We start from the raw sequence: 69759 nt of genomic DNA on the forward strand, positions 1-69759 counted from the left end.
TAAAGGGGAAGTTCACGTTTTTCACATTTGAGCCAATCTAAACATATTTAGGCTCAAATGAGAAAAAAAACATTTGAACTTCTCCTTTAATGTAGTGTCTGCTCCACATCATAAATGTTTCATAAATGCACTGTGGCACCTAAGGTTCAGCTAGAAGCTGTGACATACACAGTGTCCTTTCACCACGCCGGTTCTTGGTGACGCAGTGTCTCTTAGTATAGCATGGCTCCAGGCCTCCACACATTGGGCTGCAATCCCACACTGGAGGCGCTGAAGCGTGGTCTGGGCACCCGCAGGTTCTGGCTGCTTCCGGCCATAGTCGAGCGCACGCCTGTGGGGGATAGGGGGCTCAGCTCTGGGGCACTCTTAAACTGCTTGGCTGCCTGGAATGGTGCATAGGCGTGCCCAGGGCCGGATGGCGGGACGGTGCCGGTGACGGTCACGGGTGCGGTGGAGAGCTTGGGCAGCGCAGGCAGCGCTGCAGACGGAGCAGGAGGTGGAGGTGAGAAGGGGGCGGCGGGCCGTGTGGACGCAGGAGGAGGGGAGTGGAGGTCCGAACGCCACAGAGGCTCGGCGAGCGTGGTGGCTGAGCGCGGTGCGATCACCGTGGGGCGCAGGGCCGTGGGGGCGGACATCGGCGTGGGGGTGGAGAAACGTTTGATCTCGTATACGCGGGGGGATTTGACATTGATCTGTTTCGGTGGGTTCAGGGTGCCACCGTCCATGCCGTTCAGCTGCTGTCCAAGCCGGTGTTGTTGCTGCTGGTAGGCGGGAACAGCCTGTGGGACTCCACCCCCATAACTGAACAGAGAGGAGTTGAGCTGGTAAGGCTGTCTGCCCATGAAGTCCGGCGCTTTATTGCCTTGCTTAGGTCGGCCAGCCTTGGTTCCACTCCTTGCGGCCTCGTTCGCTTTACTGCCCCGCTGGGCAACTGGAGGGCAGGAGGGGGAGAGTAGTGGGTTGTAGTTGATGGGGGGAGGGGCACGTACATTGGGGGAGTACTTCCAGTGGGACGGGAGGGAGGGCGTTGGCGAGGGCTCGCGGGGCTGCGCGGGAGATCTGGGATGCTTGTCCACCACGTAGCGATCCATGCGACTCTGTCGGCGAGCGAACAGTTCTGCTCCCTTCCCTCCCATTTGGGGGATCTCGGGAGTGGGCGGAGCCGGTTTTGGAGCCACTGCCGGAGGCATTCTGCTCCTCTGACCTTGCATGAAGTTGCAAGCCTCAGCACCCAGGTTGAGCAAATCCTCTTCTGGACCCGATTCGCAGCCCAGTTCTAACCCAGAGCGGGACCTCTCATCTTGGTTCTGCACCAGAGACAGGAGCTCGGGGTTGTAGGATGCAGGCTTCTTTTCTTCAGGCTTACTGAACATGGGCTTTTTAGTCCCGCGGCGCCGGGCGTCCTGCAGAATGCCCGTGCGGGAGGCCGGCACGGAGATCCGCTGCTCCCGGGAAGAGATTCCTGCGTTTGAATTGGAGAGCGGATATTGCTGGGCTATGGGGGTCACCGCCGTCCCCGGCGTAGTGGTCGCCACAGAGATGTATGGATAAAAGGAAACTTTGTGAGCTGCCGATGGCTGCGCATTTGGGCTCTGAGGGACCTGTGCAGGAACTTGATCAGGAGTAAGGACAAGGGAAGGGACATGGGGAGGGACAGAGGCAGGGACAGGGGGAGGGACAGGGGGAGGGACAGGGGGAGGGACAGGGGGAGGGGCATATGAAGGACCATAAGGGGATATATAGGACTGGGGTGACACAGGAGTTGGTAGTGGAGGCTGATATGGGCTGCTGGCCATGATGGGTGGAGTGCAGAAGGGCATCGTCTGCACTGGTGGGGAGGACAGAGGCTGAGCAGACATGGCTAGGGCGGGGTTAAAAGATGGAGCAGACGGAGGAGACAGAGGCCCAGATGTTCCTGAGCTCTGTGGGAAGAAACTTGGAGAAAATGGAGCAGAGGCCACTGAGGAGGTTGGGGAGAAGACAGAGGTATGGCCACTGAAGGTCGCAGGTCTTGGGGGGATGTACAGGGAAGCAGTGGAGATTGCCCTCTTCCCGTCTGAGGCAGGGGCAGATAAAGAAGCTGGCACTGTCGCCACAGACACTGCCTGGGTCTGCAGTGGGGCCTTCTTGGTCACACTGGGCCTGAAAACGACCGGCGCCGTTGCGGCCCTGTGGCTGATGCAGCCTGGGGCAAAAGGCTTGGCAGTTCTGTTGTGGATGGAGCTGCCAGAAGGGTCCGATTGCTCGGGCAGGGCCTCCGCCACAGACGGCCCAGGGGCCTGGCCAGGAGGGGCCAGCACCACGCTGGTGCGGCTCACCGCCACAGGTTCACCGTTCACTGTGGCCCCACCGTAAGAAGAGAACGAGGCGGCCGGGGTGGCGGATGTGTACATCATCATGTTGTCAAGATGATGCTGCTGGGACATAGGAGTTGGGGTCACTGGGGTCACGGGTGTCACAGGGGTCGACGTATGCTTCTCGGCTTTCTTTCTCTGCTGCTCAAAGAGCTGCGCACCTTTCCCAGAGGTGGCGTCCAGGCCCGGGCTGCCCTCCGCGTCCCTGTCTGACACCACGCAGGCCGACGTCCGCCTCTCCAGGACGTCCAGGTAGCCGCTGTCCCAGGTGGGGTCAGGCGCGGCCCAGAGGTTGTCGTCCGGCTCCGATTCGCTGCCAGCGAAGAGGCTCTCGTCCTCCGTCTCGGTCTCCCCTTCGGTGTTACTGCAGCTCTCGCCGTCCACGCTGCCGAAGCAGGTGAGGGTGTACTTCTTGGCACGCTGGCGACGCTTCTTGAACATAAGCACGCCTTTGGAGTGGGGGTTGGGCGCATCGGTGAGGAGGGAGGCGATGGTGCGGCACTTGGTGCGAGCCTCCTTCACCTGCTTCTCCTGCACACTGTCGCCTCGGTGCAGCTCTGAGGACAAAAGGGCACCGTTAGCACGTATACCGCAGCTCCAGTGTATAGAAGCAGGACTGTATAATGAGGTTGGATGTCAGATGAGAACGGATTAGTCACTCCAGCTGTAAAACCTTCGAGATTCTGTCAAATAAACAGTACTGAAGGAATCTTACGAAGGAAGATTCCAGGTATTTGTGAGATATCATGCAGAAGCAATGTGGGATCCCACGTGTGAGTTTTGTCAACAAAGCTAATTAATGCTAATTGCCAGCCGAAGTTTTAATGACCTGTCTGTTAAGAATGCAGACTGCATTTTAAATGAGGCAACTCCAGTATAAATAGACCAAAAACCAAAAAAAGTCTAAATCTGACAGAAAACCGCATCTTTCTTATTTGTCCTGGTGTATGTTTATATTTTAGATCCTGTTTGATGTTTGAGCATTTTCAAAGTAATAAACGTTTGGAAATAGGACCCTCTAACGCAGTGGGCTAGAAAGCACGCTTGGCACAGATATCACATCCATAGTGAACCCATGAGCTCATCCTTCACTACTAATAGCCCAGCACATTCTGTCAGCAGGAGAGCATGACCTCACGACAAGAGACGAGAGAGCTGTCCCCAAACTCCACCAGAAAACGTAAGAGCAAGTCTTTCACATATGGAAATAAAACTGTTGCGGTTTAACACCTGCAATTTTACATTAATGACATTCACGTGTAGAATCCAAAGATGATAAAGACGTGAGAGCATTGTGAACTTAACACACTTACTATTCGAAAAATAAAATCTAAAACAGCCTGATTTATTGAAAGTGACACATTTAAATAGACGGAAGTGGATTTTCCTCTGCAAACACAATTCAAAAACAACTAATAAGAAAGCTGTACTCTGATCAGACCTTAACCTAGTACCTCCAACCAGCTCTGAGTACTTAACAACAAGCCAATGCCCTTATTTGTACTTTTGATAAAAACACAATCTGGATCTCTTTTCTCCTGTTTCTGTTTTAAGGGACATTGTCTCTCCCAAACACCAGCATCGACAGACTAGTCCCCTTCCCCTTTAATGTACATCACAAAACACGGAGTTAAGAAGAAGCCCTCAGCTGTTACCTGTGTAGGCTGCGGGTGCTACGTGCTGAGCCTCAGGAAGCAATGTGAGACTCTTCATGTCGGACAATAAAAAGAGCGTTTGTTCCCACCTTCAAGCCACCAGACTTGCACGAACGGACATGCACACTCACATACGAGTGGAGAGTAGGCCAGCAATCCTCATCCCATCCTGAATCCTTTGGTCCACAACCCACCGTGAGACCTTTTAAATACCTTTTGTCTAACCACAGGACCCAGCCTCAGGCTGAAAGGATCCCCATTATGTCATTCAAACTATTTCCAGTCGGTGAGCGGCACTGTCGAACACGGCCCACCTGTTTGGGCACACCACTCCCTGTCTGTTGAGGCCGCTCTGTAAGACCCCCTGGGCTTAAAGCATTGTTGGAATCTATAGGGACCCCCAAGGGCCACCATGAAGGAGCTGCTCATTACGACCGTCAGAACTCATTACTGTTACTGTTAAGTTACGGTGTGTGTGTTGTTGACAGCTCACGCTACACGGCCACATCCAGCTGTGATCCAGCATATTTAACACCATCATTGACTGCGGGTCTATAAATCTAGTGCAGGCTCAGTTAGTAACAGAGGGATGTTGCCTTTGAAATGAACATATACAAAGCTAGATTTCTTAATCCGTAGTTAGCAATTCTAGAGTTCGTCTGCTATATTTTTAGTATGAAATCAACAGGTCAAATCAGTAAGTTACTCCAATTACCTTAAGAAACCCTGATGTCAGACAGATCCCATCCTGCAGTACCTGCCTGTACCTCTTACTAAATTGTTTCAAAGGCAGGATGCATTTTTTACCTCCTCGTTACTGAGCTAGTGAATGTACGTTATGTCTTACGATGTCCTCCTGAGCGTGAGGTCAAAGGGCCACAATTAGAACTCTCTCTGTCACTAAAGTATCAAGTTTCAATAGAACACAACTGTAGAGGAATATGGGGACTTCCACATGTGGGCAGCACTGCTCTGGGCATAGAGGAACGGAGAGGGAGTTAGACGCAGACATCAGTACGAGTGCTAGAAGGGCCCCATCACGCACACTGAAGCCGTTACACTACCGCCTGCTGAGAGGAGACCAATCCAAACTCTTCAAAGGCAGATCGGATGTATAATATATATGCTAAACTTTCAGTCCTAATTATTTTGTTTCATCAGTCGATGTAGATGCAGTTTGTAGATGATGAAATGGGAAATAAGACTTTGGTGATTTGAATATATTTAATGAAGTTTGATAACGATGATTTATTTTGGGCGGTGGTGTTGACATGGAACATTGTGGTTCCGCTATGCCAAACGCTCACACTTCATCAGAGCTGTTAGACTGTGAGGAAATGCTAAATATATGAGATAGAAAAGAAGTCGTTCTGTCAGAGACTCTCAGAATGTTGCAACTCCTCTGCATGTATTGGACTCTACCGCATGTCACCCAGTAAAGTGAGCCTAACCCTACGTCTGCCTGGTCTGCATTTATATACACAATCGAGTCTTCTAACTAACCCTGTTAAGATGGGCCACTGAAGTGCCAGAGTAGATATACAGAAAGTTTCAGTTCCATGAAAATGAGGCTCTGATCTGAATGTAGCTCATATAGCTTTTGCCCAACAGAGAAAGAAGTACTGAAAATTCTACCGGTCATGAACCAGCAGACGACTGAATAGATGGGTCATTAATCAATAAGAGATGAGAAACAAACCGAATGTAAGTGGAGTGTTATACATTCAGCAGTGACAGTGAGCAGCAGATGGACGTGCCCCTCCAGGAATGCAGCAGACGCACTCAGGTTATGGGAGTGAGTCAGAGGGCAAAAATAGCCCCCTCCTCTCTGCCCTCCCCCTCCCCCAGCTGCGCCGCTCCCCTACTGCCTGTTCAGCAGGGCCCAAGGAACCGAGCCACGGCACAAAACTGTCCACAGCCATCATGTCCACTCCACTTCCCCCTCTATAATTTGTCATGTCAATATGTTAGCCAATATGTGCTGCTTTTGATGTACAGGTCACTTGACTTGACCTCAGCTAGATGTTCAGAAAGCGTCTGTAATTTGTGTTTATGACATTATATAGATACATGAATGTGTAATATTCTAAGTTAGGAGGTAATTAGGAGGGGTAATTAGGAGGGGTGACTAAATGACCAGTTGGTACAGATTTGGTACCGGTTGGTACAGATTTTCAGTTCCATGTAAATGAGGTTCTGATTTTATGACTTTCCCTGACAAAGTGTTTCACCTCCGCTCATAATTTTTTAATAGGTGGCAGCATTACATTAATGAATATAAATGATTTTTATGGTATGACGTTAATCACTTCGTGCTCTGATGTATGTCTGAACACAGCCAGGTCTTGATTAAGGACCTCAGTGGGCTGACCTTTAGGGAACTTGTCTCCTGGGGCCAACATTCAAGCGGCCCAAGTCCAATAATAGTGTATGAGCCAGTGAGAGGAATAGACCCCGGAGCAAAAAAAGCAACCATCATTCCTGTACTCAAAATGGACCGGCAGAGCTAAGATAGACATGGAATTCAGATAAGGAGGGCATTACCTGATAAAACCATTAATCTCAATAGAACTTGTAGCACAGCAAGCTTGTGTGTGTGTGTGTGTGCGTGTGTGTGTGTGTGTGTGTGTGTGTGTGTGTGTGTGTGTGTGTGTGTGTGTGTGTGTAATGTGGTCAAGTACTCACTAGCTTGCTTGGCCTTATCCATGTACGTAACAGTGAGCTCTTCATCCACAGGGTTATCCACAGGTCCCACCATGGGCACCAGCTGTCTGTGAGAGGCTATCATGAGGGCCTCTTTAGCCCGCTCTGGGGACACCAGTGGCGGAGGCACAGTGGGAGGCTCTTGGAAACCGCTGTCCACCTCTGCAGCTCCTGTGGGGCTTTGGTCCGAGTTCTCAGAGGAGTTCTCAGCCTGAGGGGACCACTTCTCCTGGCTGGGCTGGTACACCACCTCTCTGCGGGCCACTCCAGGCAAGCCCTGTTTCTGCGGCCCCACCCCCTCCGGCATGCCGTTAGGAACGGCCCAGCTCTGGCTCTGGGCGTACACATAAGCGTCAGGTGCGCTCTCGTAGCCGCTCATCTCGGAGTTGTCCTCGTGGCGGGGCGAGCCGTGGCCGGGGCCCTTGGCGGGTGAGCCGCTGGGGCTTCTCCGCTTCTGTCTGCGCTGTCTCTCCTGGGCCGCCACGTCCGCGTCACTGTCTGTCTCGCCGTAGTACGCCTCACTGTCCGGAGGTGACCTCAGGAGCTCAGGGCCACTGCCAGGAGACATTATCCCACCTCTGAGGACGCAGGAAGCTCTGGAGAGGGATGGAGGGGACAGGGCTCTGAGTGCTGCCCTGTACTCTTTATCAATGCGAGGGGACGGGGCACGATCGGGTAGCACCACCGACTGAAACCCTACCACGACCCTGACAGAGTAGGAGAGAAACATATCAAATAATAAAACACACAGCAAACAGAAAAGTTTCAACCTTCAGTGTTAAACTCAGTTAAGCAAACAGAGAACAACCATTGTTATAAATTAAGAGCTTCATTGTTGTGGACTAACCCTGGTCTTTTAATCCGCAGCTGAAGGCTCCCCCGACCGCTGTCAATGAGGTTCATCGCCTCAGCGTGAGACAGTCCTATACAGGAAAAGTCATTGACTGACACCAGTTCATCTTCCTCCCGAAGACCTGCCCGACACGCCTTACTCCTCTTCCTCACCTGCAGAGGGAGACAGAGTCAACACAAATAATCCTCATCCGGCAAAGGTCACTGGGTCTAATTACAGCGTCTTAAGGGTTCGGTGTAAGAATTTGGTGTAAGAGTTGGTGTAAGAGTAAAACTCTTATAGTTTCTTCACAGAGGTCAAAGGTCAGACGTACTGATGACTTGGTTTCTATACAGCTATTCTTGTACCACTCATTTTTAAAGCTTTGACAAATAATACCGCATGTACTTAATTCAAAAGGTTAAATTGTACCTGTTACTTGTACACCATTAGTAAACTGCCTCTTTAAGCAGTGTACTCATGGTAATATGTACTCAGTGTAACAACTCTTATGTCATAGCAACTCAACAAGCCAATGCAATTGTCAGGTTTGGTCATCTGTGCCTCTAAAATACAAAAAATACTAAGAAAGGTTTGACTTAGAGACAAGGGTAAAGTGCAGAGAACAGACTTAGAAGCAGTCTTCTGTGTTTCAATAGTTTTATGATGGGTTAGACTCAGGCTTTATCACACACCTGTCATGTATGGGTCCTAACACCCACTTCCTGAGTGCATACCAGTGTCCACAGGATGGGTGTAGGTTTTTATTTCTCAACTCTCATCTTTCATAATAAGACTTTTCCTTCTTCAAAATGGAACTGTAAACTACAGTCAACCATTTGGCAGCTTAAAGCACTGTATTGCTCATAAGGTTGAAAGTATTTATAGACTTTTGGCCTCCAAAAGTGTTCAAGTTGTAGAGGCATTTTATCAAATAATTATCATATTTTCTTTCATCACTGTCCATCATTCATCACCAATTTGCAACCAGAAACATAAGACTGCCAGATCAGCTCTTCCCGTAATGTACCACTGAAGAGATGCATTAGGTTGATTAGGTCAGAATCTCAACCACCATTTTAACAGAAAGCCTAAGTCTCAGTCACTTTGGCCTGCTTTGATGTATCGAATGCACTGCGAATGTGGGCAGGTTGAACAGCACGCACACACAAACACACACACGGCTACGGCCAGAGCAGCTGCCCAGGCCATGAGGGGCATGCCGTGAATTTACCATGTGTTCCCCATAGAGCCTAAATAAGGATCTCAGCTTTTGTCAGGGGACAGCTGTCAGTGAGCTCCAGCAGCCCCCCATGCGAGTGAGTATAGGCGCTGGCACTTGAGTGGAGCACCAGTAGCAGTGGAGCAAAATGGAAAAGAACGTCTAATCATCCAGCAAACGTGAGGCAGGGGCAACGTGTCTGACAGATACGTGAAGATGTCCGGACCATATTTGTAGCGAGGAGTGAGAAGATTGTTAATGCACGTGTGACATTCTACGAACAATATGCCAGAACACTAAGCACTGAATGTTGTTGGCTGAGTAAGTGTGGCGGAGGTCGTTCGGCGTGCCTGCGTTAAAAGGGGCGATCAGACAGGCTGGCGAATCAGATCTGGCCGTGGAAACAAAGCCACGCCACAAATGGAAAGCATGATAGGAGCTCACAGGGGTGACCTTGGTTCTAATGGACCAGATGGGGAAAGGGGGCAGTTCCGGTGCTGGTAAAAATAAAGATAAATGCAAGTCATGATAAATTCTCCTTAGGAATATCACTGGATTTATTTATAATTGCCTTATAAGATTTGGATCCATAGAGTGGGATAATCTAGCACTCAGAAGCACTCAGTCTAGACTGTACCATGACATGCCTCATCACTCAGAAATAGCCCTTAGACCTGGAAAAAGCATTGCACACAGTCATCACTTAACAAATGTGGCACAGCATATGGGTAAATATAAGTCTGAGCATGTAATTCTACTCAGGCCTAAGATAACATCCACATTTAGATGGGCCACAGAAAAAAAGTGATCCTTGGAAAGGTTTGGATTCCAACAGAAGGCAAAGAATAAGCTGACAATGTGATAAGAGGGAAGAGATATGCCATGAACAGCTTGGTAGATTTATCTAGAGCCAGTTGAATGAGACCTAAACAGCCAAAAGCAACATATAGCAGACAAAATATGGCAGAATGTAAGGTGCAATAAAATAATGAAAGCTAAAAACTAGAATGAATGAATGTTCATAATCCAACATGACCCCTCTGTAATTATACAGAAACACCTACCATAAACGAAAACATACACCAGTTTTTTATTAGTGAAAATAAAGTGGTATGAATAGCAAAAACATAGACTGGCTTTGACACAAGCTGCCCTCACTCACTCCACATTGTAGTGCAGGGGCTTCATGTGTCTTTCACACATTCTTTACTGACACACATGCAACAGACTTATCATCTCAGCAGCAGGAGAGCACACACTCTGACCTTTGAGGATTAAAGTAAAATCACAGCCTCATATATATATATATATATATATATATATATATATATATATATATATATATATATATATATATATATATATATATATATAAGACTGATAGATCTGGGTTTCTAAAAACAAGATAAAACATAAAAAAAAGAAATCCACGCACAACCTACGTGAAGCGGAAAACAGAAATCTGATTCAGCAAGACAGAACGGCCTCCCAGCCTCCTGCAGCCCAGGCCTGACACGCTTACCTTGGCCACTTGAAGGGGTCTCTGTTGCTCGACACCACCCTGCAGCCTGAAACCCCACGGCGCTCCACCCGATAGGGTGACGACCACCTCTTCTGTCACCATCGCAGTGACTGGACTGACTGTGTGTGTGTGTCTGCGTGGCCGACCCCGGTAAGCCTCAGTTGGCTAGTCCCATTGCGAGCGTCCTAGCCCTGCTCAGTGGCCCTGCTCGCCCACGTGCTGCACTACTGCCGGTTCTGGGAGGTGCGTACAGATACACGTGTGCTAGCAGTCTAAGGGAGTGTGAGAGAGAGGGACTTACATGACCGCTAGACTGCTCTATCTTTCTCTCTTTCATTCTCTCTCTCTCTCTCTCTCTCTCTCTCTCTCTCTCTGGAATGCTGTGTAGACCCTCCTACTCTCATCCTAGTGACCACACTTGTCCTGTCCATCGAGGACCAAAGAATTCTGAGAGTCCTTCTAAAGATAGAACAGCAGCAACCCCTGTGGCTTTGTCTATGAACACCCCTACAAATCTGTCAAGTTGGAAAACACATAAACAATTAAGTTCCAAACAGCAAACATTTTATTCCAAAATGGCAAGGGGTAAAATACACACACAAACATACAGACACACACAAAATCGAACCAATCAAACGATTGGCCCCCTTTACAAGCATCTTCTTAGTGGGAGATGATTCAATAAGCTGATTTAATATTAAACACTGACATTTAAACTAATGTATGACTAGAATGGAATATTGTGGAAATTAATTCATTTACTTATTATAATATACATAATATTTTCTGAGAATTATAATAGAAAGTCCCAAAATCTGTAAAACATTGGTATAGCTCATTTATATAACTTATTTATATTATTTTTTTTATCTCTAATGATCTTTAATATTTCCTTTCCTAAAATTTCCTTTCATTTCCATTTTCTAAATAGTCTGTATAAAGTAATTTTAATTTGTGTTTAAAATAGAATGTCTAGAAGGTTGATTGTTACAAATTAGTCCATTCTACAATTTTCTGATACAATTTAATACAATTAAATAAGCATTAAATGAAAGCTAAAAATGACAATCAGTAAGGTGATCAGGCAGGAACCACTGGTGATGATGTAAACTAGGGAGAAAGGTTCCCATTGGCAGGTAGTAAGTGACCTATTCGTTTACATCACCTAGTATATGACAAACTGATATTTAAAGAATGGATTATTTTTAGATTATTTTTAGAACATTTTCGTGGAGAATTATTTCATTTCAAGGTAGAAAAATTTCATTTCAAAGTAGTCAGGTGCTTGCACATATTTCTCTCACACTGAACATACCCTACAGTGGTCTTGTTACGGTGACAGTCCTGGACCCTTCCCTGTGGGCGTGCCGCTATGTTGTCTGCGTGCTGTTATGTCCATATTAGTACTTCCGTGGGTGTGGGTTGTCCGTGAGCGTGTTCGTAGTATCACCTGTGCCTTGTCTCGAGATCACGAGGGTCTGTGTTAATCACCTATTTAATGTGCGTTCGCGCAGTGTCTTGTGCTCGTCTTTGTCTAAAGTTTCGTGCCTGTGTGAGAGGTGTGCTTTCTGTTTGCACTCCGCACGGAGCTTCATGTGTATGTGTTGCACAATAAAAGTTATTCGTTGCACAGTTCGACGTTCGTCGTGCCTCCTTATCGAGCGTCACAGAAAGACGAGCCTTGAAGATGCCGGGTTACACATCTGCGCGTAAGAAAGGGAAGAAGAAGGCGAAACACCACCACTCTTCTTCCCCTGCACGCCACCACGACACCCCCGTCCCAGTAGGGGTGAAGCAGCAGGAGCCCGTTAGTGCGTACCTGCTGCGTCAGGCTCTGGCGGCCGAAAGCGAGGAAGGGGCTGAGGTTTTCTGGCTGGCCGCACAGAGGGTGTGGGAGGGGAGTCACTGCTCTCCACCCCCGGCGTACCCTGAGGAGGAGTGGAGAGAGGACCCATTCTTTGAAGCTGCATGGCGAGAAGGTCTCCGCGCGTTGAGAAGGGAGTCCTCCCCCCCAGCAAGCGGTGATGAGGGCGAAGAGGGCCCTCTGGTGGTGTATGCGGGTATGGTAGCTGCGACCCCTCCCGAGCTCGACACAGGGAGTGAAGAGTCGGGAGAAGAGGAGACGGATGAAGGAGCCAGCTATAAGCCGTCCGAGCACTCCGCTCCTACCGTCAGCTACGGCGGGAGAGAGGACGACGTCAGTCCTCCACCGTCTGAGTATTCCACTCCCACCGTCTGCTACGGCGGGAGAGAGGACGATATCAGTCCTCCACCGTCTGAGTATTCCGTTCCTACCATCTGCTACGGTGGGAAAGAAGGCGTCAGCCCACCGCCATCAGAGTGTTCGGTGCCCACCGCCTCTTACGGCGAGGAGGAAGAAAGCCTCTCTGTTTGCTCTGAGGAGACCGTTAGGTCGGAGAAGGGGTGCCCAGACAGAGAGAAGGTCCCGTGTGCTCCATTGGAGGGGAGCGAGATGAGCTGGTCGCGCTATCCGGACTCCGAGGAGCCGATGGCTGTGGACCAGGAGCTCTCCGAGGAAGAGGAGATGGAGACATCAAGGGACGAGAAGCCGCTACCCCGAGAGGTACGAGGGGAGACTGGCTTTGCCAGCGGCCAGGAGTGGAGGTTGAGGGCTTCGACAGGGGCTCCTCGAACAGCCACCGGTTCGCAGCCAAAGAAACGAACCCCAGTGGTGCCTAGAGAAGCGGCTAAAACGCCACCTCGTACAGCCGCCAGCACAAGGCGACAGGGAAGACCTCCGGTGGTGCCCAGAGGAGCGGCAAGAGCGCTGCCTCGTAGAGCCGCCAGCGTGCGGCAAAAGAAGGGTCCTCCGGCGGCGCCTGGAGGAGCGGCAGAAGCACCGTGAGCACCGCAGGAGGGCGCAGGTGCGCCCGGAGCAACACCCAGCGCTGTGTGCGCTGGGGGAACTATCCCGACCGGAGGGATTGCGCCTTCGGTCTATCCTGCTGCCCCAGGGGGGTTTGCGCCGCTGGCTGCAGGCTTGCTGGCAGGGAGAGCGGGCCCATGGCTGCCTGTACCTGTCTGTTTGTCTGTCCCGTTGTTGTTCCCCAATCTCCTTTTCCCTTTTGTGCCTTTCGTGTTTCATGTACCTGTGTGTGTGTTTGTCAACGTGCTGTTGTTTAATGTATTTTCCCCTGTCTTGTATGTGTTGCACAATAAAAGTTATTCGTTGCACAGTTTGACGTTCGTCGTGCCTCCTTATCGAGCGTCACAGGTCTGAAAACCTTTTGTACTTCCAAGTTCTGTAATGTCTGTATGCACAACTTTAGAACTTAAAATAATATTATATTATAATATAATATATTATAACTTTAGAAGTTATAATAACGAGTGATGTGGGGGTAGAGGCAACAGGGGGCAAGGGCTATGGACTAACAGCTTTATTGTCCATGGTGCTCAAAAAAGAAATACTCAGACCAAATGGTGACAATGAAGATAAGGGTGGCACTCAGCAAGTCCAGAGAGGAAGTCCAGTGGTGTCAGCGGAGTTCCAGAGAGCAGGGTACTCTCAACAATGTGCAGCACGGACTGCATGACCTGTGGGCTTTTAAGCTGAGGGCATTAGTGGTAGCCAGGTGTTAGTAATGAGGTGTTTGAGACCGGGGGAGTGACTGGGTGTGTCTGGGTGTGTGGCGCACTGAAGTGGGCGTGTGTGTGGGTGTGTCAGTGCGCACTCGCACCCTTTGGTGACTTCCAGGCTCGCTCACCGTGACTTAAAGCATAAAACAAAAACCTAAACCTAACATTTCAGGTGATTGTTTCGTTATGTAACTATTTTTATGTAGACATATGGAAAAGCATATTTGATTGATCTCAAATAATATTGAATGATAGTAGAGAAGGATGTAAAATTCTTATGTTGATTTTGGAATTGCCTGACCAACCTTACAAGAGCTAGGGAAACCAAAGTATTTAACGCTGAACTAGTGAAACTGATCTGGAGTAGTTGATATGGCCCTAGTGAAACTGATCTGGAATAGTTGATATGGCCCTAGTGAAACTGATCTGGAGTCGTTGATATGGCCCTAGTCCAACTGATCTGGAGTCGTTGATATGGCCCTAGTCCAACTGATCTGGAGTAGTTGATATGGCCCTAGTGAAACTGATCTGGAGTAGTTGATATGGCCCTAGTGAAACTGATCTGGAGTAGTTGATATGGCCCTAGTGAAACTGATCTGGAGTCGTTGATATGGCCCTAGTCAAACTGATCTGGAGTAGTTAATATGGCCCTAGTCCAACTGATCTTGAGTAGTTGATATGGCCCTAGTGAAACTAACCTGGAGTAGTTGATATGGCCCTAGTGAAACTGATTTGGAGTAGTTAATATGGCCCTAGTCAAACTGATCTGGAGTAGTTAATATGGCCCTAGTCAAACTGATCTGGAGTAATTGATATGGCCCTAGTCAAACTGATCTGGAGTAGATGCTCCAGCCATGCTGCACGTGTCATTTTAAGAATGCTGTATGAGACTATGAATGAATAAAATTCAGTACAATTCTGTCCAGATTTGTTGAAACCTCTCTTTAGCTGTTTAATTTCCTGTGACAAAAGGACACTCTTTGGTGCAATGACTAAACACAAGTGTGCATCTCTTTTTTTATGCACTCCTCACTTCCTCATCTGTCTATTTTTCCACTATATCCATCTAGTGATATCCATACATATATCACTGTTGAGCTTTATAATTTACTGAATATTTGGGCCATAATGTTTTCAAAATTCACAAGCCAAAATGTTTGAAGTTAGATACATCTATGTTGTGTGTGTGGGGGTGGGGGTATCAGCAAAAATTATGATTTCAAGGATAATTCAGTAAAGATTAAAGCACATATCTTCACTGCAAGTCATGGTTCAGAAGCCCATCTTAAAAATGGTTTTTAGTTTATCTAACCACAAAGTCACTTGTTATTACTTTAGTTTTAACATGTCAAAGAAGAAGCTGGACCTGACCTGACCTGACCTGACCTGACCTGAACTGACCTGACCTGACCTGACCTGACCTGACCTGACATGACCTGACATGATCTGACATGTCTACCTGGCCGAAGAAGCTAACAACACTCCATGAGCACGTGGACTTCAGCACAACTGAAGTGAAGACGCTGATAATGGATCGTACCCACCCTGAATGGTTAACTGAAGGTCAGGCAGTCCTGATCCGGAAGAACCCTCAGAAAGGAGCAGTACCAACTGACTACTGGCACATAACCTGCCTCTGCACGACATGGAAGCTACTGTCAGGTATCTAGGATGAGTAGGCACATGGTCAAATTAACGAGGCCCGGAAAGGCACTGGCATGAACAGCAGCAGAGAAACCAAGCATCAGCTACTGGTGGACAAGACAGTCCTTCGAGATTGAAAAAGCAGACATTCTAACCTGTGCACTACCTGGATTGACTACAAGAAAGCTTATGACTCAGTGTCCCACACATTGAGCCCAGAGTGCTCAAGGCCTTATAACATCAACTGCATTATAATAGCCTTCACCAAAAACTCCATGGGGCTGTGGAAGTCAACTTTAGAGGGCAATGTCAGGCCAATAGCATGAGTCACCATCAATTGGATTTACCAAGGAGATACTACAGATCTGAACCCCCTCAGTAAATTCATCACCAAGAGAAGATATGGTTACTGACTATGGAATCGAACAAACCATCAGCCATCACATGTCTACATGGATGACATCAGGCAAAATACTAGAAGTGAATCATACATCAACTCACTAATTCATCTCACCAAGCTATGCAGTAATGACATCAGAATGTCACTGGGACCAGATAAGTCTGGTTAGATGTGTCGATCAGCTACAAGGAGACAGAACAGAGGAGCTCATACCACCATGCTAGAACAGATGTTGAGGGCAGATACACGTACCTTGGAATCCCTCAGGAAAATGAGAATCATAAACGGTGCACAAAGAAATCAGCTACAGTCAAATACCTACAAAGAGTGAGGCTCCTACAGAGGTCAAAGGAGCAGATAGAACCCACTGACAACATATAGAAAATCCTCCCAATGCATGAAGGGTTTAGTCCTAAATCCAGCACTATGAGACTAAGTGGAACTAAGTGCACTAAGTGGAAGGTGGAGGAATGAGGATTAATGAGCATCAGACCCACTATGCACGATGAAACAACCAAGGTCCAGGAGGATACCAGACAGTTGGGCCCAAGTGATGAAGTGCTTAGGAAATATCTCAGACAGCAGCAACCTGAGGAGAATGGAAATGATGAGATCATGGGAGGATAAACCCTGTATGTTGTGTAGCACCGGCAAATAGTGGAAGTGGCTAAAATGGAAAACCAGTTGCTGGAGCCTACCAGTTGTTGGATTGAATGTCAACTGATTGAATGTCACCATAGAGGCACAAATCATGGCAGCACAGGAACATGTTTTGAATGCAAGGTCAGTATAGACTAGGAAATGAAATGCCACACTAGACAAACCCCAAATGCAGGTTATGCCCGTGAGACAATCCAACACATAACAGTGGGATCCAAGATGCTAGGAGGCAGAGTATACATGAAATGCCATAACCAGGTGGCTGGCATCGTACACATACACATATGAGCTGAGTACAGGATTGAAGTTCCAAGGTCAAAGTGGGTTACACCCTGAAGGTATTGCAACATGCAAATTTGAAGAATTCCAACTGTTCACTTCTTTTCCAAGTTCTACCCAGTTATGGAATATACATGGAATACAGCACACCCAGGAGAACCTTTTTGGATGTTTCAGTGAAGTCTGTACATTCTTGTTTAAATAACACCATGTATTATAAACCTGTGGACACTCATTCCTGTTTGCAGTACAATTCCTCACATTCCAAGGCCTTCAAAAACTCCATCTCTTACTCACATCTACTAAGACTGAGGTGCATGTGCAGTGAGAATGAAGACTTATTTTCAAGAAATATTTTCAAAAATGTGTTTTTTTAAGTCTTATATAAATCCTTTGCTCATGTTATTTTTGTTCAAAGAGTGGATACACTGACCTATAAATAATCACTGCTGATTATCATACTGATTTATCATACTACAAATAAAACACTGGCTAATTTAACACTTAAACAGAAGAATCCTCCAGGATGACACAGAGACTGCTTCCTTTTTTAAATATTCTCCACTAATTTCCCATTGACCAAACAAAAACATCAAAGACATGCTGATCAAGAGTGAGATAAATGACCAATCGAATAATAACTGTGGTACTGCAACCTGCAACCACTCTAGATGTGCTACAGACACAATAACTGGCACACAAGGATCAATTGTCGTCACCTATAACTTCTCATTCATTCCTGCAGGGGCTGTTTACTGTATTACTTGCAATAAATGTGATCAGCTTTTTATAAGAGCAAGAGAAGAGGTGGGGGAACAGGGTGGGGAACAGGGTGGGGAACACTGTGGGGAACACTGTGGGGAACAGGGTGGGGAACACAGTGGGGAACAGGGTGGGGAACAGGGTGGGGAACACTGTGGGGAACACTGTGAGGGTTGTGTCTGTCAGCCATTGTTAATTGATTATGGCACAGAATATTGGCCCAACCTTAGAATCCACCCTTCGATTCAATTGCATGCCCTTAAAATGCCCTCAAAGTTTTTCATTTTAAATGTTTTATCTTTTTATCTGTACTTTCATGGTCAATCTTTGGGGGCGCTGTCGAGGCACATGTCTCTAAGCACCGTCAAGCCTACTGTAGCAATACCTAAGGCAGTGAATTGTAATCTGTGTTGAACCTCCTACGTAGTGAAAAACGTTATTTTGCAAAGTTGTTATGCATATGTGTCACATTTTCAACTGATAGCAAGATAGCAAGCACCTTTTATGCAAAATAAAAAAGTAGTTTAATTTGCTTTGTTTATAGTTGTGCTCGGTGCAGACATTATACAGTAGTCTGTGTATTTATTATCTGTAGGCTATAGTAAACAGTATGTATTGTGTATTTATTGCTAGATCGTCCCTCCATGTCCTAAATATCCCAATTCCGAATCGAAACGTTTTCAAGTGGTCAAAAACTAACCACAATGTACCGAAAATGTTCAGACGCGAACACTGGAAAAATTGCTATTTGGGTAAACAAATAAATAATTGTATTTTGTAGAAATACATTTTTAATTCCTTGGAGATTAAAATATTACCTAAAACAAAATTAGCCAATCATTTTGCTAACTCATGAATGATCCAACAAAACAAAACTACCACCACTCAAACTGTCAGTGGCCCCACCTCGCTCTTGCTTTCCTGGGGAACTTCTCGCAAGTTTTCTCATTTTTGCTGTTGCTTGTTTCCTCGCGCAGAAGGACAAGGTGAGCCAGGTGGAGACGGCGCGGATGAGGAGCGGCGATTTGACCTCACACATATAAAATGACAGTTTTACCGGCGTTTGTATGGATTTATTATCTCCTTTTACTAATAACAGATTGTGTTTTAGGTGAGTCTCAATTTTTCCATTTTTGTTTTGATCTAAATGTATCTAGTTTTATTTTAACAGCTTTGGTAGTTTGGGACATTGTCGACCTGTTAGGTAACTGATTAACAACACCACATGCTGACCAACAGCTCCAGATGTGCTACATAATGTGCTTTAGTGTTTTTGAAAAACTGTCCTTGTTCTAAAATGTAGCACAACCAAGGAGTCATTAAACTAAACAACCTAATGAACTGAAAAGCATGATAAAGTTGTTTTACTTGGTTTGTGTGTAGTTAATATTTGTCTTGCAGTTCCACTTTTTTGTTTGGAGTTCTTGTACTCCTGGTGCACTCATCCCTTTACAATAGACGGTTCCACGCCTGTAGATTGTAGAACATTATCTTGGCAGGAGCCGATCTTGTATTTATTCAACCTTTATCGTGTATTTGACAGTTCAGTTCTGATTAGTGGTCTCTAATTCCATAAGAGCTCCCACAAATGCATGTGAGTGTTATGCTTATGGGTTTGCGTCATTTTTTGTCACATCTGTTTATCCACATGTAACTGGAATAATGTAATGCCTTGAGAATGTTATATGGAATGAGTTTGGAGTACATCTCAAGACTCAACAATAAATAAAAAATAAATATATGTTCTACAATGCTCTGTGTGTGTGTGTGTGTGTGTGTGTGTGTGTGTGTGTGTGTGTGTGTGTGTGTGTGTGTGTGTGTGATGATGATGAGCCAAGAACAATCAATATTCATATTTCTTTCAGGCTCCAATATCTGTACGTCTCGAGGAGCCAGTACATGCCAGCAGTGTTTATCAGTGCACCGTTCCTGCGCCTGGTGTTTCCAAGAAGTGTGTGACACACCACCTTTGTCAAGCCATTTCAACATGTTTCAGAGATGTGCCCTACTTATATACGTCACTAGGCATTACCACACAATGAGTCCATATACAGAATTTAGTTAGATTATTTTTCTGGGACAAATGCAGCTAAAATAATTATTATTTTACTGTGTCTTGGATAGCTGTGTATTCGTGTATATTGTTTTCATATGTCTTGTCACTAGTCATGTAATGATATTTCATATAAAACAATATATTATTTGAGGAATATTTTCAAACACTGTGAGGACCCATGATGTCATATTAGGAGTTTGGGCTAAATTCCTCTGGCGCCTCCCGCTGTGACCTGAGGAGGAACCTTATAGAGGCTGGATGCAAGAAAGGAGCTCTGGAGAACCCTACCAGCCAGCTTTTGGTCAAAGAGAACAGACCTCTGAGTGACAAAGCCTCTGGTGCCACCGATGTCACACAGATCCAACCCCAGAAACTGCACATCACACTGAGACCCGGTGAGTCCAACCCTACCCGAATTCAACACTCCAAACGACGGGGCCACGGTTAATCAGGACCAAGGGATGCAACATTGGAGAAACTGTACACAGCTCACGCGTCACATCTGGTGCACCTGCTTTGTGTCGTGATATATGGACCATTGCAACAGTTTGTAAGTTACCGACTCTCAGGACTCTTCCCTCTACCATTTGTGTCTTGTCTTGCTTAGATGACTCCCAGCATTTCACGCTGCAGGTGCGTCAGGTGGAGGATTACCCCGTGGACCTGTACTACCTGATGGACCTCTCCTTCTCTATGAAAGACGACCTGTCTCAGCTGGTGATTCTTGGGAAAAGGCTTGCGGAGGAGATGAGCAAAACCACCAGCAATCTATGCATGGGCTTTGGAGCCTTCGTGGACAAACCCTTGTCTCCATACATGTACATCTCTCCACCCGAGGCCGTGAAGAACCCATGCTACTCGTGAGTGACCCGCAAGGCCAGAACCTGGATTTCCTAGATGGCAGATTGTGGTGTTTGTTTAAATGTAGTGGGATGTCTGCACGCCTGATGTGTTGGGTTTAACACTGTGTGTATTTGCCATCCTTTAGGTGACATAACCAAAATGCATCTAACAGCATATCACCATACATGTAATGATTAAAGTCTTGCCTCAGTGTAGTCATTTAAGTGATGACTCAGTGGTTTCATTAGAGGATCCATGTCAGACAGGCACTCTTGTCCAGACTGAGCTCATCCAAACAGGCCTGCTATTTGTCCCATGACTACCATGGGCTGTCTCTCCATGTTGTCAGCATTGTCCAATCATAAAGCCAGTGTGTAGCTTCCCTCCATATTAGCAAACTTTACTCTAACAAACCCGTGTCACAAACCTGCAAACCTAAACAATGGCTCATCTTCTCATCTTCAACGGCTACAGGTTCCAATACAAGTGTCAGCCGCAGTTTGGCTACAGGCATATCCTGTCACTGACGGAAGAAGTGAGGCGCTTCACAGAGGAGGTGAAGAAGCAGAAGGTCTCTCGGAACAGGGACACCCCAGAGGGAGGCTTTGATGCCATCCTCCAAGCAGCTGTGTGCAAAGTCAGCCATTTCTAAAAGTTCCTATGTTAGGCCACGTTGCGATCTAAAGCCGATAGCTATCATGGTATTTAATTTGCAAACTGTCCGTTCTCATTTCCAGGAGAAGATTGGCTGGCGTCCAGGTGCTTCTCACCTGCTGGTGTTTACCACGGACGCTAAGTCCCACATCGCACTGGACGGGCGACTGGCAGGCATTGTGCGGCCTAACGATGGGCAGTGTCATGTGGGCACGGACAACATCTACAACATGTCCACAACAATGGTACAGTCCCTCCAGTTATTTTCATCTTTGTCATGCTTAATCCTTGTCAGCGCAAGACAACAGTCATATAGGCTAGTGAAATTCCAAGAGTGCCTTCCTGGAGTTTTTTTTTATGAATATTAAGAGTTTTTTTCATATTTTCTAGGACTACCCATCCCTGGCCCTGATCACAGAGAAAATGTCAGAGAACAATATAAATCTAATCTTTGCAGTAACCGAGACTGTGTTGCCACTGTACAAGGTATGGATTGCAATATTGACTGAAAGGCATATATTTTTTGCTGAAATGTTTATTTATTTCAAGTTTATTTCATGTTTATACTCAATATCTAATTATCCTTCTTGTCTGCTTCACAGAACTACAGCGATCTGATTCCGGGTACAGCAGTTGGCCTTCTATCAGAAGACTCCCACAATGTGATTCAACTGATTCAAGACGCTTACGCTGTATGTGCAAACATTTTAACATGATATTGAAATATACCTTTACGTACCATTTGACATGAATGTTGTATAAGGGCAAAGTTTCAAAATTGAATGGACTCTTCTCTCTTTTATGGTTTTGTGACCACAGAAAATTCGCTCCAAGGTTGAACTGGAACTCCTCAATGTCCCCGAGGAGTTGAGTCTGTCCTTCAGTGCCACGTGTCTGAATGGAGAGGTCATTCCTGGGCTGAGGTCATGCTCTGGGCTCAAGAGAGGAGACACAGTGAGAGCCCTTTTCTCTCACTTCACACTTGTTCTTTTCTTCATTTACACTCCTTCTTTCCCTCCCTTTCTTGTTCTCTGGAAACTGGGCACTTACCTACTTCACTACCATTTTTAATATCTTTTTTATATTTTTATATATAGGAATAACGTTAATCTCTCTCTCTATAAATATACGTGTGTGTGTGTGTATGTGTGTGTGTGTGTGTGTGTGTGTGTGTGTATGTGTGTGTGTGTGTGTGTGTGTGTGTGTGTGTGTGTGTGTGTGTGTGTGTGTGTGTGTGTGTGAATATAATTTTTTAGCTGCTCAGCTTCAGTACTCTGAAAGGATGTCTTTCACAAAGTACTCTGAAAGCATGACGTTACTCTGCCTTGTTCAGTTGTTCAGTTTGTGGAATTTGTCCTCACACATCCCCAAATAAGGAAGAACACAGAAGAACTAGCCTTTCTGGTGTACACTCACCCACATAGATGACTTGCATATTGTTTTGTGGGTGTAGTTGCCTCTGCTTTTTGTCCTAGTAAATGATTACACACACACACACACACACACATGCACATGTGCATACACACACACACACACACACACACACACACACACACACACACACACACACACACACACACACACACACGTACGCATGCACTGTTACAGGATGGGTGGGGAAATGTTTTCAGTAATTTTACTCAGTATATCTGGGTATCAGCTGTGTCTGTTTCCTGTACTTTTCTGCCCTGTCTCTGTGAGTCACCATGTAACGCTTCCATATAACATCAAGATTTTTCCACCTTCATCACCAGGACTTGAGGGGTTAAAAGTCACAGCACACAAGCACACACACACACACACACAAAATACCAATTTTTGCTCAGTCAGAAGCCTTCGTTGTGACCTCATGCGTTTGTTGCCACATCTGACGTCTGTTCCTGCACAGCGTAAGCGACTGTCCATCATGTCCGTGCAGGTGTCCTTCAGTGTGGAGGCTCGTGCCAGGGGCTGCCCCAAGGAGAAGCGCAAGACCTTTACCATCAAGCCCGTGGGCTTCAAGGACACGCTCCAGATCACTGTCCACTTTGAATGCGAGTGTAAGTGCCAGGCCAGAGGTCAGCCCGGCAGCCCCGTCTGCCATCACGGCAATGGTACCTACGAGTGCGGCATCTGCCTGTGTCACCCGGGACGTCTGGGCCCGCGGTGCGAGTGCGCGGAGGGCGACTACGGCCCCGGCGAGCAGGACGCGTGCAGCGGACCCAATGCGCTGGTGTGCGGCGGCCGCGGAGACTGCGTGTGCGGCCAGTGCGTGTGCCGAAGCAACGACTTCGGCCAGGTGTGGGGCAAGAGGTGCGAGTGTGATGACTTCAGCTGCCTGCGGTACAAAGGAGAGCTCTGCTCAGGTACGAGGCATCTGGCCATGTGTTTGTCATTACTGTGTTTATTTCTACCCCGCACGCGTGGCCTCTCAGCCGATACGGCGCAGCGTTTTTGGCCGTCGTTACTCCCCGTTACTTCTCGCGCCCCTCTGCTGGTATAGCTGGTCTAAGTTGGGGAGTGCCCTCGCGGTGCAGAACCCTCCCGTGTTTCATGAGGACCTCATGTGTGAGGAATTACTTGCAATAACACTGGATGTCTTTTGGCTCTGTCGTGCGAGCCAGCTGCTTTTGCGAAGGGAACATGATGAGTGGAGGTGTGTGCGGGCTCAGGCGATTGCTGGACTGCCAGGGGTGCGGGGGAGGAGTTATGGGCAGGATCACTGAGGGAGGGGTTATATGTGGGGGGGGGGGGGGGGTGTTATGGGCAGGGTCACGGTCCAGCGCTTCAGGCCATGTGCCATAGGGAGAAACATGGCTGGCTACCATTTCATGTTCCTGTCAAGTGTTAACTACCCTGCTGTGGTCGGCAGTGTAGAGATGTCTGACTTTAAGTAACAGAGTGCTTCGCTGTGTTTTCCTTTAAAACAACCTCACTCCCTTAGCCCCATTACCACACCACAAGTAAGGCCCTATTTACTCTATTCCCTAAAGCCCAGTGATTATTGCAAAAATGCCTTACTGCATTGTCATGCACTGATGATGTCAGAGCACAAAAATAGCTGGCCCGGTGAAGGAACAGACTGTTGTCTGGCTTGACTGAGCTGGAATCATTTCAGCGGGCTTGTTTTTCTGTGGCCTGGGTGATTACAGGCAGTGAAATGTTTGTCTTTGGGTACAGGCTGGTTTTATTTTTTGGTTTTTGGGGGGTGTTTTTTCTAGATATGCCCATTGTGTTCATTTTTTCTGGTTTCCTGATGTTCTGGATTTATCCTCAAAAGGAAGTGAAGAATGTTTTGAAAACTGTGGTAAATATGCATTCATGCAGACATTAGCGTTATATATTGTCTTATATTCCTTGTCAGTCCTTCCAGTCTTGCTATTTTCTCTGTGTTCTGTGAAAAGTTAAATGTTAATGAAAGAGAAAATAATTTTGCTTATTCACATAAATTCCACAGATTTCTCAACAGCCAGATTCTGCTTTTGATATACTGTATATTGAAATATACAGATATACTGGAGACTGATGTATTTTGGCATGAGCTGCAATCTATACCTGGGACAACAGTGTGTAACCTGCATAAAGATTGCATAGATGCAGTAGAAAGCTCTGCTTCTCCTCAAGCGTGGAAGGCTTTCTTAACACAGAGACATACGTTTTCATAGAAAACATTACAGGTCCAAACCCTGTTCCCATGAAACCGTTCTGCGTGTTAGACAAGGCTATGGGTGTCACTAAATCATCAACACAAGGCTTGAGCAACATTTGCTGTCTTCTGATTAATTTCAAAGATATCGGTTACCTCAGCCACCCTGAATTTGACTGGCAACACACCACTACTCTCACCATTCTAGTCCTTACATAATTAAGCGTTAATTCTGCGTTCCTTAGGTCATGGGATCTGCTCATGTGGTTTCTGCCAATGTGACCCTGACTGGACTGGCGAGAACTGTAACTGCTCCAGCCGCACAGACACCTGCATGTCCAGCCTGGGTCTGCTGTGTAGTGGCCGTGGCCAGTGTGTGTGTGGGATGTGTGAGTGTACCCAGCCTGGTGCCTATGGATCCACCTGTGACAAGTGTCCCACCTGTCCTGACGCCTGCTCTATGAAAAAGTGAGTGAACACATAATCATGAGCTACTTCTTCCTCTTATACATACCAGTTATTTAAAGGCCCAGGGAACCTATAACTTGTTTCTTTCTAAGTAGGTTAATGTTGTTCTTCAGAACACATAATATACAGTACATATGCAAAGTGTGCCCTGGACTTTTACCATTCCAAATTCCAATAAATTACAAATTTCTTTCACTAGGAATTCTCCCCATCTGACATAAACTGAGCCATTCTTGTGCTCTGTGAAGCTTAAGTAAGCTTTACTCTCAACAGACAGAAAGCTGAAACCGCTTAGCCAGATGTACAGTATCATTTGCTTGAGGTGGTTCTGCTATGAGTGTTTACATAACTGTCAAACTGTCCTGTCAAACTGAAACTTCAGGTATAACGTTTATACATAACCATAGTGATTGTCTTGCAGTAACATTACGTGCAGATTTGATTTTACACTTTGTTTTACACAAATCAAGGCATGCTGGTGACACCAAGATTGTATCTTTTAAAATGAAATGATTAGTTAATTCTAAACATGAAATCAGATGATCAGGCTACACTGAACTACAGAATTTAGATATTTCCTGGGTCCTCACCTATGCAGAAATTATAAATTTTAAAATGAAATTGAGTGCTTGTACCAGTTGTTTTCTGATATCTATAGAGATTGTGTTGATTGCTTTCCAATTTCTAAAGGGACTGTGTGGAGTGTCAGCATTTTAAAAGAGGGAAGTTTTTTGAGGATGGTAGCTGTGCTCGGATTTGCAGAGATGAAATCCAACTGGTTGATGATCTGGGTATGGTGCTCTGTACTAATCTAAAGTTAGATTAGTCCTGAATGTCTCAAGGAGATAGTGTAATTTGTTCATTTTCCGCTTTTTTACAGTCTTTCATGATAAGAATGCTGTGAACTGCACCTACAAGGATGAGGAGGACTGTGTGCAGAGGTTCCAGTACTACGAGGACAACAGTGGGAAGTCTGTTCTGTATGTGGTGAAAGAGCCAGGTAAAGGTCCAAACAAACTGGGGAAAACAAGAACATATGCAGGACCCATGAATGCAACAGCATCTGCTGGTTGGATGACAATGTTTTTGTGTGTAACTAAATGCTGTGTGATCTAGAGTTCTGCTTTTCCTGTGATATAACAAATAAGAATGAAGAAATATAGATTTCAGGACAAATTATTTGTCCATAGTCTATTGTGAAGGTGGTGGTGGTGCATGTGTGTGCATGTGTGTGTGAGACACACAGACAGAGATAGAGAGAGAGAGAAAGAGAGAGAGAGAGAGAGAGAGAGAGAGAATGTTCCTGCTCAAGCCCGTAGGCAGTGTGTGGGTCATGAGGCCTGTAAAAGCCTGGAGCCTGCAGTGAGTCTGGCCCTTTCCTTTAACAGAGCCACATGTTCAACATGTACCCCATTAATTACTCAGCAACACACACCCACAACACACAACACACACACACACACACAACACACACAGCGCTGCAGCACACACAGGAGCCCGAGTGGCAGAGTGAGGCCATAAACGGCATCAGGCTACTGTGCAACACGCTGACATGGCACTGTAGGCACCATGTAATCAGACAGGAAGGATAAAGGGGCATATAGAGACTGACAGATGGTGGATATCAGCTAAGGAGTGAAATCGTACAGGAGCCTTTGTGTCATTTAGTATTCAGAGTCAGCGTTTAGTATTTAGAGATATTGTATATGTGTATGCCAAAAAGCTGTTCTTAGTACATTGTCATGTTAGATTTACTAGCCAAGCTGTTTCTGCATGACTCTTCACCCAACCTCTCCCCCAGACTGCCCTAAAGGCCCGGACATCCTGGTGGTGCTCCTCTCGGTGGCAGGAGCAATACTGGTCCTGGGCCTGGTCTCCCTGCTCATCTGGAAGCTGCTGGTCACTATCAATGACCGCCGTGAATTTGCCAAGTTTGAGGAGGAGCGGGCCCAAGCCAAGTGGGACACGGTGAGCCCGGCGCCCTGCCAGCGTGCACACGATCACTTAGAATGAGCTCTGTTACTTTTACCTGCAAATACGTCTCATCCAGCCACCAACACCAACTTGGCTGATGGGCTGCATGCACACAAACATGGGCTGAACCAGAAAATATGCACACACACACACACTCACACACACACACACACACACACACACACACACACACACACACACACACACACAACCACCCTGCTCACAAAATTACAAACGCAGACATTACTATTTCTGAGCAGCCCGGTAAATCATAGATGTGGGTGGTATGATTTTATTGTTTGCTGTGGCATGTTGTTTTGCCTACAGAACAAAGGAACGCCTCCACTCCCCAGGGTACTTTGGGCTTTGAAATGATGCCATGATAATTAGGCTGTCCCGGAGAGATGTGTAGCCTCACACTCCCACATGACTATCATGACCACATCTGGCTTCCAGTACCCACTGCATAGCTCCTCCACTTTAGACCCTGTGAAGATGACTGGGTCGGTCAGGTGTGAGCCTGGGCTGCAGTCTCAAACACTGTCTTCTTTTCTGACCTGTCTCGGTTCTAGGGCCACAACCCTCTCTACAAAGGAGCAACATCCACTTTCACCAACATCACCTATCGAGGCAACAAGGAATAGGGGCCATGGGGGCCACACTGCCTACAGGAGAGGGTCATGTTCATAGGCTTTACAGCTGTGAAATATTGCTATTATTTGATCTTTGGAGGGTGTACATGTTTTGTTTGTAAATATAACAGTCAATTTTTCTTGGTTTCACAATTTATCATTTTTTTTTAAGTGGAATTTTATTTTAGTTTATTTCATGTACATCCAGCATTCTAAGTGTGAAACATTAAAAGGTTTTTTTTTTAACACTGCTAATCACCATGACAAGTGCTTTTTCCTCTCACTACGGCTGCCTGCAGAGCTGCACAGGGGCTCCAACAGCCACAGGTGCTCAGAAAGGGGCAAATGAACCAACAACTGCACCATGACTGGCCAATCAAACTGCAGCTCTTTTTAATCCAGCTCATAAATGATCCACTGCCTAACACAGTACCTTTTCTATGTTTGTGTTTCTTTTTGTGTCGACTACAAAAGGAATCAAAAACCTTGTTAAAAAAAAGAATTCAATATTGAAAGGTAGTAAAAGTAAATTACTAAAGACAACCTGGCGTTGAACCAAAGATGGCTGCAAAAACTCAATATTCAGTAAAAGCTATGGAGTGGAATCAACTTCAGCTTCACCACACACATATGCTTATAACAAAAAATAGACAGGAATACTATATACACACACACGCACTGACTTAGTGAAATATATAATTATTTATTTTTAAGTACCTGCAATAAGAAGCTACTAACAAAATTCACTACTACTAAAAATGTGATCTACAAAATAAGGAGATTTAGAATTTAATGCAAAAGGGGTGGCTTATTTAAAGATAAAAGGGCAGAGGAAAACAATTATGCAAGTTCCTGTTACTACACAGGCAGAATAGCTCTTGCATCACTCCAGTTGTAGACCTCCATTCAATCCTAGATTTAATTATACCATTCAGCAGGGCACTTCACCAATTCCACACAATCTCACCGCAGATAATCCCTGCTGTAGTTGGTTGTTTCCTCTCCCTAAGATTCATAAGTTAGACAGTCCTGGATGTCCAGGAAATTATAACCCAGTTTCTAGATGACATTTTCCAATCAACTGCTCAGTCCTTACAGCAAATGTTCGACACTTTCTCTAATTCCTTGAATGCCTGAAACACTACCTGACAACTACCTACTTTTTTCAATGGACATTTAAAAGTTAATAGAAGGTCATTCCTAATGAAGATGGTCTGAGAGCTGTTGATCTGAGAAGAACCCTCCCACAGATGTTTACGCAAGACTGTCAGAATATCTATGAACTCTGAACTGACTCATCTCTAACTTGCTGCAGTACTACTCAGAACTAAGAGGCATTACTGTGGTTCCCAACATGAGATCATCCTGTGCAAGCCTCTTTGTTGGGTTTGTTGAGGAACATTTTTAAAACAATATACTGGACTAGTACTTTTAGTATTTCTCAGATACATTGATAATATTTTTGTTACAGGCACTTTGAAGACCTCCACTTGGTAGTTTGTTTTTCTTTTTCCACCACGTTCCACCCTGTAATGAACAGACACAGAGCCAGACACTCACAGACATTCGCCAGGTATTTGCACCTGGAAAATTCAGAGTCAGAGTTGTTAGCGAGGCAGAGATGAGAAACCAGGGAGGAGGCAACCACAGAATGAAGGGCAGACACAGGGGTAAATGAATCACACCAAGCAAGGGTTGAACATTAATAACCAGCAAGCCAAACTGAAAAAAACACAGTACACCTGCAGTAATCATGGCAGTGCTACACAAAACAAGAGGGACACAAACAGGTTTAAACAGAGGGAACACATGAGGAACAAGTGACATGGAACAGTAATCACGAGAGGTGGATCTGGCGAGCGCGTGTCGGTTGGAGGATCTCCACTGACTGATGGGAGAGCTGCTCACAGGTGGATTCTAGGGAAGAGAGTGCAGTTCAGGAAGCGTGACACACCCATGGAATACACATGCACATCTTGGCCTGAGGATTCATTTTTTTGGATGTTTCAATTAAGTCTGGAAATTCTTGTTTAAATAACACAATCTATTATAAATGTACAGGTTCTCTTTACTAACTCCAGTACATCTCTTCACATTCAAAAGCCTGCAAGGCTCTGAGCTCTCAGTCTGAAGAGCATTTGCATTTTGTCACTAGTAGAGTCACTGTAACCTCCAACCGCTCTAGATGTGCTACATGCACATATATTAACATGGACTCTAAAATAATTAGCACAAAAGGTTCAATTCCCATTTCCTCTTCATATGTTACTCCAGGAACTGTCTGCTGTATTACTGGCAATTACATTACTGTATTTACATTGGAGAAATCAAGATACAACTTGCTGAATGGTTTGTTGAACACCTTTGGACTGTATGGTTTAAGGATTTGTCATTTCCAGTGGCAAAGCATTGCCACATTGGACATTGTATATGCATTAATGGAATATTTGTTTGTATTTCTAGTTGTTGCTATGGGAGCAAATCAACTCAAACAAGAAGAACTGCTCTACATTCTCACAACTATGGAACCCCGTGGAATGGGAATGAAGGTAATGACTTAGACATTTACTTTTTCTGTTATGAACTGATTCCACCACTTCCCTACATCTCTACCACACACACACACACACACACACACACACACAGTTCCCACTGTGTTCACCTCTTCAGCGTCTTCAGAGGGAGGGAGATCTCAGTCAAGGGAGAGCTCAGTCAAGCAGCCTCTTTATTCTCCATTATTAATATAAAGAAACAAATGTGCACAGTAAGGAGCAGACTAAGAGAAAACACACAGGCAGAAATGAGTCGAAGTGCGTAGGAGACGCAGAGGAGACACAGGGGAGCGAGAACCTACAATGATGCATCATCTCTGGCACTGTACGGCCAAGCAAACTGCACGAGAGTATCTATGGTGCTGAATAATGGAGAGGACGAAAGAAACCAACAAGGCCCAGGCACTCGAGATTAGTAATCAGGGGATTGAGCAAATGGTGTGTGTGTGTGTGTGTGTGTGTGTGTGTGTGTGTGTGTGTGTGTGTGTGTGTGTGTGTGTGTGTGTGTGTGTGTGTGGGTGTGTGTGTGGGTGTGTGTTTGTATGTGTGTGTGTGTGTATGTGTGTGTGTGTGTGTGTGTGTGTGTTTGTATGTGTGCGTGTGGGGGGGGGGGGGGGGGGGTGTCAGTGGGCGTGCCCTTCAGACTGGGTGGGTGGGTGCCTGGCACACTATGATACATAAAGGCTAAGATGTTTAAAAAATACTCTTTCTCTATCTCTCTGTATATATCTCTATCTCTTTCTCTCTCTCTCTCTCTCTGTCTCTCTCTCTCTCTCTCTCTGTCTCTCTCTCTCTCTCTCTCTCTCTCTCTCTCTCTATATATATATATATATATATATATATATATATATATATATATATATATATATATATGTGTGTGTGTCTGTGCGTGTGTGTATCACTCTACCTCTATACATATATCTTTCTCTCTTTCTCTCTCTCTGTAGTACCAATAACAACTATTTGTGTGGTGTGACTCCTTTTGTCATTACTCACTATTTACTATGGCTTTACTTGATAATTATCACTATGGTACTAGAAAATATGATCAAAGACTTAAATGTAATGAAAGGTTCCATTTCCCCAGACCAGTCATTTATGTGGTGATAAACGAATCATTCACTCGGGGTAGGAAAACAATGTAATGGTGTTTTTTTCCAAAACCAAGAACTGTTCTCGTTTGCATATTTATATATCTTTTCAATTAGTTCCTATTTTTTTCATAAATGTGTTCTGGTATATAGAAAATATCGTCCCTACAATTTTAAATGTAGGGAAAACAAAATTCTAATGTGGCGAGGAAATCTATTTATAGTATCACCTACATGGGCAATGCTAATTATTTGAAGGAACAACTGAAATCATACTTGTACACACATTTAACATCGACTGTGGAGGTGACTTGGCATTTCTGTATTCACCTATCTACATGGCCCAAGTACTGTACATTTTAGCTTGTCTTTGCACCTTGCTGTTGCACAGTATGGCTGTGATAGCACTCTCTACTGATGCATTTACATCATCATTTGTGCTTTGTTTTGGTGTTTTGCATCTCAGCAATATCCAGGAGCCCAGGATTCACAAAATAAAGCATTTTAGTTTACAAAAATTATGGGCTAAGGGTTTAACGCAGCGCCCTCTTCGGGCCACTGAGGGCGCTTGTATTGGGCCACGGTGGTTCGCAGATAACTGTATACCGTATGTACACAGCTTTCTGCCAAGTTTGGCCTTCCTGGGCCTTATGGTCTCATTCACCCATTTCGTTCTGGTTTAGAGAAATAAATACCCGAGAAACTACAATAACCGTTCAGCAGTGCTTGGGCACTTACATCTCCATCTACAATCCAAATAATGTTAGGAGTTGTCGGTTCAGGCAACAAGGGGCGACTCACTAACAGTATTCTTCAAGAAGTTTGAAATCTTAAAATCGTTATTTACAACGACAATAAGCACTACTCGACTATTTTAAAGTATATTTAGGAGTAGGAGGGGAAATGTAAAGAATTAAAAGACAGCTCGTTTGCACTACTTCACTGAGGAATATCACATAGTTATCTCTGGAGATTTTTGACGGCAGGCTGGCTCTGATTTGAGCAGGCAGCGAGCACTACCCCAGAAAGGCGCTGCTGCTCCGGGCTGCTCTCGGACACACGGCGTCCCGGATAAAGGCAGAAGCTGGACATGCCAAGGTACGTTTGACCAACAGTGTGTCTTTCGGGACATGTCGCTTGATAACCGACGGTCAACATTTGTTGTTGTCCAGCCAGCTAGCTAGCGACGGTAGCTGTGAAGAAGAAGTGAGGGACGAGGACAACACGGTTCAACACCATCCACTGGTTGTGGTTTTAAACGCCTCAGTTAAGATGAGCGCGGTTAGCATTGCTAGCTAGGTTATAACTGTCGTATTTGTAGTGTTTCAATTCGAGCTGTTTCTGACCCTAGCTAGTGTAGCTGGGTAGTTGGGTATCTGTCCACAGCTAGCTAAGTTACCACTGTGTAATCACACGCCCCAGTCAGATCTGGGAAAATATACTTAGCTGAACACATATAGTCTGTTTGCTGATGACAATTCCTATTTAGTTGTTCTGCTTCATAACTGAAGGTGTTAATGAAATGGGTAGACTATCAGTACTGATTATAAAATAACGTTACCTATATAACTAGCTTGCTCTACTTTCCTTGGATTTCAGGCGTAGGCTAGCTAGCATGCAAGTATGTCCAAGACCTAAAATTATGATTTTAAATTGTAGCTAGCCTTAGTTCTTATAAGTTATTATTATTATGTTATGTTATTATTATTATTATGTTATTGTTGCTGCTGGACATTGTGTTAGTAGTAGTCCTACACTACAGGATTAATTTGTGGATGAAAAATAGCACTAATCCTGTTAGTGTGTTGGGGTTTATTTTCTCAGGGTCAGGAGTAAAGATATGACCATAGGTTTGCTGATCTGTATTACCCACATATTGTACAGTCTAGATGATTCTGATGTACTGCTCCAGTAAATGTGTCCTGATGAGTGCACATCCAGACGGATGCTTAATACTTGCACAGAAATTATATGGAATTGTAAAAAGTTGTACATCTGGTTGATCTATAGTTGAAGGGTCATGTGTGCATGTAGAGACACAGTTTAATACAGCATGGTTGTACGGGGGTCATGTTTGGTCCTATTGATTTAGCAGAGACTTGCACTGCAGTGCAGATGTAAGCTGACCATTAAATGACTCAGTGGTACAACGTGATTGTGATTGTGGTAGAGGACTGGTAGTATGTTATATTAACTTGTAGCCCAAATGGAAAAAAAAAAGTTTCCATAATTGTGATCATTATTAACCCAATTATAATCTTCTCGCAGGTTTATCTGCCATGGATGCAAATGCGATACCCAAATTCTCCTCCAAAGATGAGGAAATTGACTTCTGGAAAGCACTTTGTCTTAAGCACCAGAAAAGGTGGGCCACAAAGACATGATGCCACAGGTCATGCAATTTTAGCTAATCACACAAGAGAGTTCTGTCACACCCTTAGCATCTTGACATTACACGTTTTTAGACTCAAAGACTTCAGAATGCTGGGAAGAAAACAAAAATAATGGGGCCAGTTATGTGATTTTACAGCAACAAAAGAAGTTACCTTGAGAGAATGGAGTCATTTTAGTGTCACATGATGACTGTCCAGAGCTCAACCAGCAATACTTGGTTTGAAACCTTAGTGTTAAAGCACAGTGTGCATCGAAGACTTTGAACACGACTTGCATAGGATAGTGTGGACATTTCAGACCCATGAAATGGTTGTTTCTGGGCTTCAGATGAAGTATAGATTTAGAGTGGTAACAATTAATTCCAATATAAAGCTGATCCTTATGCTATGCTCAGAAGAATGTCTTATGACTGCAACATGCTAACCTGTTATATGTTTTATACAATCCACTACTGGCAGCTTCCTTTAATAGGTTTTTGTTGTAAGATATGTACTTTTTTTATAGAGTAGTCATTGGCTGCACTTTGGCTGAAATTAGGAATAGATTGTGCATTTGTTACATGGGAAAAGACATTTCATAGTATTGCTTCTGTATTCTATGCTGGAGGACTGTATTCATACTAGCCTGAATTACACATGCCTTGCCATTGAGGTGATGAGCTGCAATTGCTACAGTGCATATTTAGTTGTGCAGTACACTAGCCTAAACTTACACCTGGGTTACATAAGAAGCCCTGAGCATGCCAGAGGTTTACAGCCACACATGTTTATAGAACAGCATGATCTGAGCACAAGCTTAGCACTATGAATCAGATCTGTTCCTGATTATTTAATTGAGATATACTATTAGTGCCAAAGGAGACTTTAGCTATATAGACGAAGACATTTTTGGTTAGCCAGGAATTTGAATTTCGCAGAGTGGTTTTGATAGTGGGCTTGGCAGTGCTTTATTAGGGTTGGCAACCTGCCTCTTGTTTGCTAATGGCTTGTGGCTCTTTATTAGATATGTTGCACGGAGGCTTTTCTGGTCTCTGGGACACGTGACTGGGGCTTCCTTTACACACCATCCTTCTCCGCACGGCCTTTTAGAGACCAAAAAGGGTGCAAAAATGAGTCACAGATGTTAACTGATCGTGCTGACCGAGCTTTACTGGGTGTTCTCTTAAGATGAAGAATGAAACCCCCCCCCGGGGCTCAATAAAGTATTTCTGATAATGACATCATCCCACCCTGTCCTCTCTCTCATCTGTTAATAATGTGAGAAGGTGTTTTTGTTATGGTTGACTCATGATACTGGGTGATTACGTAAACGACTCTGAAGAGTTGCCCTTCCTGCAGTAACCAGTCCTATCCTGAGCACAGTACTGGATATGTTCTCTTATTCAGTGCTCATAGAATGCATGAGCACTGGGAGTGTACAATTAAATAGAACAAACAGAATGGCCTTGGTGTGAAAGTAATAATTTTTTCCTAGAATTGAATATATTAGGCACAGGTAGCATTGATTAGGTATCAGGTTTAATCTTCAGTAGACCTGTATCGGCTATGGGCTTTTCTGAGTATAGAATAAGGCTTTAGTTCACTGGCCACAGACATCCTGGATTATATTTTGGAGTAATACTATGACCGGTTATACAGAAACACTATAATAGTTTGTTTTTTCTGTTTGACAGTAGATAGTAGATTTGAATAAATGTGTTGTGTCAAAGACCAGGACTATATTTAATCAGTGTGTCAACTTCATTCAATATGCAGTGTAACTTCAGGAAATTGTCTTTCAGGAAAAGGCTAAAATGTTTAAATATTCTGAACAAGCAGTGAGAAAAGAATCAACTGCAATGCTGGAGTATATTCAGGAAGAATGTAACGATATTCCCACGCTAACGTGCCCTGCCTTACTTCCCTATTATCAGCCTGTCAAATGACGACAGATCAAATTCGGTTCATCTAAAGAGTATAAAGAGAGTGTTTTTCTTGTGTGTTCCTGCGTGTGTGTATGATTCGTTCAGCTGTAAGGAGGCACAGGAGGAGCTCCTGGAGTTTCAGGAGGGCAGTCGTGAGCTGGAGGCCGAGTTGGAGACCCAGCTGGGCCAGGCAGAACACCGCCTCAGAGACCTGCAGGCAGACAACCAGAGACTGCAGCACGAACTCGACACGTTGAAGGTGACAGAAATGGACCTGGCCTGTAGACTTGCTGAAGCCAGGCTTATTATCCGCCCCCATAGACGGGGTCAGGACATACATTTTTAAGGCCATGTTTTGCTTCATATTTTAAAAACAGCACAATTTGTTTATATTTGCATCTATAGCTTTACACTTGTGTGAAACATTACACTTGTGTGAATGTGTGAAGGCACGTGCACCTGTACCAGAACAGCTCTGCTAACACTCCCCTATCTTACTCAATCATTCACGTTTCAGCACTCACGTTTTCACCTTGATTTTCAGGTGACTGTTTGAAGAGTATATGGCACTTTCATGTGAGATCTCTCTATGCAGTTCCCACTGCACGCTTTCCTTTGACACATTACATGCTCAGCTGTGTTCTGTTATGTACACGTGAGAAATCAGAGATACCTTTGTTTCCATTGTGTGTGATTTCTATAGCTGAAGCCGTCTTGTAGGGTTGTTGTAGTTATGAGAAAAGCCTGACTGAACAAGCTACTGTAGTGACAAAGCTGACTGAAGCAGAATCAATCAGTGGCAAGTCTGGATGCAAAATGACAATGATAATCTTGCCTAATCATAATTACAGATAATATGTAGACCTTTTAAATATACAGTTCAGGAATGTGCACTGTAAATCACTGTACAGTGATGTTTGAAGTTTGTGAAGCCTTTAGAAGTTTTTATATTTCTACATAACTTTTACCTAGATTTTACCAAATACCTTTATTTGGAATGAACACTCCCCTCTACGTTTATTTGGTAAAGTGTCCTGTGTGCTTAAGGTCGTTGTCTTACTTGATGACGTTTCAGGTCAAATTTATGCAGAAATATTGAAATTTCTAAAGTGTTCACGAACCTTCAGGCATTAATATACATGGCAATTAAATTATCTGATCACCAGGGCAACAAAAATTTTACTTTTTTATTTTTTAATTTTTTTGCTTGCTTGCTTGCTTCCCAAACTAAAGAAGGTGGGCCTTTATAGTAATTTTAGACTAAATATGTATCTGATGTTAGATTTTTTCTATATGTGACACCAATGACATTGGTAACATTTTACATGAATTATTTATTACTAGGGGTGTGACGATACACTCGGCTCACGAGACGAGACGAGACACGATATTGGGTTCACGAGAACGAGCCGAGATTTTAAAAACACTAAAATGACAAATTATATGACTGGACAACAGACTTTTATTTAACCGAGTTGCACATGCATTTTGAAATGTTTTATTATAACTCTTAACATGCAAGTTGTAAGCATGAACTTTTAATAAACTTCTTCCGCTACAAATTGAAAAAAAAAAAATTTCATAAAAGGTAAAATAAAATAAATAAAATTTAATATTTCTCCTTTTTTCAAGCGCAAACAATATCACAGTGAGTCTCCGCTTAATGACGAGGTTAGAGACTGAAAAGTCCGTCGGAAAGCAGTTTTATATATATGGTCTCTGGTCGTAACTCCGGTCCGTCGTTAACCAGACTCGTCGTTAAGCGGGGACTCACTGTATTATGTGCAAAAAAAGGTCTTCTCTGTCAATACAGAGTGCAAAATGGTGCAAACAGAGCCTGACCAAGTATGTCACTGAATTTGCTGCAACTACACTGCCATGTTAATTTTTAAGAATATCAGCATGTCCACACTGCTCCCAATATCCTTCGCTGTCTCAACTTGCCAAAGCGCCTTTTTGTCCCTGCTACCTGTTCAAGAGATATGTTGATTTGAGTACTGTACAGCATTGTTTTAATACAATGTTTGCATATGGTCCGTGTCTTATCAGTCACTCTCTTGCCATTTATCATTTCCGCCGGATACCTAAAATGCTGCCAAACAAACGATTTGAGAGTGGCGGGGGCATCTTCAATAGTAATACCTGTATTTTCTGACGTCATTCTGGCTGCTTGCTGGATCACAAATCTCGCGAGACAGATTTTTAACGTGACGAGAAATCTTGCCAAGTTACATCTCACGAGATCTCGTCACACCCCTATTTATTACTAATTCATAAATAGAGATGTTATGACACTTATCACGTGTACAGGTGTACTTCTAAAATACAGTATAATAAGTGTGCCTCAGGAAGTATTTGGCCTCAGGAACATCTCTCTCCAGTGTCCAGCAGTCAACACAGAGATCTGCTTCCCTTGGTGCTGCTTTTCCACGCTATGCTTAATGATGTAACGTACTGGATCACAAATTTAAAAATTCTGAAGACATATTTGGATTCATCATGCAAAAAATACAATGTTGTTTGTTTTTGCAGGAAGCACAATCATTTTTTTTTTCTTTTTCCAAGGGCACAAAATGGTTTTAAATGTGAATATCCAGTCCTAGCTTTTTTATTCTTAGCCAAGGAAGGACAATGTTCAACATGAATTTGTGTGCATGTAGGATTTAGGTAATTAAACATGAGTCTGAGAAAGTAGTAAATATTGCGTCTCCCAGACAGAGCATGTACACAGCATCCTGGAAAAGAAATCACGCGTGTCCCCTTCTGTGTGTGCCTTCAGGAGAAGCTGGAGCAGCAGTATGCACAGAGCTACAAGCAGATCTCCATTCTGGAGGACGACCTGGGCCAGACACGGAGCATCAAGGAGCAGCTGCTCAGATACGTCAGAGAGCTGGAGCAGGCCAACGACGACCTGGAGAGAGCCAAGAGGTCAGAGGTCATTACAATGTCGCCTTCTTCTGTTGCATGAGCAGTTGCACATGTCTGTAATCTTTACTGATTCCTGTGTTTCGGAAAAGTACATAATTTTTATTGGAAATTAGTGTTCTGCATAATCTCGACTTTTCCCCTAGAAAAAAGCACTATGGGTTTTATACAGATCAAAAGACATTGGGGGTCAGAGATTGTTGAGAACCGCTGTCAATGAATATTCAAAATGTGATTATATAATCAAATGATTAAAAAAACAACAAAAAAGACAATGTATTTTGAAAACGAATATTCGTTTGTGGGGTGTGGAGCAGCACTATTGTAGCTGTCTCGACAGTGTTCTCATGTGTCTGCATTATTGTGGCGGGTGTCCTGTCTCGACAGCGTTCCCGTGTGTCTCTGTTAGTTTCGGTAATTGAAAATGAAGTGTTGGTCACGCTGAACAAGCGAATATTTCAATAGCAACTGTGTGTTTAGCGACCGTGTGCACTCTGTGCAGTGCCTCTGGTGATGCTGAGCTCGACCTTTGTGCAGTGCCTCTGGTGATGCTGAGCTCGACCTTTGTGCAGTGCCTCTGGTGATGCTGAGCTCGAACTTTGTGCAGTGCCCCTGGAGATGTTGAGAATATTGGGATTTTGGTCAAGTTCAGTTGCCAACAGCTGATTCAGTCAAATAGCTGCTCTGCCGGTCATGAAAATCAGAAACTAAATCGCTGTATCCCTTTAATTTGAACTGATGCCCTAAATAACCTCGGTGTTTATTTCAGATTGTCTTGTGGTCGATCTGAGTTATGGTTTAGGCAGCTTTACACCATTATAATTCTTGTATTAAAATCCCTGTGATTTTTGTTCCTTGCAGAGCTACAATTACCTCTCTGGAGGACTTTGAGCAGAGACTGAACCAGGCCATAGAGAGGAATGCCTTTCTGGAGAGTGAGCTGGATGAAAAAGAATCTCTCCTGGTATCTGTGCAGAGATTAAAGGATGAGGCCAGAGGTGCCAAGTGACTTCTCTCATTCATCAACCACCATAGTGGCTGCTGGTCTTCCTGTCTATGAACTGTCTCTCTCTTACTCTGTCAAATTAATGAACTGTCTCTCTCTTTAACCCTGTCTTAACTAGTGAACTGTCTCTCTCAATCTAACTTCTTTAAGTCTAACTCAAGTTGCTTAAAGGGAAGGTAAGTTATTTTTTGCATATGTAATGTACATTGTGTGTGTGTGTGTGTGTGTGTGTGTGTGTGTGTGTGTGTGTGTGTGTGTGTGTGTGTGTGTGTGTGTGTGTGTGTGTGTGTGTGTGTGTGTGTGTGTGTGTGTGTGTGTGTGTGTGTGTTAAGACTTGCGGCAGGAGCTGGCTGTTCGTGAGAGGCAGCCTGATTTAACAAGGATGTCTGCACCCAGTTCTCCAACTCCAGACAATGAGAAAACAGACTCTGCTGTGCAAGCTTCTCTCTCGCTGCCTACAACACCACTCGGCCAGAGCCTGGACAACGCCTTCACTGGTCAGAAAAGTTCAACACCGCTCAGCCAGAGCCTGGACAACGCCTTCACTGGTCAGAAAAGTTCAACACCGCTCAGCCAGAGCCTGGACAACGCCTTCACTGGTCAGAAAGGTACAACACCACTCAGCCAGAGCCTGGATAATGCCTTCACTGGTCAGAAAGGTACAACACCACTCAGCCAGAGCCTGGACAACGCCTTCACTGGTCAGAAAGGTACAACACCACTCAGCCAGAGCCTGGACAACTCCACATACAGGCCAATACCACTCAGAGTCGGGGGCCAACAAATATAATAGAAAATATATATAAATAAGTCAAAACAACTAGAAAGGGGTGTGTGTATGTGTGTATTAAACATGTTTTGGTGCAACACATATTGTATTTTAATTGTATAACCTATGAAACCTTATTAATATTAATTATTATTAATAGTTTGAAGAAGCATATAATAACTTCTGAAGTAGTGCTTCTGAATGTTCTTTTTAGAAAAATGAAATAGTTAATAAAAAAAATTATAAATTATATTTTTACCTAATAAATTAGTATATAATATATAATTAGTATAAATATATAATATTTATTGTACATATTCAATTAATAAATGTCAATAATATTTTGTTGTTAATATCATCATTATTATTAATATTAATAATAATAATGGTTTGGTTATTTCACTGAGTGTAGGAGGCTGCTCCTGACAGGTTTGTTTTTCTTCTGCAGTGTTGACGGATGGGTGTAATAATTCAGCCCTCACTCCTGCTGCTAGAATATCAGCTCTCAATATTGTGGGGGATTTGCTACGTAAAGTCGGGGTGAGTGCTGCTTGAACCTGAAATGCCACCGCCAAAATAAACCAGGAAAGGCATAAAAACCCACTTTGCCTTTTCTGTCAGAATGTAAACAAGCAATGAATGAAACAAGTGATGCTTGAACACAGTGTGTCCAAGTACTGTTGTCATTATCAAATTTGATATTAGTAAGTTTGATAGGCCACAAATATTAACACTTGTCATTCCAATGAATTCTATTACATACCATATATACTGTACAGTATACGGTATTCATTAGGAATGTTGTTTATTGATTTTTGTTTTTTTGGCAGGCTTTAGAGTCTAAACTTGCAGCCTGTAGAAATTTTGCTAAGGACCAGGCTGCTAGAAAGAACTATGTGATGAATGCCAATGGAAACGTGATAAACGGGGGGATGAATCCGTGTTCTCCCTCGCTGCACATGTCCTACTTTGACAAGGCGTGAGTATCTCCCTCCATCCTTCACACCTGCACCTCCACACACGGTACCAGCAGCCCCATGATCAGATGGGAGTTACCTAGAGGTGGAGCAGGTAACAGCATAGTGCATCAGAATCACCTTATATAGTCTAAAGGCCACCGATTCCCTTATGTACTCTAAAGCACGCTGATTATCTTATATAGTCTAAAGGACATGCTTGTTTTTAGTTTACTTTATACGTTTCCATTTAGGATGCAACATGGCTTCTAATGCCATTTCTGATAATAAACGAGAATTCCATAGATGGCTTGCAGCAGTGTCTGGTTATCTTATATAGTCAGATGTAGTGACAGACTAAAAATTCATGTGTAACAAGAAGTTAGTTGTGTATTCTTCTGGCTGTGATACCTAGAAGTCAAATGAGACACTGTACCAGAATATATGACACTGACAAAAGTGCATTGCAGTGATCAGAAAGTAGTGATCTAATAAAAACCTGTATAACAGTGGAAAGTGCTACTATCAGTCAGAGAACCTCTGACTACAACAGAGGAGGGAGCTGTATGTCCATTACAATTCACTAGGGTTGCAGCGGTAACCGGTTTCACGGTATACCACGGTATTAAAATGCACGGTTATCATACCGTGTGCGTCTGCTTATTACCGGTAAAAAGCAAGCCAGCGGAGAAACTGACCCGCGCATGCGCAACTCCGCTCCGGTTCAGCTACTCAGCACACAGCGGTGAGAATGACAGAAAGTGCATCAGACTTAACAAATGTTAAAAAAAAAAAAAAAAAAAGCTAAACTAAAATCAGCGGCGAAAATGACGTTGGCTCCACCCGTGCGCGAGGGTCTCGCGCGCTGTCGATTCGCGAGGTCGTGCACTATGCGCGCCGCGCCTCAGCGCAATGAACAAAGTCATGTTTGCAGGGTTCATACACCTTTATAAGGTGGAATTAAATCACTTGTACGTAACTTTAAAGGTCCGTTTCAATATTTCCCAACACTTAAGTTAAATATTTATACATATACTCGAAATGATTAGCTTTTTCATCACATTATTTAATGGTTGTTTATTTTCAAAACGACCAATCTTAACGTCTTCACGTTCTCTCATTTTTCGTCCGGGAATTACAAGAGGCTCGTATTTGTTAACGTAAGACAAAAGAACTGTGCCGAGTCGCGCGCTACGGTCACTAGTGAAAGTATAATTCTAGCTTTTTATGGTCCTTGCTTTCACTGGATGTAAAAGACGCCATTAATTTACATGCGTTCATTTTCAAATTCTAACGTGTCTGTTTTTCATATGTTAAAACCAGACTCGGTGTGAACGCCTTAAAATAGAAATCTCTATTGTGACAGTCATGTCAGAAATAAATCCTCTCTTTCTGCAGTATCTGGTTATATTCTAACTTGGCAGTACAACGGACGTTTACAACAGTTGTTGATCAGACACTGACCCAGGCTGAGTTTATCAGATACTAAATAATTTAAACTTAAATAATTGTACTGAAATACATGATTTAGGTTTCTCTAATTTTGCAGTATTTATATAAACATGTTTACAGCTTTTTTTTTTTTTTTAAAGGAGACTTTTTGTATAGCTACAATAGTTCCAGGTTTCTACAATAAATAGTTAATTGAACAAAAAAACTTGTAATTTCTTTAAGGGTCAGTGTATCTTTTAATAATATACAAACTAACTGTGATACCGTGATAACCGTGATACCGCGGTATTTTCTGAGACGGTTATCATACCGTGAAAATCTCATACCGTTGCAACCCTACAATTCACAGTTGTCTGTACAGGATGTGGTAGCCTGTTAGTTACATCTGTACAGTTACTGGGTGGTTCTAAGTGAACGCCCTGCACCCTCCTCCTCAGACCCTGACCCTCTGTGTTTTTTTCCCAGCAGAAGAGAGAGAGTCATTTTCCCTGCGTTTCTATGGGTAAATGAGTTTAGTAGAAGCTGTATGAGGGGACCTTGCATGCTGGTTAATAAACTCCCTTTAACCCATTTAGAATACGCTTTTCTGATCCTGTAGGACTCTGTAATATCATCTGCATTAACTGCTTGGTGGTGGTTCAGATCTTTCGCATGAAGGTGCAGTCCTGCAACCATGTTTTTAACCACTTTGTAACGCCTTTAATTGCTGCATGGCCTTTTCACAAGGAGAAAAGCTGCATTGACACATTTAGAGGAGATCAGACGTGACGGAGTGTTAACAAGAGGGGACCTTAAGCAGTTTACACTCAACCTTACACTGAGCCACTAGTTCCTCTCATTATCTGCCTGTCTGGAGGCCGTTCAGCTTACAACTTCATCGCAGCACTACAGGGAGGCCAAGAACAAGGGTGGCTGTGGTTAGCGGATCCTTGTCACCAGTGCATGCTGCATCTGGGGGGTGTGGGGAGCATGCAGGGCATCCTGGGGGTCTGTGCGGCGCTCCCCTGCTGCACTGCTCATGTAGAACATGGAGAAGGACCCAGTCAGGAGATGCAGCTCCAGTAGGTTGACTTGTTCTTGCAGCTTTTGTCAGCTCTGGCTATTAACACTGGGAGATGGAGGGGAAAAAATATGCCAATAGCAGCTGGCTGAAGCGACTAGAAACTAAAAACGTTTTAACTTTTTTTTTTTTTTCTCTTTTACTTAAAATTAGTTTCAGCCGGTTTTCAGGTTGCAAATTGAGAGTGTAATTCAGTTCTAGTGCCTGTGGAAGGCAGGATGTATGTGTGGCTGTGGGTATTTCTAATGATAACTGGCAGCTGATGGTTAATTGATTTTCCTCGTACTGACACCTGTAAAATGTTGCTAGTGTAAAAGTTTTGAATGTCCTGTATTAGTTTGTCAATCATGAGACTTGACGCAGCCTCATTTTCAATTCACACTACTCATCTGGTGCAAACTTTTCTGCAGAACTATTTTCGGGCTTGATTAGTTATGGGAAAATGTAAATGCGCACTCTACGTAGTACAAATATATTTGAGCTCCTTGGAACTCTTTTTTCCCCTGCTGTTGGCTAAATCAACTCACTCAGTATCTGTTCTGTTCCTTGCACACCACATTTATAGATGCACAATAAGCTACATAGTTGGCATGAATTTCACATTTACAAATGTATAGTCACACAATAAAACCTGGTTATTATAGAATACTACTTAAAAAAAAACTATTTCTTCCTGGTGCATGACTGTCGTGTCATGTCTAGAACGGTATGCTAGAAGCTGTTGTATTAATCAGTGCAAAGCCTCTAACCTGTGGAACTGTGTGTTTGATGTACGCAGCAGAGTGGTAAATGGCCTGGATCCTGCTGCTCTGACTGACCACACCCCAGCCTGCCCCACACCTCCACCTAGCCTGCTCACCCCAGCCTGCCCCACACCTCCATCTAGCCTGGTGCCCTCCAGTGTGTGACCCTCCGACACGCCCCCTCAGAAAGACTTCCACATACGGCTACATACACACAAGGAAATCTTCCAGAACACTGTTAAGAACCTTTACAACACTACACACCCTGTCAGAAAATGGTGTCTCTGTTTATTATAGTTTTGTCCAGTGGGAAAAGTTGGCTTTAGTGGGGAGGTAACAGGGCGTTCTATGCAGCCAGTGGCAGCCTAAATAGTTGTACCTCAGTCTGTTCTCACTGGACGTCTGTAATGTATGTTAATAGTTTCTCATGTGTTTGTAAATGTAATATTTGTTTATTGCTTGTATATAGTAATGTGCTTGTAAAAATATGGAATATTGAACTAATCCCACTTTATTATTCATTACTTGTGTTTTAAAAATGCATCTATTTAATGACAACATGGTCAAATTGAATTGTGATGAAAGGGAACAAGTACACGTTCACACTCTTTCACACTCTTTCACACTCTTTCACACTGTTTCACGCAGGGAATGTGGTTTTGTTGTACAGGCGGATACGTGGGCTAGCCAGGAAAGGGCCTGAACTGCTCATTTCATATCTGTTCAACTTCAATGAGCCCCAGATGAGCTTAACAGCCTATGAGTGCAGTGTACCCTTTAGAATCAGAGAAACATGAGATAAACTTTGATAAAGGAGCTTTTGTGGAACGACAGTTATAGGACAAAAAATAGATTTGTGTGCACACAAATACTCAGACGGGCCACCAAAAACCATCGGAAAGAAGGCCAGGCATTGGCGTCCACATACAGGGCACAGGTCATGCCATATTTCAGCCATGTTTATCCGCCAAACGTGACTCCGTGAGAAGTGATAGTTCTGACATTTTAAAGTACACTTGTTGTTACACTTGTAATGGTGAAGGGCCTTTTCACAGGCAGCTGTGTTAAAACTTTAATGGAGTGTTGGCCATATCAGTAGTTGGATTGACAGTGACTCAAGAAACGTTTGTCACCTAATTGCAAGTGTGTTTTAAGTCTCTGTTTTTGATTTCAACAGAACGACATACTTTGCTGTTCTTGCACTTGTGTAATACTGTATTTAAGTTGCTTGAAATGGAACGTTTGTTTGTACTTTTTCCAGTGAGTACAAATGTATTGTGACATGACTGAACTGTATTGTATTACAATAATACATTGCACAGCAACTGAATTATTCAAGTTATAATGTGAAATCTCATTCATGCCAGTAAGTGAGCTGTGATAGAGCTTAAACCAAGCTCAGATTTGGACAGTATGTCAAATGGTTAGTGCCTAGTCTGTAAGCATGTCAAAGTTTGGTTTGAGCTTTTGATGGGCCGTTAGATACTGAAGGGTCGAAGTTCATGACTCTGTTGCCAAGCACAGTGATTCGACATGGTGTACTGAAGCTTGGAGCAAAGTTGTCAAAGCTTCAAACATCCCTGAAACACTGGATGGGTGGACTTTTCATGGGTCACGGCTTGCAAGTGGGTATAAAATCCCCGTACAGCTTTGTATTACAGAATTGTAAATGTATAAGTAAAAAGGGGAAGTGTTAAGGTCTCAAAACATGTCACCCCGTTGCCTCCCAGTAAGGTTTGAAGCATTTTATTTTAAGATGGAGAAAATATTCTAAACAAATGATTGCATAACTTTAATGACTAAACATTACTAAACATCAAAATATTTTAAATGAAATATTAAAGCGGTGTTGTATAGTTCCCAGCGCTGCACAGTTTTGAACCTATGGCAGCTCAAATTTCTGGAAACACTAGGTGGTACTGTTTGGAATCGATGCTTCCACAGTTGTGAAGAAACCCCAAACGCCTCAGTTGCCCATCACTAGAGCTCCTCACGGGTTACCCCAATCAGAACTACCAAAAGCCATACATGGATAAGGTTTTGTCAGCTGCAAATTATTTGAAATAAATCCTACTTATGGCAGAAATCCCACATTTCTATAGGAATGCATAGGAAGAGCAGCGATATCTATATAAACATAGTCTGACGGATCATCGGAATGCTTACACGGGCCAATCAGCACGTGCTTATCTGCCCGAATAAAACGCTGCGCTGCGCGTGGCAAAAAAAAAACGGGAGTGCGAGGCTTTTACACGCACGTTGATGACGTCATGCGAGATTGCGCGTGTGACGACCGTACGGAAAGTTGTAATGTAGTCACAACAAAATATGTTCATTTTTGTGTCATTTAGACTGGGTGTACGGTGTGTTGAGCGCTGAACGTCATGACATGAACGAGTGTTTGAGTAATTAGTAGAAAACGCGTACACAAGGTTGCGCTTACTGTTTGCACCAGGTAGGCTAAACGTGTGGCTAGCTAGCTAGCTGCTGTGTGTCGCCACCAGCCATCACAAACATCACAGGGCTGATCAGTGCTCTGTTTCACTGACACACACCTTATTGTGTAGGCTCAGAACCATGAGAATAAATGAAGACACGCTGCTGGAAGGGAAGAATGTTGTTTTGGTACCGTACAACGCTCATCATGTTCCTAGGTATCTCAAAACGCCTCCTAATTCGTACAAAACCTTGATCGTTTTAGATCAACTGCACATCGAGCTGAAATGATTTGCTGATGATTTCAGATATCACCAGTGGATGGCTTCTCCGGACCTGCAGAAGCTGACCGCATCTGAGCCCTTGACACTCGAGCAGGAGTATGACATGCAGAGGAGCTGGAGAGAAGACGATGACAGTGAGACCTCCTTCATTACTCCGCACATAAACCTTGTTAGTGTCGTCTGGTTTAGTGTTTCATCAGACATCTCTTAGCGTGTCATTTACACTATTGAGTAAGCTTTAATGTCTGCCCATCAGAATGCACGTTTATCATATTGGACAAGCAGCGTTGGGCCGATCCGAATGTTCCAGAGGAAGGGTGCATGGTGGGAGACGTCAACATCTTCTTGACGGACCCCAGTGACCCTTCTCTGGGAGAGCTGGAGATAATGATCGCAGGTGTGCTTTAGAATGATAATATGAGGTATTTAATTCATGCAGGACTTTTGAATATTTAAAGTAGGGTATCCCCCTCCCCTCCCGACAGAGCCCAACTACAGAGGCAAAGGACTTGGCAAAGAAGTGACACGCATGATGATGAGTTATGGTAAGATACAGATAAAAAATGTAAAGTCGGATGTTTCGTGCTTTCAACTGTATGTTCACTGTATGTTCAACTTCAACAGGGATACACAAACTTGGAATCAGAAAATTCGAAGTCAAGATTGGTTTGGGAAACAAAGTCAGCATAGCAATGTTCAAGAAATTACACTTTAATGAGGTACAAAATTGTAGAACACTAACAATATTATAACTATGTGACAAAAGAGCAGTTGCTAAGACCTTTCTCCTGCCCCCTCTTCCTCACCAGCTCTTCATCAGTGAGGTATTTCAGGAAGTCACTCTGGGATTGACGGTAAACGAGGCGTTACAGAACGATCTGGTGGACAATATGGACTTCATGCAGGAGAGGGAATATGGGAAGGTGCAGGACTGTAGGAACGGGGCAAACCCTCCCATAAGCACATGAGCTGATGGAAGCAGTGGAAAGGATTTTAACTTGCTGTAAAAGCAGCTGATAGTATGTAAAAAAAAAAAATGGTCAGTGGATCATTAACTGAAATTTTAAATGTATTGTTAAGCACTGTCCATTTTATTATGAATAAATTGACATTAGTTAAAAAAAATCAAATGAGCTACAAACATAAGAAAAAGTAAACCACTAATTCACTGTGTTGTGTACATGTATTGATGTATAATATTCTTCATTAACACTTTCTGGCTTTAAATAACTCCATGTTACACAAGAATGGATTTATTAATTCAACTTTGATTGGAGGATCCCTGAAATTCATCCAGAATCAAATATTCGTCCGTTGTGCACTAATGCAAGCAATGATGGCATTACGTCCTTCGCATGGTCAGTAGTCACACTTATTCATGCCATTAAACTCCCTGAAGGAAGAACTGTTGTCAGAACAACAAAAGAAGTTTCATTAAAAAATTACAAATGTATACAAATACATGTTTGGTTGTACAGTATTGTGGAAGACGATTTGACATTTCATTTTAGATAACTGCACAAATGTGTACTTCACACGATGAATACAAATTTAGAAATAAGCATGGTACACTTAATTTGCAGTAAGTTAAGCTGGTGGGTGGTGTCCATAGACAGGAGATGGATTTGGGCATGTTGCATGATCACATGACCTCTTCAGGCTTCGCCAAGCTTTGCTGCTGACTTTATTCATAGGATGATTTCTACAGGACTATAAATATATAAGCATGCTTCAAATTTAGAGGCGGCTCTTTCTTTAATTATAAGACGTTGGGCAGCATTATATAAGGCGGCGAAGGTCACATTTCAGGGCAGCAAAGACAAATGTTTGTTCAGTAGCTACGTAGGCACCTAGACCTGATGACTGCTAAACTTACCCTGTTCTGTTTTGGCAATTTGACTCACAAGACAGAGTGGAGACCTCAACCCATTAGCCTACAGAGGCCAGCCATGCCGTGGTTTTAAAGAGACGCACAGAAACATGGGTGCATCTGCTCCTTGGGAACATCAGCCAGAAGCCTGCCTTAGTCATGGCGCTCTGCGTTCCAGGCTGAAGCTGGGGCGAAGCGGAGCCAGATTCTCATGCTTGGAAGTCAGAGATTTTCTGAATGACATGTTGCACGACCTCCAGGTCTCGAGCCCAGCTCAGTGCCTCGTGAGCGTACAGATTAACCGGCGCACACACCGCTTCTTTCCTCAGCTCAGTCAGCTGGCAGGCCAGTACCGCTCCTGCAGTTCCGAGGGCGAGCAAGAGCAGGAGCCGGAGGAGCAGGGACAGGAGTCGAGAGCACAGGGATCGCCTGGCCGGAGGCGCACACGCCGAGGCCTTCTTCTTATCTGCAGGAAGGGAAAGCGCACATGCCCCCCATTTTACCCACTTACGTCTTGCCTAATGCCACACTTACCAAATCTCTAATGTCACTCGTCATTGAATAGGAATGCATTTGGATGAAAGATTTAGGTTATAAAGATGATCACACCTTGGTTTTGACTGGCCTTCTTTTTCTTCTCTTCTTTCTTCTTCTTCTGTTGCTCCTGCGCTGCCTGAGCGGCCATCTGTGCCTGGTACTCCTTCCTCTTCTTCTCTTTTTCCTCTGCCTTTTTCTTCTTCTGGGCTTCTTTTTCCCGCGCCTCCCTCTCCCTCTGCTTCGCCTCCCTCTTCTTTTCCTGCTCTGCAGTACAGGGAAAAAAAAAGACGTCAGATCCCGCACGCACGGGCGAACTCGCGTTCTAGCTCCACACCAGTTTGTGTGGTGCACCCGTGAGACGTTTTCAGTCACGTGACCCCCACCTTTCTCCTTCAGCAGCCGTCGATCTCGTTCCCGGTCCGCTGCTTCCTGCAGTCCTCTCATGTGTTGGAGAACCTGGAGCAGAGTGATGGACAACAGCTGGGATGACTGGCATTTTTGATTATTGTAACTTTAGTTTCCTACTCAGTGATATACAATCACTGACTAGCAATGTTAATCAACATCCTCATTTAAATCACCACACTCAGCACAGATCTGCAGTGCTGAAATGCGTAAGCGTCTCACCCTTCCTGCACACTGTCTGCACTGCTTCTCATCCAGACAGTCTCCCGCAGCCTTGGCCAGCGTCACTTCCAGGGGGTTGTCTTTGAGGTCCAGCCATCTGAGATTCTGAAAACATTAACATTTGCAAGAATATCACCATGACCACACAGTACAGAAATCGCTGAAAAATCAAAGGTATGTGTTAATGGAGGTGTACAGACACAGTACTGCTCAAGGGATTAGAGTGCTTGAACTGACCCTAAGGTGTGCAAAGCTGACGGGAAGTGATGTCAACTTGTTGTTATACAGATCGAGATGCTGAAGACTGCTGAGTTGCCCCATGTCCTCTGGTAGGCTGACTAGCTGATTTTTGCTCAGGTCAACTTTCACCAGATGAGTCAAGGTGCAGAACTCAGGCTAGGTAGAACAAGTTAATTTTGCAGTAAAGAATTACTGGCATACAGCACAGTGTAGTCGATGCAAGGTATGCACAGTGTAGTCAGTGCAAATGCTTACTGGAAGTGTTGTGAGATTATTACAGGAGAGGTCCAAAACAGTTGCTTTGGGAACTGCTGCCTGAAAAGGTAATCAGTGGAATAATTTATCAGACTTAATGAACTGATGAAGTCACAGGATTAATTTCTCCTTGTAGAAATGAGCTCATGAGCACTTTTCTGTTGTAGGTCATATTTATACTTACAAGATCCTTGACCGGTACATCTGTAAGGTTGCACAGACTAAGATCCAATTCATTCCCTTCAATCTTGTCGCGAAGGTTCTCAACTTTAGTTTTACTCATGTTGTAGAAGCTAATGGAGTAGCACAGAAATGTTTACACACGATAAAATAAGGTAGATAACAATTGCCTTTAAAGATCAGTAGTGCAAAAACACTCGTATATACCAAGGTTCAGATGTTTGACAGTTAGCTAGCTGCATGCATCTATCTGGATGAGAAAAGTTAGCCAGCTAGCTAGCACACGTCGCAAACTAGCCAGATACTAGTTATACATATATCAATTACTAACACCAGGCACTTACCTTTTATTTATATGAATAAACAGAATGCCTATATCAAGCGCCGTCAATTTTCTGATTAAAAGTAAAACCAGATCCACTTCTGTGTAGAACTGATGTAGGTGAATGCATGAGCTGAGATCTAGTGATTGAATTCCACGTCATTCATTGAGCATGATGTGGGTCCAGCTGGCAGCGTCCACTACGTCGTGTGTTCAACGTCCCCATGTCGTACCTTGCTCTATGGCGCCACCTGCCTTTTGGAGGAGCGTCCTTCCGACACATACACATACAGCACATACACCCACTGGAATAAAACTGTATTTTTTGCATAAACTGAATTATCTAACCATTATAAATATCATTATTGAAATTGGATACACATCAAAATGACTTATTATGAAGCAAAATATGAAACAAATTATGGTATATGCAGTTACAGTAATAATAATAATAATAATAATAATAATAATAATAATAATAATAATAATAAAATTTATTTAAAGCGCCTTTCATATCACCCAAGGACACTGTACAGATAAAATGGGAGAAAAGGTCAGATACAGCAGAAAAAAATATTAAACAATTATGAGTTACTAAAAGCAGTCCGAAACAGGTGAGTTTTCAGTTCCAATTTGAAAGTCTTGAGTAATGAGCAGGAACACAGGGCAATGGGGAGCGAGTTCCATAGCTTTGGGCCAACAACGCTGAAGGCTCGTTCACCGAACCATTGTAGCCGGAATGGAGGAACAACCAACAGGTGAGCATCAGCGGAACGGAGAGAACATGCAGGACAGTATCGTGAAACTAGCGAGGACAGGTAAGGGGGGGCCAGGTTCTGTAGTGAACGGAAGACCAAGAGTAATGTCTTGTACTGAATGCGGTATTGGATGGGTAGCCAGTGAAGCGATATCAGTGTTGGGGTGATGTGCTCAGAAGATTTAGACCGTGTCAGGACCCTGGCAGCAGAATTCTGCACATGCTGGAGAATTCTGAGCACTGCAGTAGTCCAGTCGACTCGCAACAATAGCATGAACAAGAGTTTCAGCCGCAGAGTCAGTGAGTGAAGGGCGGAGTTTAGCGATGTTTCTTAGATGAAAGAAAGCAGTTTTAGTAATGTTATTGATATGTGCTTCCATTGTGAGAGCTGAGTCCAAGATAACACCCAGATTACGGACAGTAGGTGATGTGGTTGGGACGAATCCAGGAATTGAGATGGATGTTAGGTCGAATTTCCGAAGAGTGGAGGAGGAGGCAATAAGAATGGCCTCAGACTTGCTATTGTTTGGGTTGAGGAAGTTCTTTGCCATCCAGGAATTGACATCGTGGAGACAGCTGAGCAAGGATCCAGGAGGTTGTAGATCAGAGGGCTTGGAGCAGACATAAATTTGGGTGTCGTCAGCATAGCAGTGGAACTGGAGGACGTGCTGTCAAATGATATTACCAAGGGGGAGAAAGTAGATTATAAAAAGAAGTGGGCCAAGGACCGAGCCTTGAGGTACTCCAGATGTTACAGCAGAGCAAGTGGATCTAAGGAACCAAACTGCTGGTGGTCAGAGAGGTACGACTCAAACCATGATAGCACGGTATCTGATAGTCCAGTCCAGAGTTTCAGCCGGTTCAACAATGTAGAGTGGCAGACTGTGTCGAATGCTGCGGTGAGGTCGAGTAGAACCAAGATGTTAACTAGTCCAAAATCAGCTGCTAAAAGGAGATCGTTCATCACTCGGACTAAACCAGTTTCAGTGCTGTGGTTACTCCTGAACCCAGACTGGAACTGCTCAAATAGATTATTAGATGATAAATAGTCCAGTACAGGCAAATGTCCATGGGAAACTATCTCTGAAGGAGCTACGAACATTTGTTGCCTTCCCTCCTTTTCATATCTGGAGCAAATGACCATATTTAGCCCTCTATAAACAATTTATTTGAAATCATTTATCCAGTCAAATCAATGCTCTCTTGTTAAGGTTTGAAGTGAAGCAGGATACACTCACTTGTGATTACTTGTAAAAGAAGCACATGGTCACCTCAGCGGCTTTGCATGCATGTGATTCGGTAAACAGCTCTTAATGATCTTAGTGATTTGCTCATATGCCATGTCCAGTATTAAAACCAAACACAGGGATGACATACGATTAGTCATTTTTCTTATACGAGGCAGTATTTTTCTGATACCTAAAGAAGAATGTGCTCACACAATGAAGGGTGAAATAATCATTTGCAGTGTTTCATGAGATCTAATGAAAGAAGAGGGCAAAGCAAACCCCAAGAAAATTATCAAAACATCTGATATTCTGACCTTCATGTTAACATTAACTCTCTTGACAACAGTTTCATTCAGTCTGTATTTGATAAGATTGATCCATATGGGAAAGTTAGGTACTTTGCTCCTTTGTAGTTCCAGAAGGTTGTTATTTATTTTGTTATTTGAAGCCAATATAATATTAAGTTCACTTTTTTAAAAGGGTGACCTTTAGCCATAGGCAAACCATATCAGAGATTTACAAGCTGAACATCAACTGCTCAAATATTAAAGTCTCCATGGACAGAATGGATCTGTCCAGATAATTCTTTAATCTCGGTGGATGTGATATCTTGAGGTTTCCTTTAAACACTTTAATGGGTTTCACTGGCTATCCTGATTGCTCCCATATCTTAACACCACAATGTGCATTTGAGAAGTATGGTTTCAAATCACACACGTTTGCATATTGTATTTCACAAAATTGGTAGCATTGGAAAAACATGAGCTTAGAGTGAGACAGGTGCAAAACATTTTGTTTATTAAGAATGTTTATTGTTTTGACATTTGTATCTTTCATTCTATAAAAGTGACTAATTTATAGACTCAGTCCATTTCATATCACAGTAATTGTTCCTATCGGTGCAGACTGACAACAATAAGACAACAGAAGTGGGTGCATTCTGGTTCTGAGTGTAACAATGCTCCATATGCGTTCTTTAAGGAACTCCGTCTCTACAGTAAACTAGCGTCCTTGGAGAATGATCAAACTTACATCTCACTGCACAGCTAGTTATCAATAATCTTACTGCACAGCTAGTTACCAATAATCTCACTGCACAGCTAGGTATCTAGTTTTTTAAGCACAAACCATGTCCATGCAGTCTTCTAAAACAACAGACCTTTTGCTGAAAAGTATGTATGTAAGCTGAGGCTAGAAACTTTAGCACAGAGGGGGCTACTGTAAATGTGTACTGCTAATGTACATGTGTTTTAAAACAGACATCTACCGAGTTGTGGGGAATGGTTGAAACGACCATGCTTGAATTACATTTGCCACATACTGGTCTAAGGAAACAAGCACACATTCCTAACTGTGCACTTTCCCAACTGTGAAAGGTCACAATGTTTCTCTTGTAGAAACGGTTCTTATAATTTACATCATTACCCATTTTTCACAGAACAAAACTGACCGCCTAATAACAATAACAAGACCTATAACAAGACCTACACAAACTAAAAAATTAAATATTTTCTTTACAAAAAAGGCATGTTTTAACAAGAGATCATAAATATGAATAATTTCGAATTGTCTCCAGAATTGTTCAGAACAGATTTCTGGTAGAAATATGGCATGTGTCACAAATGGGGCATGGTGTGGATATGACATATAGGGCAAAGTCAAAGGGCCCCAAATAAGATTATCAATCAATTAATGCAGATAATGTTACTCCTAATATAACAAAGTGTGAACTCTTCTAAGTGCTATATCCTCTGCAAACACCACTGTAAAATTCAGTGTTATCAACTGGTCGTCCAATATTGTCTAGTAGGTGGCACATTTACGCTGCATTTAAAATCAAACCAACTTCGTTGGCCAAAGTGCCAAGTAAACACGTTTGATATCCTGTAAAGGACGATGCACTCCTGCCATGTAGAATGCATTAAGTCGCATTTGAAAAGATCTGGCAGAACAAGGTCACACTGGCTTACCAATCCATATTCCTCGTGCAGACCTGTTCCCTGTAATGCAGCCCATGGGGCACTAGTAACCGTTTAGTTCCAAGTTCACAAACAAACTAATTACAGTACTGATCCCCAGCCCCCACCCCCCAAAAGAAAAAAAGATGCACCAACAGTCAACAGAGCTCAATAATAACCTCATTATTGTAAATGTATCATAGCATTATCTATGTGAGGTGTAATGCCATTTGCGGAAGATCTCTGATTTTTTTCTGATCACCAGTGATTTCGTCCATGTATGTAGCCAGTCTGATGTCGAAGGCAGGTGAGGCAGCTTTGTAGCTTTAGGCTGTTACATGACTTTGTGTTATACACAGCTGTAAGACCATCTCAGTGATATGCAGCAAATCTGATGAGGACAGTTGCAACACAAATATGTGTTATTGCTTTAAATTAATTCTGTGAAGCGTGAGATACCCCTTCAAGTAGAGCAGGCAAGGGGTTGATCTGGGAAATCTTCCCTTTGTTGGGTTCTTCTGTTGTTAAGCATTACAGATTTGCAAATTCAGCCACCATAGAGGTCTTTTATCTTTTTTTTCAGTTCCTGTGTCAGGGAAGGAAGTGCAACATGTTAATACTGACATTCAAACAGAGTATTCAGGAGCAGAGTTACAGTGAAGAAACACAGGACAGGTTTGTTTGGCGAGTCTGTGCATGCAAATGAGTATTTGATCCCTACTACACATCACATCATGCCAGTTCAGTGATGATTTCGCCTCTTCGTCCGATGAGGGAAGTGAAACCAAGTGGATCTGCTATACTACTGCCAAATGTAATTAGAAAGTTGTACACATCATCTATCACTGACCTCTCAAGAAAGCCCTTCATGAATCATGACTTCAGAAGATTCATCTTCACCAAATTTCCACCAGTTTTGCTCTGCTTTTTAGATACTCCTTCACATGTACTGATAAAGGAGCTTTTGCATCTACTGACAGGTGCTAATTAAAATTCCCTGCTTTACAAAGGTCTTCAATGTAGCTTAGCACAGTGAGAAAAGGAAGCCACATAAATATTTTGCTATCATACCAACTTGTACCAAAAGATCAGAAAGAAAACAAACTGAATAGAAGTCTCTAGCTGAATTCTAGTTTTGTGGAGACTAGGGTTTGGGGTGAAATGGAGAGTTGGTGTGGAAGCCTGACTGTCCTGATGCTGGTCCAGGGTAGGAACAGGCAGCTGCATTACAAGCAGACTGCAGAATGTTTCACACAGCTGGCGGTCCACGGCGTATTTTTGGTGTCGTCTTCGGACCTGCCCCCATGTTGGTGACCTGATGCTCCTCCAGGTTGATATTGCTGTTGGAGGCATGGTGGGACAGACGCTCCTGTGAACGCCGGTAAGCTTCGAGGTACAGCAATCCTGTAAAGCACACAGGGCACAGAGATCAGCCGACATCGAGGACACGTTGAGGGATGATGCAAAGAGGAGGATGCAAGATATTTGAGGAATGAAAACAAACAAAAGCACATAGTTATTAATTTGGGGCAAGAGAAGGCGCAAGAAATGGAAGGATAATAAAAGACAATTAATGATAAAGTCTGATCCTGGGTCTTTTCTCTTTCTGCAACTGGAGACCAGCAGTGAAAAGTGTTGCATACAGGTGCCTGGCATCTGTATAACTACCTTTTTGATGACTAAGGCAAAGAACAAAAGAAGGAAAGAGGGCAAAACAGGCTAATGACGGTATTCTGTGCGTTCGGTCTTCTGGGGAGCGAGCCCCTTGCCAAGAGCCCATACCTATTCCTCAATGTGAACAGGACACGAGTCCTCATCTGTCCATTCCACAGACATCCAGGGAGATAAAGAGAGAGAGATGGGGTGATGGGAGGAAAAAATGTAAAAAGAGAGATATAGAGAGAAAGAAAAGAGCACATTTACAGCACAACAAGAGATTTTATTGGACATTCACAGAAAAGAAGAAATCTGGTCTAAGAGAGAGAGGCTGAAATGTACAGAGATGATGAACAAATGAGAGGCTGGAGATTCATGCATGGGAGGGAGTATTGTTTGGATAAGAGTTATCATTATGAAATATTCTTTTCATTTATCACACATATTTGTAAAATGAAATGTGGGCTATATTTGATAACAGCTAGCCTGTGCAGCTTCTTCCAAAAGGACCTGAATAAGACTTATGATCAGAAGTACTTTGATGATATATGTGGATTTCGGTGCAGAATTGCGATACATTTTATTCTAGCTTTGCAGGTCTTGCTGTCATCATATATCTCTGCCCAGTCATGGCCACAATATGAGCTGAAAATGACATAAACCAACCAAATCAGAAGGTAGACAGAAAGATGGAGGAATTAAATGCAAAGCACCTAGGAGCTGGCAAACACTCAACATCAGCTTAATCACGCAATGTTTCTCAGATGGGAACGTTCAGACAGCACACACACACACACACACACACACACACACACCTGTACACACTACACAGCCTCACTATAAATGGGAGAATCGAGGGAAAGTGTGCGGCTACCAACTCCCCCTTTTAACACAGTTCTCAGAGGTTAAGGAAAACCACAGTTCCAGCCCTGCCAAACCTTGACTGCCCTTTTAAGCGGCACATCCGTTATGAAGAGCTCACCTAATCCCCTCCTCTCACAAAAGTTGCCACTCACCAGCGAATTGGCCATCAGCAGCCTGTTCATTGTCCAGGACTGTCAGACAGTGGGTGTCAGACTGGCCCTGATTGTTATTGTCAAACTCTGGACAAGGCGCCTCGTTCCTGCTGCGCCCACCTGCAAGCGAGGTCAGAGGTCAAACAGAGCAGCCAAGGCACAGTGGAGCACAGCAGAGTGTACGGGGGGGGGAGGCTAGGCCTGGGGGGGGGGGGCGTTGAAGCAGTGAGGTGCAGGGTGGTATGGAGCAGCCACTATGTGATGGCGGATGCACAGATGCACACGCGGCGTGACCCCAGCGCATACATGCACACAGACACGCATGAAAGTGCAGCGAGAACGTGGAATCCCGAGGATCGGCTCACGGACTCAGCGTTACTGTGGCAAAGAGTTTCTCAGATTTCACACAGCAGCTTAGAAATCCACAGTGAGATATCAGAATGTACATTAGATTGGCATGCATCATTATTTTTTTAACAAGTGTACCACACTTAAAAGGAAAACAGCGTAAGCCGAAAGCATTCACCATCAGTGACCAAAGAGTAAACAAGCACAATAATACTGCAACCCAAGCAGCAGAGGCACCGTGGCTACTAGACGCTAACACCCTGTCTTTTCATAGTGTTCAGAATATTACTAAAACAGCCTTCGCTTTCAAATCCATGTCCAGTCCTTAAAAAACAACAGCAGAATAGTAGTTCAGAAGAGCATATCTCCTGTCAGTATGCCAATACTCCTGTGAGTGTGGCAAAACAGTGCACCAGAAGATCAGTGAAGTCAGGACAGTGACTATCAGGACAATGCAGTAACATCCAGTAAGGATCAAAGGGATTCCTGCTTCCAAGACAGGCTACTTCTACAGTAAGGGCAGTTAAAGGCCATCGTCAAATGCTAGAGGATTATACCAGCGCAAAAACTGCACACCCAGAACACAAAACAAACACATTCAGTGAGAATGGACAGTCTAAATGAAATACACAGTGGTCAGACGCTTGTCACAGGCCACGCTGCAGAATTATCTCAGCAAAATGTTCAGTGGCCCCATAATGAATATGTTTATAGAGTGACTGAGCCATTTTTTATGAAGAATGTGCCAACAGGATGACATAGCATACTGCAATATGCTCTCTCTCTCTCTTTCTGTCTCACTCTCTTTCCTTTAATTTGTGCAGTTGGATATAGATGCATGGCAATAAATCAAAGACCCAAGCTGTGTTCATGTTTACCCTGGTCCTTAGTTGGGGATGCACAGTCGTCCTCTGTGACATCATTTCCCTAAGGAAGCAAACATTTCAAGAGTTAATTCTACACAAAGTTTAAAGCATTGGGAATTTAACTGCGAAGTGAAGAGATTTTTTGGTCCATTTAATGGAGTGATGAGGTTACATTTCTATCCTAATTAAATGTCTTAAATTATGATTGCACCTCCAAATCCTGTTCTTCACTCATGGCCGTCACAAAGTTATGGTCATTTGAGTCACTAGCGATTTCCTGCTAATGAAACAGAAATAGATGTTTCTTGTGCTTGTTTTCACAATGTTAAGACATCAAAACTCCAGCTCTAACACTTCAGTCTTATCATACATATGCGAAGATTTAACAGAAATTATGATTCTAAAAAGTATGTTTAAAGATTCAGTTATGAATGGGTCAGCAGTTGATAAGTTCGCCAAACGCTGGTCCTCCCCTCCCTCTGGGTCTCACCTCCCCCTCCAGCCCAGACGGCCCCAGACTCTGGGCCAGACTCTCCTGGGGCTCCTCGCCCTCAGCTGCCAGGTAGGAGCCAGACATGGAGGAGAGTGTGTCGGTGCTGATCTGGGAGTGCTGGCTCTGTGATGAGGCCATTGACATGACGGATTGCGCCAGACTACTGCTGACTGGCTCTGGAGCAGAGAGAGAGGATGAGTGAGCAGAACACTGAGCTACGCTCGGCATGCTGGGAACTCACTCTGGAGCATACTGTATGTGCAGCTATAACACACTGACAAAACATATGTAATATATTAAGGGAAAAAAGTCATGCTCTAAAATTACAAGAATACATTTGTAATGTTTAGAGAAAATTTTGAGAACAGAGTAAAAATGATAAAGGCCTATAATATTTTCCTATGACTTTTTTGTTACAATATTACCTTTTTCTTCTTAATTGTCAAAATACTTTTTTTTGTAACCTGACAACTTAAAATAGTACTTCTTATTGCTTAAAATATTATCACAGTTTCAACTTCATTTTTGTGATATAAGAATGTATAACTTCTTGAAATATTTTGATTTAATTCCCAAAATCTATATTTAATATTTTTGATCAGTGGCACTAAAGCATTGTGGTATGCAGCTGATGTTCTCGGGGTGAGGAGGTACCTTCAGGGGAGGCGATGGTGGATGACAGGGGCGTCCCTGTGCAGGACGACTGTCCTATTGCCCCCGACGAGGACAGAGTGAGGTTGTCACTCTCTGGCGTCACACCACACTGAGAAAAACATTATTGCCACTTCAGATGCCTCGTTCAACTCTGCGTTTTTGCGTGCCTTCAACAAGTCAATTTTTTCAAATAACTACTAACAAATGCTTGTTTTATGCAATACACAGATGTCTGCAAAGAGAATATAAAAATATGCAAAGACAAACCAAAACTGCACAAAACATCATTTGTAGGTCAGTTAGCTAACCAGGAATGAGACTTCAGTTCAGTTATGACCTCTGACTTCGTATAAGCTCCCAGTACCTCTTGCTGGCCCACAGGCAGCTTCCTCCTGCACACCTGAATCTCTGATTCGCTGCACGACTTCTCATCTTCCTCCTCGGGCAGCACTGAGGAATTCTGGGAGAGGGACCTGGGAGAGTCCCAGGATGCAGAAACATAAATGCCTTGCTAGTTTCTAAAGATTAAACTTGAAGTTACTCTATGCATGAATTCCACTTCATAATTTGACCCAGTTCTTAGAATAGTTTACAGAATTTAGTGGCAAAAGTCAAAGAAAGGTTAACTTATGGAATTATAAAGTACATAAAGGTGTGTAAATGTTTTATAGACAAATTTGACACACACTCCATAATGAAACTGAGGTCTCTCATCTGTACATGTTAATCCAGGGGACATGGGGGGCAGGGGGCCACTCACTTGGAGTCACTCTTCTTGAGTTTGAGGCCCTGGCTGGGGTTGATGGCATGCTCCACGGGGGACAGGGAGTGTGTGGTGGTGTTGTGGCCCTCACTGCTGTACGATGGCAGGGCCCCCGAGACGTGGCCCCTCTTCAGGCCTTGCGGAGGGGGAGCAGAGGGCGAAGGGTTCAAGGGGCCGTTGAGGGCCTCCAGCAGAGACACGGCCTCGTAGCCGGCCGGAATGTGCTCCGGAGCCTGGAGCACGCCACGGACGAGAGAGAGATGGCCTCAGCTGTGACAGCGTACGCTGCTACAGGCTTTCACAGCTGGTTTAACAGGTAGCTGTGTTTCTTTGCATCTGCGCTAAACCATGCTTAGTGAGGTAAATGTGCAGGTCTGCTGTGTTACCGAGTGCTCCTCAGAGTCGGAGGTCTGTGAGGTGATGACCGGGTTGAATCCAGTTGGCGAGATGGGGTTCAGCTTCCTCCTCAGGGCTCGAATCTGCAGTAGGGCTCGAAATGCTGCAAACAGCGTCAGATAACAAGCAAATGCTTGATTGAAAGATATAATGCAAAAAATCTTCAAAAAACACTCTTCAATCTTGTGTGCTTGGGAGAGTCTACATTCTCTAAGCTCTGCAAATAATCATCAAATTATTATGAAGCACTCACAATCCAAACAGGATATGCAGAGTTGAGGTGGGTGAGGCGGTCCAGAAACAGACTCTTAATTTGTACTTACGCAAACGGCAGATTGGACAGCAGTTGGCCTGATAACGCAGTGTGTCTGCACAGGCGTTGCATAAGCACAGGTGTCTGCAGGGCAAGATGAGGGTGTCACGAACATCTGACAGGCACACCACACACTCTGCACTGTTGTCACTTATTTCGTCCTCAGCCACCTGGAACGGGTGTGGATCATAAAGAAATAATAGACTAAGACAGTAATGAAAAATAACTAAACAGTTAGCAATGAAGGACACGTCATAACTGAAACATCTTTCCAGTAACTTTACGATCTCTTACTGGGTTTCTCCTTCATGCATTTCAAGAGGATGAGACTGATTACTTACTTTAGATTCCTGGGTGTTGTATTTGTTTTCTATGCCATAAATTTCCTGTAATAGGTAACTGACTCCGTCCACCTGAAAGACCACCAGAAAACTTCTACTAGAACCAATGCACAATTGCTCAACTAGACCTCATAGATCATTACATATTTAGAGCATTTACCACTTGCTTCTGCTTTAATGGCTTCACACAATAGCTGCCATCCATGTGCTATAAAGAAAGACAAAAGATACTTTGCACTAGAGGAAGAGAAGATTCATGTTTTTTTTTTTGTTCAACAAAAGGCTGTCTAATTTGTTACTCATCATTTAATTTAAGCCTACATTTAACTAGTCCTTAGAACCCTCATGGCCACCAACCACGACTACATTTGAAACATCACTCCAGAGACTGCCTACCTTCTCAAAGGTTGCAAGAAGAATGTGAGAGTGTCCTAAGTGCTCTGCAGAAAAGAAAAAACATTAAGACAAAAATCAGAATCCCATGTTCCTCTAATGACTACAGCAATAATCACATATGAGGACACGTATGAGATGAGGCGGTTCATCTCACCATCTCCTTCATCGACCACTACTTGTACAACCATTGGGAAGATTTCTTTATCCATGTCAAATAAAAGCTGAATGAGAGCAGTTCAACAAGATTAAAACACAGCAGGCATACAGCTTTTGCAGTTGTAACAATGTACTGCCCTGAACTAACCCCCTTAGTAGCTACACCTAATTAAAGCTAATTTAATACAAAATCACTTTAAACATTAGTTTATGAAAACAAGTTTATAAAAAAATTAACCAGGAGAAGTAAACAGCTTATTTTTAAAGTGAATGAAACATCTGTCTGTGTCTCTCTTTCTCTCAAATGTACACACACATCAGCACAAGAACACACAGCAGCAGATGCCTCACAGAGAGGTCTAGGGTTAAACGTGCGGTCACCTCCTCGTCTGACCACTCTGATAAGTTGACAGAATGCGAGGGCAGGCAGAACTGCTGACAGACACCTCTCTTGAAATGCACAGTCTCAGACTGCAGGGAGCTGTCCTGTGGCAGGTATCTGTCAATACACAACAAAACACACAAACACAGCACTTAACCAGGCAACCCACAGCCTTTCGTTTACAGCGAGAGTCTTCAGAATGAATAAATCACACGCAGGAACTCATATTAAAATATGTACTGATCAAAATGATGTAAATATGCACTGTTGTATCCAGGACACATGCAACATAATTTCTTGGCCATTACATAAAATAAGCTGTTTCAGGCAGTGTACCGTGTGTAAACGTGTATGGAGAGGTTTTTGACCACCAGTCCTATGACTCACGTGGGCACACCATTGTGGAACTCCTCAGTGGCTTGGTAGTATATTGTGATGGCAACTTGTGTGTCAGCGTCAAAGGTAAACTCAATGTTGTAGCAACTGTGGCCTTTCCCAGTCTCTTGCCCTGGTAACGTCATGTCTTCGCTACACCTGGAGACAGAACACCAGAATTCATCACGTTCGAACGCGGGATACGTTTAGAAGAACGTGTCCAAACCTTTCGGCAGGCTGCTATGAGCTGTCGTGGATGTCTCACCTGGCCAGGCGCAGGGTATCTTTGCGGATGTTGATGAGGCTACGCAGTGTTTTCACTGGCTCGTGAGCTGCTGCTGCACTGTACGGGAACTGTTAAGCACCACAGTAAAATCAGTAAGTTAAAAAGGCAACAGTGACAGCTACAGTATCCTAACCAACTCAAAACTACTATCCAAAGTGTAACATTCACCAGTTACTGACTAAGATTGTATAGTGTATCTTCAGTGGATTTACAATCACAGTGGATTTACTCTTCAGTGGATTTACAATCACATAAAACATCATTCTGAATACAACTTAAACCCCGTCTGATCCATTAAAGTTGACACCTGGCACAGGTATTACATGTGTGTGTGTGTGTTACATGTGTTCATCAACAGACATGCCTGTGTGCTCTAGATGCAGTGTGTCTCTCTCTGTCTGTGTGCAAGTTGTGTAAATCATCACTGGGGTTTATGGGAAAGTGTTAGTATGCATAATTGACAAGACCTAAGAACTACAAGAACTAACAAAGCAAAAGCTATATTGCGCCATCATAACTTAATAATAAAGCCAGAAGAGCATGAAATATTAAATATTACAAACTGAAAATGTATTGAAGCTGAGAAGCATAAGAGGAATGTGAGCTGATCCCAACACTGTCTGACAAAGCTGCTTCGCCATACAGTTCACCTATGGTTACGTAAAACAAACTGCCATCATCTGTTAGGTCAGAATATCCACTTCTCAACTTCAGAGGTTCCCTGTTAGTTCCCAATTCAGCCAAACCTGACAAATGAACTTTTCCAGTAGTGTCAGCTGTGTTGAGACAGTTTCCCTCTTCTTGTAGGCATTTTCCCAACCAAGCATGGCTCTATAATTTCACTGTCACATTCAACTGTTCAATAATGAAATTAATCTGGGTTGCATTCTTTTATACTCTTCTGGGAATGCAGCAATCCATTCTGCAATAAACTCAAACCTGTTTCAGGTGGCATTAGCCCAGACTGGCTTTACTGTTGTCTAATACCACTATTTAATTTGAGGAGTTGGTTTAGCTGAGTTAATTTAGATACAAGCTGTAAGTACAATCTGTTCCGTGTTGAGTAAAATAAATGTTAAAGGAATACACTCTTGACCTCAGCCCTCGCTCTGTTACAGTCAGCAGAGCCAGAGTGGCTAATCGGGAGATTCGGGAGGATTCCCTATGGGCCGGTTCATGTCAATCTCTAGTTTGGGCCGATTAGGAGGGAAAAATAATTTTGGGCCGGATTTGGGCATGAAACTCCCGGGCTGAAAAAGTAGCCCACTCCAGCCCTGACAGTCAACATAAAAAAACATCCAATAATAAACAAATTAACTAATGAATCTATATTCAAACCTGTTTTTCAAAAACAATTCAATGATGGGGTAATACATAACATTTAATTATTTTATATATCAACAATGAATGTAAACACATTCACAGAAAAATTTTCAAGGAAAATTGAATAATCCTTCTTGGGTAAATATACAGTCAAAATTATTAAAAGTGGCGTTGTCACCTCTAAAGCTATGTTTAGCAAGATTTGTGGCATTCTGTTTTATATGCAGCACCAAATAACCAGATATTTGGTTAGTAAATAGTAAATAGATAATAATAATAATAATCATTATTATTATTATTAATAATAATAACAATAATAATAATAGTAAATAATAATAATAATAGTAAATAGATAGTAAAAACTATATCTTTGTTTCCATTTAGGTGTAAAATATTAATGTTTATTAATTTGTTTATGGTACAAATATTTACATGCTGTAAATGATCCTGGATGATCAGTACAAATTTCAGCCCAACTGATGAGGTGTAGAGTATGCATATAAAGATGTGTAGCTCAGAGAGTCAAACTGCAAAAATTAATAATAATACAAAAAGGACTTACAATAGAACTGCAGGATATAATAATGTCTCATGAGGCTTTACATGATTTTTCATTTAAATTTTTTTTACATGAGTTGGGAGGTCTGGGTGAGTTGGCATAGAATGGCCCGTGAGCCTCCCGCCCTCATGTCCCCCCCATCCCCCCCTCCTTCCCCTCACCCCCCCCCCCCCCCCCCCCCCTCTCCCACTGGGAGCAGAGCATGAATGTAACTCTCTGTATTCACTACAGCAAGCTGGTGCTTATGTCCACATCACCAGCCCATCTGCTTAGAGAACCAGCACATTATTAATGCAGACTGAGGCTATACACATGCGTACGCATACAGACCAACATAAAACAACATCAAACACACCTTCCAGCCCCAGATAAGGTACACGTGGTATGAATTACTACAATGTCTGGACGACGTTGCTACTTTGAAATTTACACTAACACGACTTCAAATTCACATCTAAAACATTTGCTAGGATTTGCTATATTGCCTATAAGTCAACAACTGGCACTGATTCTAAAACGCAATATGTTTCAATTCAGGAAGCCTGGATATGTAGAGACCTGAGAAATATCATGATTATGAAATATGGCCACAATCCATAAAACCGTAACCTGGTAGCCATTATTTTGTTACTCATCCAGGATTCAGACTGAACCAGGATTTGAAGTTTGTCAAATATTCTTTTTTATTTTCAATTTGTTGTATTTTTTAAATATGAAATAGAGTTTTGGGGTATTGTGCTGCATCCTCAAACTCCAGGATGTTTCTCTACTGCAACCTGCAATGCTCAGCAAGACCAATGAGCACCTGTAATTATCCCCATGAACATGGATTGTGTATTTGAATATATGTGCATCATTATATTCTCTTACTTCAGATTTACAAATGAAAGTAATTACATATGATCAATAAATAGTAAGACCTATGATCCCGCATGACGATTTGGTTTCTGACACCCAGTTTAATCCTAAACATAGAGCTAAACAGGTATGCCAATGGCAAGTCACAAATGGCATGGCTTGAATGGCCATGTGCAACATGCTGGACCAAATCTCAGGTGTTGTAATCTAGTTGAACTAAAGGCTTGATTAGCACTCACTCAGATTATATGCTGTGGTGCATTAACATTGCTTTCACATTCATCTCCCATCACTCCCTCTGAAAATGGCTTATGGGAAGCAGAAAATAAAAAATGACATCATGTAAAAAGTCATGTTAACCCATTTAAATGCTCTTGATTCAACTCGTTCTCAAAACTTGCTGAGTTCAAATCGTTGTGATCTTACACAGATGGACATTTGATGTTGAAATGAACTGACATATTGATGTTGAGTATAGAACTAATAGAAGATTCTTGCAGTGAGTGTAAAAAGTGTGCAGAATTTATAATCACAGAATAAATTCAGGCTGACCCAGGTGATGAAATCATACAATAAAACTGGTTAATGTAGACCACTAATGTTTTTGCATTTACTCTGATAAAACTGTTAGAGACTTAGTTATTTGTATCAGCATTCTAAACATGCAATTTTCCTCAGGCTTCACAAAATAAGCAGCAATGTCTATGTCCAAGTGTGTCTATGTGAATTATTTGTCTTACTGTGACTGGTCTGTTTCCCAGAAAGTTGAGATCAGTGTTTTCGCCAAACAGGTAGCCCTCAGGATGGGTTGAGTCAAACTTCTCACCTCCCATTATAAAATGGCTGGCAAAGTAGCTCCCTATAAAACAAAACACAACAAATAAATGAGAGTTCAAATTAAGCTGAATTTACCACAAACTACTTTAACATATAGGTCAAAAATTGATCTGTTCAACATATTGGTTATTGAGTCCAGTTAGTATATGTTTACTATGCATTCATTATTAAACACCTGTTTGATTTGAAAGACACACTTTGTACAGTTCAAATGCATAGTTTATGTTTGCTATTCTCTACATCTTCAGCCATAGCCAGTCTCTGCATATTGAACTGCTACTACATATATACTCTATATATTTCGATGGCAGAGCATTCTCAACCCAGAGGTGACCGTGTGTGTATGAAAACTCCAGCAATACTGCCTTATGTAGACATATCAGAGCAACAACCACTACCATGTGTTGACAATAATCAAACAACCAGATAATAGCTATTCAACACTGGTCATGTGGTAAGCTGAGCATTTATAAGAGGGATAAAAATTTCCTGGCAAACTGTGCCAGAAATGGGCTGTAATGGGACCGACCATCTCTAATTGGGCGATGACACATTGCCCCCAAAGTGTATGTAATGATGTGAACAGCAATTTTACAGACAAAGTAGGTGTTTCTAATGAACCTAAGTGATGAGGGTATATCCATGTCATTACTGCCGGATACTGATGCTAATGCAAGATACACAATATTGAACAAGGATATGCAAAAAAGCTCTATGTTTTCTGAAAGTTATTAAGTTATTAAGAATACACAACCACAAGCATATATGACCTGTAATATGGTCTACCATAGTCTAAAGTGGTCTGCATGATTAATGCATGATTACATTTACACTTAATGTTGCTTAAAACCCCATACTGAACCATTACCATTAACATAATTATAATCAGTAATCCCAAGATATGAACATTGTGCAGTGTCATTTTGAAAACACATAGTACCATTTTTTATTCCAATAGATTTTCTTTTTGGAATAAACCTCTGACAGTTCTGAATTGTTCAAACATCTGTGGTGTTTCACAGATAATATAAAATGATGCCAGATTCAGCAGACAAAGACACCCAAGCTGTAGTGAGCCTAATGAACTAAGTTACCTCAGCCAAGATGATTCAGACAGAAACAAGAGACCGCCTGGTTCTTATGACAATAGTACATTACACATTACACAAAGAGTACTGTCATAATAAATAGTGAAATTTGCTCAATACAAATCCAATAGCATAATCCCAAATTTTAAACTAACCTACAATGCTGTTGTAGTATAGGGAGTGAGTGACAACATGTATGCACCTCAAGGCTATATGTCAGCATAATTTACATGGTTAGCAATAAGATAAATAGCTACCATCAAAACCAAAATAACATTTGCAGTGAACTGACAAAATGCAGTGGGTGGGACCCCACAGGTTAAGAATAACTTCCATGTGATTATTCTTTTCAGAGTATGAACAGTGACATCATTTAGACAGGAAAAGGAAAAGCTTTCCTCAATAAATCGCCCCATTTCACTCATCTAAGCAGGTGTAGCGCACTCCATCTAAAAAGACTGCATGGAAAAGTGCAACAGTAGTTGTTTTGCAGTTTAGCAAGCCGTGTACTGACAAACTTTAGTTTTACATTGTAACTAAAGGAGTAATGTAAAATGAAAAACCTAAGCATCCTTAAAAAACAACAACATTAATAGTAGTAATTTTCTTACCGGTTTTCGGTGGATATCTGTAAACAGAGTTGGATGGTATGTCAACCTCCTCCACTCCAGCATTTTGCCTGCTTGTCAGAGCGCCCATTTCCAGGTAGACTATTTTATAATTTAAAATTCAGCTGAACGAAGCCGCCGCAAGGACGGAGCAAATTGTAGTGTCCTGCTCTTTTCTCGTATTATACCCGCTCCATCTCCAAGCGATGCTGATACTATAGCTCTTATATTTTCGAGATTTCATGGGATTACTCTTAATGCTTCCTCTAATGCTTCGCGAAGTGACGGTGGTTGTTTTGTTTCCAGACAAGCAGCTTGTGTTCCCAAACCTGAGCCCTTCACTCGCTCCTCGCCTTCAACAGCGTGCTGGGACGCGGCGTACGGTGCCGCTTTGACGACGAGAACGTCACTCCGGCCGGACCGATTTTCGGTGTAGTTTATAGCCTACATCATCCTATAAGGTACTATTGTTCTTTCAGGCGAGCGGGGTTCGTCCAACTGTCAAAGCAGAGCCCGAATGGCTACCCTGACGTCAGGCGTAAATCCGGACCTGGTTTTGCGCAGTACAATACGGCTCCTATTTCGCTCAACCTGACCTTCCCAAAACATCACCG

The 69759-nt window shown here is 43.3% G+C and overlaps 6 protein-coding genes across 22 annotated transcripts in view; 3 read left to right on the forward strand and 3 right to left on the reverse strand.

Annotated features, from left to right (window-relative positions):
- Positions 1-10597, reverse strand: part of synpo2lb (synaptopodin 2-like b) — an 11748-nt gene extending 1151 nt beyond the window's left edge. The window contains exons 1-4 of one of the 2 annotated variants that reach the window (XM_076999741.1): positions 10289-10597; positions 7560-7717; positions 6695-7308; positions 1-2911 (exon numbers count right to left, since the gene is read on the reverse strand). The exon at positions 1-2911 is cut by the window's left edge and continues 1151 nt beyond it. In XM_076999741.1, the coding sequence (XP_076855856.1) occupies positions 213-2911; positions 6695-7308; positions 7560-7717; positions 10289-10390 (3573 nt within the window). In that variant the 5' untranslated portion in view covers positions 10391-10597 and the 3' untranslated portion in view covers positions 1-212. Of the gene's footprint in view, positions 2912-6694; positions 7420-7559; positions 7718-10288 lie in introns of both variants that reach the window. The other variant, XM_076999740.1, reaches the window with a different exon arrangement.
- A 7925-nt stretch (positions 10598-18522) lies between these two features.
- On the forward strand, positions 18523-28135 carry itgb3b (integrin beta 3b). Of its 3 annotated transcripts, none has more exons than XM_076999743.1 (15): positions 18523-18744; positions 19499-19584; positions 19883-20084; positions 20297-20549; positions 21007-21088; positions 21270-21431; positions 21577-21672; positions 21789-21878; positions 22006-22140; positions 23105-23531; positions 25057-25279; positions 25970-26070; positions 26160-26279; positions 27081-27247; positions 27826-28135. In XM_076999743.1, the coding sequence occupies exons 1-15, from the start codon at positions 18678-18680 to the stop codon at positions 27895-27897; spliced, it is 2283 nt and encodes a 760-aa protein (XP_076855858.1). In that variant the 5' UTR covers positions 18523-18677; the 3' UTR covers positions 27898-28135. The 3 variants fall into 3 exon arrangements, with proteins under 3 accessions (XP_076855858.1, XP_076855857.1, XP_076855859.1); XM_076999742.1 differs by having other exon boundaries at positions 18524-18744; positions 21007-21169; XM_076999744.1 differs by lacking the exons at positions 18523-18744; positions 19499-19584; positions 19883-20084 and adding an exon at positions 20091-20239 and having other exon boundaries at positions 20323-20549; positions 21007-21169.
- A 1820-nt stretch (positions 28136-29955) lies between these two features.
- Positions 29956-48424, forward strand: ndel1a (nudE neurodevelopment protein 1-like 1a). 9 transcript variants are annotated; one of them, XM_076999748.1, is made up of 11 exons: positions 29956-30234; positions 30349-30434; positions 32535-32626; positions 33797-33893; positions 35931-36084; positions 38605-38753; positions 39612-39748; positions 40089-40466; positions 40974-41065; positions 41356-41504; positions 43402-46066. In XM_076999748.1, the coding sequence occupies exons 4-11, from the start codon at positions 33808-33810 to the stop codon at positions 43529-43531; spliced, it is 1275 nt and encodes a 424-aa protein (XP_076855863.1). In that variant the 5' UTR covers positions 29956-30234; positions 30349-30434; positions 32535-32626; positions 33797-33807; the 3' UTR covers positions 43532-46066. The 9 variants fall into 9 exon arrangements, with proteins under 9 accessions (XP_076855863.1, XP_076855867.1, XP_076855861.1 ...); XM_076999751.1 differs by lacking the exons at positions 29956-30234; positions 30349-30434 and having other exon boundaries at positions 32053-32626; positions 43402-43435; positions 44775-46066; XM_076999750.1 differs by lacking the exons at positions 29956-30234; positions 30349-30434 and having other exon boundaries at positions 32056-32626; positions 43402-43435; positions 44772-46066.
- Positions 48152-51697, reverse strand: lrrc59 (leucine rich repeat containing 59). The gene is made up of 8 exons (XM_076999755.1): positions 51510-51697; positions 51170-51278; positions 50986-51045; positions 50728-50886; positions 50491-50595; positions 50247-50319; positions 49936-50127; positions 48152-49792 (listed from the first exon to the last, which is right to left on the reverse strand). Exons 2-8 carry the CDS (start codon positions 51266-51268, stop codon positions 49536-49538), a joined length of 945 nt encoding a protein of 314 aa, XP_076855870.1. The 5' UTR covers positions 51269-51278; positions 51510-51697; the 3' UTR covers positions 48152-49535.
- Positions 51698-54249: 2552 nt separating this feature from the next.
- On the reverse strand, positions 54250-69318 carry rnf157 (ring finger protein 157). Of its 6 annotated transcripts, XM_076999758.1 has the most exons (20): positions 69149-69318; positions 67353-67471; positions 63852-63940; positions 63599-63745; positions 63211-63328; positions 62828-62894; positions 62674-62717; positions 62438-62485; positions 62278-62349; positions 61947-62106; positions 61614-61726; positions 61225-61460; positions 60829-60937; positions 60465-60573; positions 59808-59986; positions 59529-59597; positions 59330-59378; positions 58104-58223; positions 57214-57248; positions 56701-56835 (listed from the first exon to the last, which is right to left on the reverse strand). In XM_076999758.1, exons 1-19 carry the CDS (start codon positions 69234-69236, stop codon positions 57214-57216), a joined length of 1971 nt encoding a protein of 656 aa, XP_076855873.1. In that variant the 5' UTR covers positions 69237-69318; the 3' UTR covers positions 56701-56835. The 6 variants fall into 6 exon arrangements, with proteins under 6 accessions (XP_076855872.1, XP_076855871.1, XP_076855875.1 ...); XM_076999757.1 differs by lacking the exon at positions 57214-57248 and having other exon boundaries at positions 54250-56835; positions 59529-59594; XM_076999756.1 differs by lacking the exon at positions 57214-57248 and having other exon boundaries at positions 54250-56835.
- A 154-nt stretch (positions 69319-69472) lies between these two features.
- The window catches only part of srsf2a (serine and arginine rich splicing factor 2a), a 4861-nt gene continuing 4574 nt past the window's right edge, over positions 69473-69759 (forward strand). The window contains exon 1 of the mRNA XM_076999763.1: positions 69473-69606. The gene's annotated coding sequence lies outside the window, so the exon portion shown is untranslated. The remainder of the gene's footprint in view (positions 69607-69759) is intronic.

The sequence above is a fragment of the Brachyhypopomus gauderio genome, chromosome 3 (assembly GCF_052324685.1).
Source record: "Brachyhypopomus gauderio isolate BG-103 chromosome 3, BGAUD_0.2, whole genome shotgun sequence".
Lineage (NCBI taxonomy): Eukaryota > Metazoa > Chordata > Actinopteri > Gymnotiformes > Hypopomidae > Brachyhypopomus > Brachyhypopomus gauderio.

Coding starts and splice junctions, on each gene's coding strand:
- rnf157 (XM_076999756.1), bottom strand. CDS start 69,236: ATGGGCGCTCTGACAAGCAGGCAAAATGCTGGAGTGGAGGAGGTTGAC. Junction 62,486..62,673: donor TTCTTGCAACCTTTGAGAAG/GTAGGCAGTCTC, acceptor CTTTCTTTATAG/CACATGGATGGCAGCTATTG. Junction 59,379..59,528: donor GTGAAGAACAGGATTTGGAG/GTGCAATCATAA, acceptor TTGCTTCCTTAG/GGAAATGATGTCACAGAGGA.
- itgb3b (XM_076999742.1), top strand. CDS start 18,678: ATGACAGTTTTACCGGCGTTTGTATGGATTTATTATCTCCTTTTACTA. Junction 19,585..19,882: donor GCGCCTGGTGTTTCCAAGAA/GTGTGTGACACA, acceptor ATGTCATATTAG/GAGTTTGGGCTAAATTCCTC. Junction 21,879..22,005: donor TGATTCAAGACGCTTACGCT/GTATGTGCAAAC, acceptor TTGTGACCACAG/AAAATTCGCTCCAAGGTTGA.
- ndel1a (XM_076999748.1), top strand. CDS start 33,808: ATGGATGCAAATGCGATACCCAAATTCTCCTCCAAAGATGAGGAAATT. Junction 36,085..38,604: donor ACGAACTCGACACGTTGAAG/GTGACAGAAATG, acceptor GTGTGCCTTCAG/GAGAAGCTGGAGCAGCAGTA. Junction 39,749..40,088: donor ATTAAAGGATGAGGCCAGAG/GTGCCAAGTGAC, acceptor GTGTGTGTTAAG/ACTTGCGGCAGGAGCTGGCT.
- lrrc59 (XM_076999755.1), bottom strand. CDS start 51,268: ATGAGTAAAACTAAAGTTGAGAACCTTCGCGACAAGATTGAAGGGAAT. Junction 50,887..50,985: donor ATAATCTCACAACACTTCCA/GTAAGCATTTGC, acceptor TGTTCTACCTAG/CCTGAGTTCTGCACCTTGAC. Junction 50,128..50,246: donor ACGGCTGCTGAAGGAGAAAG/GTGGGGGTCACG, acceptor CCTGTACTGCAG/AGCAGGAAAAGAAGAGGGAG.